Source organism: Amblyomma maculatum, chromosome 10 (assembly GCF_055883805.1).
Source record: "Amblyomma maculatum isolate TAMU_Amacu chromosome 10, ASM5588380v1, whole genome shotgun sequence".
Taxonomy (NCBI): Eukaryota; Metazoa; Arthropoda; class Arachnida; order Ixodida; family Ixodidae; genus Amblyomma; species Amblyomma maculatum.
Genome location: NC_139353.1, coordinates 62187721 through 62259809, shown reverse-complemented (window position 1 = coordinate 62259809; position 72089 = coordinate 62187721). Strand labels below are relative to the sequence as shown.

At 43.2% G+C, this 72089-nt stretch overlaps 1 long non-coding RNA gene and 1 pseudogene across 1 annotated transcript; one reads left to right on the top strand and one right to left on the bottom strand.

The window, feature by feature from the left end:
• Window positions 1–12243: 12243 nt before the first annotated feature.
• On the top strand, window positions 12244–25089 carry LOC146176660 (uncharacterized). The gene is made up of 3 exons (XR_014701543.1): window positions 12244–12327; window positions 19387–19558; window positions 24822–25089. It is a non-coding gene; the product is annotated as an uncharacterized LOC146176660 (long non-coding RNA).
• Window positions 25090–61497: 36408 nt separating this feature from the next.
• LOC146176659 (uncharacterized) lies at window positions 61498–65450 on the bottom strand (annotated as a pseudogene).
• Window positions 65451–72089: the final 6639 nt, after the last annotated feature.

Here is a 72089-nt window from a genome sequence, read left to right as displayed (position 1 = left end):
CATTGTTACTTGTGAGTCATGTTTGCTGAACTGTGTATTAGAGGAAGAAGCAATCATAATTGCATATCTTGGTTCCATAGCCTGAAGGAACAAGAAAATTTGTGTTGAAGCATGGTTGCCAATGATGTGGGCAGGCTTCTTTTAAGATGTGGAGTCGCAGTTGCTGTTTCTTGTGCACAATTGTGTTTACGTATCTGTCATATCTATCAGTGGTGCAGTTCTGAAGTGGACGGGTTTGGAGATTATGATTGGAGCTATGCAGTTGATGAGTTGGCGATTTCACCTGTAAAGTGAATATTTCAAATATCCTTATGATCTTATGCGATGTTACTGCACTTTATCTCTTCCAGTTGGATAGATTAGAAGGCACGCATTTCCACAGGATTTCTAACTTTTTACTAAGCTACACTGTCAGCTGATTTTTTTTGTCATGTAAGCGTCTTGTCTATTGTCAGGCTGATGAGATAAGCTTTGAATTGGGTGATACATTATTTCAAGGCCCATCTGTCGAGATCTCTATAAGCCTTACCCCACATATTAACAAATGTAGGGAGAATGAGAGACTCAGTATGAGATGCAAGCAAAGGGAACCAACGTCCATGATGCCAAGGAAAGTAGGATGCTTTTTTGGTGTTGACAAAAGTGAAATAACATAATCGCCACTAAAAGTGATTATCAAATTGAAGAAAACATGCAGCTGGTGGGATCTGAAACCACAACCTTTGAATTTCGCTTCTTTTTCTCATCTGACGAATCCTTATATGCCAACAGCTACTGAGTATCCTTTTTCTTGGGTATTTATTTTGTGTGTAACCCATCCTTCGGAGAGTTTGTCTGTGCTGCACTCATCCATGGCACACAATGTGGAACGTCCTATGTTACCGTGAGTAATAAAGTCGGAGCTGTGTGGAAATTCTCTTAATCTACCTTTGACATCACTTTTACCAATTTCAAGGCCCTCATTTGGATAATTTACTAACAAATGTAGGGAATATGAGGGGCTCGTAATGAAATACGTACAAAGGGAGCCAGCGGCCTCGGATGTCAAACAAAGTATCATTGTGGTTTTTTTTTTTTTTTTTTCTATTTGTGTGTGTGTGTGTTTATGAATGTGACTATGTGATTATGCAAATAACAAATTAAACAGTACAAAACACTTGCTGCTGGTAGCAGACCTGGATTCCATAAATTTCACTGTTTCACCAGATCCGACCGCTTGCACTGTTGCCATTTTCATAAGAAAGATTCCCAGCTAGTTGCGTATGATTATCTGATTATCTGATCGTGCAACGGCAAAGTATTCAAATTTTTTTCCACTGCCATCATGTTTCCAGTGGCCGCAGGCTTTCTTTCCTGAGAATGGCTTGCAGAAATTGGTTATTACACCTTATCATTTTGTGGCCAAAATCTCATTAGCCACAGTATGGTCCTTGATCAGACTGTTCTTGTGCCTCTGAAATCAGGTATTCTTCAAATTGCTTCATTCTGGAATTTCAATAGCTATGGTCGCTTCACAGGCACATAGAGCATAATTAATACTAGATGCCAAAACATGGCGACATCTTTGCTCGTTCTTTTTTCCACACTGCCAAGACAAACCGGGGGAAGACGACCAACTTTTCCAGTTGCAATTTGCAACATTGATTGGTGGCTACTGCTTATGTCCTCCCCACTTCCTGGGTGAGCTTTGCCGCATGTGTCAGAGCGCTCTAGCTCAGAGATGATCAGCGCAGTGATTATGAGTGCGATGAAGATGCCTCTGTGCTGACGCGAGAAATTTGCATGCTTTTTTTAATGGCAGGTCTGAATATGAACCCTTTCTAGGATTTGAGTAATAATAAAGTGTCACTGCTCTCACTATGTGGCAGTACTGTCAGGTCTGAGTGTTGCTTCTTTTTTTACTGTTATTAGCATAAGTTTTCTTTCTGGCACAGAGCGTTTTGCGATGGTCGCAGAAGCATGTGTACTCGAGTGGTATTGCCCTAACCTAGATAAATTGAAGTGTATCTGATATACCGAATTTTTTGTTGAAAGCTTCTAAATATGGTGGGTGCTTTTAATGCACCGAGAAATGAGCCATAACTTTAATGCTGAATGTGATCAATTCACATTATTTCGGCATTCAAGGGAGCAGCAAAAATGTCTGAACTAACCGATTTCTCAAATTTTGCTTCATTTGCGCACGTACTAAGGAAGGCCCCTCTTTAAAAACGGCCTCCTCACATTTCAAAGATGTTTCACAGCACACTCCTCATCGTCAAATATTACGGTGAAGCGTACAGTGCAGGAAAACTATTGAAAATTCAAAGATTTTTGGTGTATTCGGTAATTTTTAAATACAAAATGTATAACAAACATTTGCTTTGAATATTCCTCAAATCCTAGTATTGTCTTAAGAAAAACATTTGCAATGCAAAAAAGGCCCATTTCAAGCAATTACAAGTAATTGCGTTTGTATATATGCTTCTGCAGTCATACGGGTTGTCCGATTTGATTCCCAGTATACACCGTTTGACTAGGCTGTTAAGGAAGGAAGTCATCAACACTTTCCTGTGCTACGAGAGCAGGCCAGCTCCCCAATATGGCAGCACCCTTCACCCTTTTCTAAAATCGTGTTTAGGCTCCTGAGCAAGCATTGGAGTTACCCTTGGTTACGTATTTTGCTTACTAATATGTTTTTTTTTGTTTTGTTTTTCTTTTTTGCAGGTTCATCACTACTCACGTTTTTCTTTTAAAGCGGCATTGCTGCTCACCTTCCCTCATAGCTGAAGGGCAGCTGGTTGAAGAGTTTCTCCGCATCACCTGTTATGCCCATGGCATATTCACTTACTTTGTCAACATTTGCCCTCCCTTTATTCCTTTGCAGTTTACAATAATTGTCGCCAGTCTCTTGAGCATATCTATATCTTGCATTCTTCTGTGTAACTTTTCCAGCTGTATATAGTTCTCTGCCATTTTATACTGCCATTCCTTGGTCGTTCTGCCCCAGTTTTTGTGGCTGGTACCTCAGTACTTTGCCACTAAAGTGGTTGGAAGGGTTGTAATGGGTAAGGTAGGATGCTTGAGTGTTCTGTGTTGCAGTGATGTCTGTCTTGCCTGTGCCTACAACTGATGTTACTTGGCACTGTTCGTGCAGTTGTCACTAATATATCATTTCTTTTCTTAACAACTGCTGTATTGCATTATAAGATTTAGTGATCAGTTGGCTGTGTAGTGCAGTCGTCCACACACATCTCAAATGCAGCATAGTGTGGGCTTGAAGATCACTACATTGATAGCTCTACTAACTAAATCAAGCTTGTTGCATTGAATTTCTCTCTCTATATGTATAGCGGTACCAAGTGCTGTTGTTATTTAATGGTGCTAACAGAATTCTCACAGACAGTACATCTGCTGGTGTGCTTTGAAATCGTGGCTTTTTTTATCCTTATCTGCCCATGCTTGGTGTATTTTACGATTACACACATGCAGTAATTAAGGAGTTACATGCAAGGTATATATAACTTGAGATCAGCATGCACAGCATCTGTAGCTCAGTAGATTTCGTTTTCATTCTTCTGACACCCTTCCTTCTTGGCGTGCATGTGCACATTATTTGTTATGCTGTGTGTTTTAGGTATGCTTACCTTTGTTGAAGTGTTAAAGCCAAAGTAAATTAGTAATTTTGTCGTGAGCAATGTTGCTCTGCTTTTTTTAACATTGCAGCTGGTGTTGAGTGAAACTGTATTTACATATCCCGTCTTGAATATCCTGAAATTGTCAGTCAGATGTCTTTGTAGAACGTAGATTAGTTCCTGGACTGCCATGGGGCCTTTTGACCTCTAAAAGTAATGCTCACTGATATGCTTCGTGGGTATTATACTTCTACGAGTAGAAGGTGCTAAAGACCTTGTGTAGTTCATGGTGATTGCTATTTTTTTAAACTGCATTGAGGTTTGTAGCGTTTCTTAATACCTGTTCTTTTGCAACTATCGTGCATTTGAAACATGTTAACAATAAGTCGGATCATCTTTTACCTCAAGGCCCATGTCTCGAATTTTGTTTTTCTGAGTTCTTCACCATATGTGCCAATAACATAGGAAATTACCCTTGGAAAATCCTTATCATTCATTAGTCCTTCTGTGAGGTGGGTCAGCTGTAATTATGTGCTATTCATAATTTTATGCTTTTATCGCGCAGGCGCAGTGACAAATGACAGCCAAAGCAGCTCGCTTCAAGAGAAACCATCAGGAGGAAAAGGGCGGTTCTTGTGCCCTGAGTGTGAGTATGCCACAGACATCCTCACAAACATCAAGCGCCACCAGGCGACACACTCTGGAGAGCTCCCCTTTCGGTGCAGCCAGTGCATCAAGGCTTTTGTAACGAAAGTTCAGCTAGAACGTCACCTTCGCACTCACACAGGCGAGAGGCCATACCAGTGCCCCCATTGCAGCAAGAGGTTTTCTACCGCGGGTTACTTGTCTGTGCACATTCGCTACCACACTGGTGAGAAGCCCCACAACTGCAACCTTTGTCCAATGGCTTTTGTGACCAGTTGGGAGTTGAAAAATCATGTACGAAGCCACAAGAAGGAGAAACCGTTTGCATGTCATTTTTGCTCTGTGACATTTGCATACAGAAAAAGCCTGAATTACCATGAAAAGAAGAATCACCTGAACTAACGAACTTTCCTATGAAGTCGCGACAGTTTTGGTAGCATATTGGCAAGTGTGCAGGTTGCTGGACAATTTTGGAGCAATGTGAGATGTCCCCTATCAGCCAAAGAGACTTCTTTTAACCTGTGTTCATATCTTGTGCATTTTAACTAATATTTTATTATCACTAACTTCCTCTAACTGCTTTCTGTCTGTCCATTGATGTGAAAATCAGTATATAGTATTCAAAGCTTATGATGGTTACACATGTCATAGCAGACATCAACTTTGTGAACTGTACAATAGCTTTTTAAACAAGACCCTATTTATACTGACATGAAAGGTTGGCTAAGTTGGTATTCATCGTTAAAGAAAAGTATTTATCATGCTGATGACAAAAAGGAAGAAGGAAAGAACACAGTGAATGTAGATTAGTTTTTATTATTGTTCTTTTCTAGTTAAAGCTTTTTAAGGATGGGGGTGGTCATATCAGCTTAGGTCTCTTTAAGAATGTCCCCGTAAGTTTCTGCTATGCATCACTTCTTCAGTAAGTCTTTGCAAGCGACCACCACAAAGATTATGTTGAATCTTGTCTTTGGTTTGCAGTTTCCAGGCACATAATCTTGTTCCATGCCCCTTTATACCTGTTCACTTTATTTGCAGCAACAGAGGGCACTCTATAAATCGAGAGATGCCCTCCTGTGCATCTTGGGCAGGGCAGCTTGTCGGCTACATCAAAATCGGGCAACCATTTTACACTGTATTTTACCTGGTTTAGCTGCAGTTTTTTGTTCAGTTTTGTTCCTTTCAATAGTTCTTGGAAGTTACTTTAAAAAGGACCGTGTTTTTGTACCATATGCACGTGTCTCATTTGTAGAAAATATGCGAGATGTCTTTCTGCATTGATGTTAAGAGCATTAGTTCTCTGCTCAAGAACAGTGGTGCAGATGAAGTATATTGACCACAAATGTGCGTGCTTTTATGCCATGGTTTTACATTATTCACAAATTGTTTTTGCTGTACTGTCTTAGCCATTTTTTTTTTTTTTTTCTGAAGTGCAAGCAGTGGTTATGACATCTGCATGTTGAATCTCGGAAGTTAATCCTTACAAAAAAAGGCTTGCTGTTCCTCAGTTGCCATCAGTATGTGCTTTTTCGTATTACAGTGAGTGATGTGAATTTACAGCTTTTTTTTTCTGTTTGTGTTGGTGGTCTCCAAATTAGTGTTGCCTATTTCCATCTAGTTGATATGATGCAGTATGTTTAATTCTTGAGAATTGTGATGCATGTCTTACCTTGTCCGGCTGACCTTTTAGCCGTAGAAAAGTATGTGCTTCATTGTTTTTGTATTCCCCTGGGATCAGTTTCATTCTTTTCGTAAAGGGAGCTATGTAAAGCTATTGAAATGCCACTAATGTATAAATATTCAATAAATGTGGCTGGTCTCATTTTACATCATTGTCGTCTAGGGTCCTTTCTCTGCCATTTCAACTGACATGAAATGCTCAGTGGCATTGAATTTGTATATTTATCACTAAAATTATTGCGAGTGAATTTTCCTAAGTAAAAATTTATATTTTCTGTTTTTAATCATGGCCACATTTGTTTGTTTGTGGCTGTATTATTCAGCACATGGTTATTGGTTAGTGAATTTGTTCTGCAGAGAGAGGTGTTTGAGGTATGAGAGGCGTACAGCGTACTCTGGGAGTATATTGGGTGTATTCAAGGATTGTAATGTGTACTTCCTTATTGTAGAATTCACATCCTTGTGTAAATCATGAGGTTGGCAAGCTTTTATCTAGTATTTATGCTGTCAATACATGTTCCTAATTGATCTTGTTTAGAAATAACCGGCTTCATGTACCGGCTGCCACGAGAAGCACCCGCATGGTGGCCACCGTAAAAGCAGAGTAAGGCCACTGGGCATTTTTTGCATCTGTGTAATTTTTTTTTAAATATGGGACGCTTGCACCTCTGTCCTGATGGGTGACCGTCTAGCGGTGCCAGAGCTTTTTGTTTGATGTCGTAGGTGTGCTGACATGCTTCGGGTGAGTTTATGGATTTGCTCAGAATGGTTGACAGGGCGACTAGACATTGAGGACCAAGAGCATGTTCACTTCCAAACACTGTCGCTCTGCACATCTAAGTTTATCTATCCCTATGCAGGAGCACAGTGATGCTATTTCAAACATGGCATCGGCAGCAGCTCGTGAAAGCAACCTCAGTAATTATTTTTGAGTGACTCCTGAAATTTCCAGATCTGCATTCTAATTCGATCCTCAAGAAGGATCTCTTTATGTCAGTGCTGAGACATCTTGCGTCCATAAAGGCATTAACTGTGACTCTATGTGTTGAGTATACCTTTGCCCTTTCGATCAGCTCTGCTGCTGCTCATTGCATAGCTACTGCTCAATTCATCCTGTTCCTCACTTCCTTAGCCATTCCTCGTAGAGGGGATGGAGGTGGCAGTGGAGGCAAGAGAGAGTGGCCTGTTGGCAGAGGATTTCGATGCTGTCCGGGGGAAAGAATTCCAACATTGTTTCAGAGCACACATTCTTGGATTGAGCTATGTCACCGTCAGTGTAACTGTTGGGCAGCTATAGGCCCAGTGGTTCATCTAGAAACGGTATTGAAAGCACGTCAGCAGTTCTTGAAAGTCCTTCCGGGATACGAGTTGTCACTGCAGTAATTGTGGATGCTGCAATTAACCATGTGACACTTCCAGTCGATTACATGTTGATCATGTGAAGCTGCACATGTAAATGAAGAGAAGGCAGACTGCGTGTAGGTTTAGTCTTTTTTGGTTTGTGCAGGAATAATATGTTTCTTTATAAAAGTTTTTTCTACTGCAGTTTGAGCTTCTTCTGAAATTTTATTCTGACTTAGGGATGTATACATATAACCAGAAATAGGCCACTGTAAGCTTTACTTCAGCACCGCCATAAATTGCTACGGGCGAGGAAGAAGTGAGTAGTGGTGCAAGCAAGAGTGGTCGCACTAGGCCTGCCGCGATTCATTAAACTCTCACGGTCATCATTCATCATCACTCTGTTCTCTGTGTTCATCTGCTTGCCGCCCCGTAACATTAGTTGAGGAGCAAAAACGGGAAAGCCTATCATATACTCCACTGTAGCCATAGAAAAAAGTCTAGCTCTTCCCCACGCTGACACAGCTAGACAACTCCCAATGGCTTTATTAACCACTGGCGGTTTGTGTCAAAGAAACACTTTTGTTCATAATACAGTGTGCATTGAAAAACGTTTTGCTTCTTGTCCTTTAACTGATTACATGATGGAACTGAAAGAATTTACATTTAAAATAAAGGTTTGAAATGAGCTCAGTCCTACTTCACACTTTTTGATTCAGTCTTCACTGGTGGCAGCATGCTAGCATTGACTAGTGCATCTGTTGACTAAACTATCAGTGCACTGCAGTTGATGATTTAATTTATTCTAGGAAGTAGCTAGAAGTTCAATGGCACAAAGTCGGTGCTGCAAGGTGCATGAGGCAAACCAGTGACTTTTGATGTACAGACGTAAGCAAGTCTGTCTGGAGTGCTCGTACACCGACCTGTCGCACAAAGAAAGTGAAATTTTTGAGCAGGGGCCCGATTGTAGGAACAATGATGGTGCTATAATGAAGGTGCGTAGGCATATTAGTTGCAATGACGACTGCACTTTACCACCAATATAGCAGCCCAGAAAAAATTTCACTTCGTTTGCTCCGCAGCACACCTCTCCAGCATTGTAAACGTGTGCTGACGACTGCACTAGCAGTGAACGTGTGCTGCTATTGCTAGGGGGAAAGACTATACAACTAAGGCACAGCAAAGCCAAATAGTATAGTGATTGTGAACAACCCCTGCCAGTATTCTAGTTCATCGGGACAGTTTGTCCATGTGGTAACAGTAGCAACTCGTGCAGCTCCCTTATGGCTGCATGGGCAGCAAGTATGCCGCAAAAGAATATGCTATCAAGGTTAAAACATGCCAATGTTAGTAACTTTCTTGCTTCGTGCACATTGGCTACAAATGAATTACCTCTCCTCTATTCCTCTATGTGAAACAGTCATTGACTTTGTTTTATGCATTTTGCCTCGCTTAACTGATCAGTATTAGACATATACCTTCACCAGACATTGCACTTTGGGCTGGTGGTGGAGATAAACGCATTAATATATTGTAGCAATAAATTATCAATCTTTTACCACTTGCTTTGTTTGAAAAAAAAAAAAAAGAAAAAACTTGCATATTGAAGTTGAACCCCAAAGAGCAGCAAAGCTTTGTTTAGTGACCAAACTAACGAAAAAAAACTTGTGAATGCTGCCAGAGGCAGCAGATGGCGACTACAATCTCCACCTGGGCATGACGCAAACAGAATTGTTTTGAAAAGTGCCACATGGCTGTCATTTAACGAAAAAGTAGCATACCAAAACAATGTTTCATACTGTATTAATCTTAGAACAGCTGCAAAAGCTAAAAGCCGCAGGTCACTTCCTTTGATGGTAGTGTGGGCGATCTCCAAACTTTGGAATTGCTTTCCAAGATCAAATAAAAAAGGGCGTGCATGTCACTCATGAAAGCGAACGAGTAAAGAACTTTGTGCTTTGCACATAACCAAACGTCAATCACAGCTGCTTCATTAGAGTTCCAACAACAGAACTCACTTCAAAGTTTGCAGAAGCCGCACATAAACTTCCTACTTTCTAGTACTGTAGAACAGAACACGTCGTCCTGAAAGCAGCCAACTGCTCTTAGTCTCCGCACTTTTGCAAAATGCACAAATCATTTTCACTGTATGCACAGCGGAAAGGGTCTGCACACAGTTGAGGAGCTCAGAAAAGTAATGCATTAGCTTTTGGATTTGAAGCACAGCTGCAGACGGTTCGCATTTTTTTTTTTTTTTTTAGGTGCAGGTCTTTTCTTTACCGGACGGCTTAAGTAATACAGTCGTACCTAAGACGGGATCTTGCCGAATTACAAGGCTTGCATTCCCTCATAGACGGGAATAAATCGCATTTCGAAGCCGATTTACATGTAAGCGCGCGGTATGTAACAAATCTGCATGTGAGCAACGTACGAAGGGCTTCGTGGCGCGGCCATGCACCAGCCATTGAATCAATGCTTAAATCGCATTTAGTTCATCCGGGGCAATACAAGACGACTAGCCTTATGCGGTCTTTGGAGAAGACTCGCGGCACAAGACCACGCACACACATCCACGCAACAATGCGTATCTCACGCTGCCTTGGACCTATAGGCACTCAACAACACAGGCGCCAAGGAAGCGCTACCTTCGCTGATGCACGTACATTCTTTAACAGGAGCGCTGCACCCTTCAGGTGGGCTTTAGTTTCTTTAGAAGAACGCCTCTGTAAAAAATTGCCAAGTCGAAAGCTCGATCGTTATTCCATTTTGCCGGTTATAACAGCTGGATCATGCTCAAAGAAGGCGGGCTTCTTTCCAGTGCCGAGTCATATGGCACCCTCAATGATTTTACGCAAGCTGCCACGCACAATTAACAGCATCTCTTTTGGCATTAGCAAGTGGTGGTCAAAAAATGGCAACCAGGCTATGCGATGTGTGAGTCGATCTTGTATGTGCACTGTTGACGCATGATAACTGAGGTTAGCTTGTGCATTAAGCAAATAAGCACTATATTCCTACGTGATTGTGAGCGATACGTGCAGAAAACGTAGTCACGTTGGAATGACGGCTGTAGTCATGGGAAATACAACGTGTTGCAAGGGGTTGAATAGCTTAGGGATTTCATTATATAGCCCTGATGTGGTGAACAGATTGCAGATGCATACTATAGTTGAGGGCGAATGAAAGTTAAGTATCCGAGCTCGCCAGTAGAAATGGGTGCGCCATGTAGATTTCGCTTTAGATAGCCGAGATAATAAAGATGCTTCGGCAGTTATATTTTCAATATGCGCCGCCCATGAAAAGTTTGCGGTAAGATGAACGCTGAGATATTTATAGGAAGATGAGCGAGTTAGTGGAATCCTGTGGAGTAAATAATCGTAGGTTGAATTTGAAAGCTTCCAGCTGACTGTGTCACGTAACTGCGAATCGTCTGGTGACGTCATATGACCGGATATGACGTCTTACGACGGCAGTTCCGGTTATTATACATGGCTGTATGAGACGTCACGATGATGTCATACCCGGCCATGACATCATAGCCAGTCATCTCTGATTATCATCCCTATTATGAACTATATCATTATCGATCGTTATCTACCACTATCTAGCGGTGCTGGTCTCCATGGCAACAGCGTTGGCATGACGCTCTTGACAAGTAGGATGTTTCTCACGTGCCCGGCGTGGCTTTCTGGACTGACACCTATAGTTGGACCGAAGGCCATGAGTATGAGGCATTATAAGCCTTTAGCCTTAAATGTAAACGCGTACGGCGGGAACGGTTCATAAAGGGAGTATGAAGTAAAGGAACATTATATGAAAAATAAAGAGAGCCGATGGAGTCAACTTCAAACATAGAACAACGCGGAATTTTAATGCGCTCGTTCGTGGAATAAACAAGCATGAATTTCTTACATATATGCTCACTGATGGCGATCGCATGTTCAAAGAGGCGAGTGCATCCTTATTTTGCTTTGAATACAATAGCAAAAACAAAACGCTCGAAGGTTGAAATGCGACGCAGCTCTCGCAGGAACATTTTCCATCTTCTCCGAGGAGTTTCCACAGCTCCTCCACCAATTCTGTACATGAAGTAAATAAAAAAAAAAAAAGGTATAATTTGGGCAGTTTTGGTGCAGCTACTGACACTGTAGTAACCGAAATGTTTCCTGCAAATTAGTATAACCATATGGTCAAGCAATTGGCCTACCAAGCCGGGGGAAATACCAGCAGGGAATTAACGGTGGGATATATATTGCACAGTTCAATATTGATGCTGGTTTGGACAGCGGCAGTAGGACGGATATACTGGCCCACTTGATCACATAAAAGAAAAACAATTGCATCAGAAGAACTACAAAAATTATTCTTCCTATAGTTAGCGATTTTTTTTTTAATTGCTCCTTAAAGTGTTTCCAGTGCATGTATGTAATGCTGTGTTGCCGGTTAATGGACATTGTACTAGAAGCAGCAGAATACCGAAGAAGTTTACCTTTATGACTAATATCATTTCTGCTCAGTTGCTACGGTATATTTATCAGCGCTCTGCCCAACTTCGTGCCCTATGGCGGGCAGGAAGTTGAGAGCGTGGTTCGGTATTGATCTTGGGAAAGCCTTCTGTTTCGGTATCGGGGAGGCTCCAGAGAGGATGCCATGAGCGCAGGCCCAATCAGAATATTGCATAGGAGCTGCTTTGTGTCACAACAGGAGACATTCTCCCACCATTAAGGTGCGTCAGGTCACAGTCAGACTTAATGCAGCAGCGCGCGTGCCTCTAGACCGACCGTAGTCAGGTGAAGCAGACGACGCAGCTTCAGCGCGCTAGCAGACGACGTTGCAAACCACGCCGTGTTCGCCCTCAACACGTTTCCGCGCAAGTTTTACCTGGCAGTCGTTAGTCGGCGCCAGCGGCAGTGTACATCAGAGGAGTTTTAGGTGTATCCTTACATCGTACACTACAGAAATACCTGCTCAGTTGTTAATTTGGGCGCGTTTGATTTTTCATCAAGCTCTGACGGGAGAGGCGCACAGCTCTGTTGCTTTTACTCACGTAGGTCGTGCTTTTACTTTAGCTTAACATTCAGCCTCTTCAGCTCCAGCCAGCCAATGCAGCACCAGCGCAGTAGGCATCGACAAAGGCGACAATCTTGATTGATTTGAGTACAGCAATTCATAGTTTGTGTATTAGATCTCGTCAATTCAAGCATGGGCATGGGTAAACATCAACATGAGTACACGGGCACGGTTATGCACGGTTCAAGCAGCAACCTTAGCCAGGATAGCAACGTCGGGAAGTGCTCGTTTTTTGCACTGACTGAGTCAGTCATGCGCACGTGGACTGCTGTGGACGGCTCGGCACCTGTCATTTTGACGCGACACAAGGAGCGTCCCCTTTAATTATTGTTGTGCACTCGTCAGGACAGCGCCGAGGGCTCTAAAAACGGTCAGCTGTAAAAGAGGTTATCTTTGTCGTGGTGTTTACAAAATGAGTAGCCATTCGAATTCAAGTCCCGATGCACGCATAAGTGAACGGATCGTTTTGAACAGTTGCAAGATAGGCGCTTTATTGAGAAGTCAGACTTTTTCGTGTACCGGCTTTGTCGTGTCCGTGCACGAAAGCGCACGAACATTGTGTCGCGAATGAAGTGACAACAGCGGAGGGAGCTGTGCTGACATAATCGCTCGCAACAGCACGTGTCATCTGCTCGCGCCTAGCTGATTGCAGGATTGATTTGATTTGAACTTCCTATATTAAATAGGAATGCTCATGGCCATGGATGGGGGTAAAGGGGAGTAGACAGAATCTTCATTGTTTGCACAGGTCGTCACTCAAATCACATTGCACAGGCCACTAAGGGAGTCATACTTGCAAATATTATTTATGTGTTAGCGTCACTTCATAAAATTGAAGGCAATACCATCAGCTCATCAAATTCATATTCGTATTATTTGGGGACACATTATAGGTACCAGTTCGCATTTCCTTTTTGCTGTCTGATGGCTCGAGCCACCGGACTTTGTTGGGGGGCAGTCATCATTGTTTCAAAATGTTTACTTCCTAGTCAACCGCCTGCACCTGCTCAGATATATCCTTAACTTATATGCTAGTGCCAAAATGCTGATGTATCGGTATGGCGCTCGATTGTCTCAAGGACTGATCGCCGTCAATGCGTCTCGCTCCGTTCGGACGCTGCTAAGAAAGAGGCAAGATAAAGGACGGCGGTGATGGTTCATTGCACCCTGATCATGAACTAGCGGTTTGCATAACATAATGCATGCATTTTTACCACTGATGTTCCTTTTGGTTCATATTTCCACTGTTGATAGTTTGAGTGAAATTCAGCGATAGGAAATCTTTCTATAGTTAGGGGGCAGAGTAAAACAAAAATTCCATTCTTGTCCAATTTCCTTTTTATTTCTTCAATTTCCAGGCTCTTGAAAGGAAGAATGGTGATAAAGAGCGATTTTGAGACCCAGTTACGGGAATTTTAGACTACAGCATTTAAAACACATTTGGTTTTTTCTTTGGACTTTTTCCACTGGGATTCCTGCTGGTGCCTGGTTAAAAGCTGAGGTCATTGCCAGGGTTTATTACTTGCAACATTTGGTGGTACGCGTCCTCGAAATCTTATCATTTTTCTCCTGGGCACCGACACTGCGGCGCCACCACACAGTGAAGCCTGAAACCCTTTCTTTCTACCTCACAAGTTTGCCAATCTGCCATTCAGGGGAACAACATGCACTGTGGGTGCATGTAAAGGGCACAAAGGTTATTGTGAAGAGCTAGCGCCACACGCAGTCTGCAACTCTGAGTACGAGGGAGAAGCGAGGAAGAAGACGATGGAAGTATGGGGTGCGTGCAGGAGAGAACTGAGTGACATGCAAGCGAGAGAAGAGTGGAGCAACATTGCTGTAGGACGGGTGGCCACGGAGCTGCAGCTGATCGCGTCCCGCCTGACCTACCCGGGTGACCAGACCTGGAAGTGGCCAATTCCTGTTGGGCTCCTTGACTGGAGCACACAGCCAGAACGTACGTTGGGCATCGTGCTGGGTGCGCTGGATAGACGCACCTCGAAATATGGCTTTTCTTCCACTTGATGGGAATCCGAGACCTCTCGCCTCAGGAGCCTTTCCCGCTGCCTAGCTGCCTGCTGGCCTGACGCGAGCGCCTGTGGACACCTGGTGTTCCTTGCACTCTGAACCCACTCGACCGGAAGCATCCACATCGACTTCACTTTGCTACGGCCCGATGACTGTTACTAGTTTGTGTTCATCTTCATCTTGTTTGAAGATGGTTATTTCTTGTTATTTGTCTAGTCTAATGTTTCTGTATAAAAAGATAGGTACCTAGTTTGACCGGTCTGGTCATGTTTTTGCTTGACCCCTCCGAATCAGCCCTTCTATTGGTGGGTTTTAAAGAACTCCCTGGTAGTTAAATTACCCAGAGCTGCCTCTAATATGGCTCATTGCTATAAACATCTCGTATTGTTTTGTTTCCACAGGTATTATAGCTTTTGTCGTGCAGAGGTGGAAAAAATGTCGCAGAAGATAACGGCATTCCTGCAGCATATATGCAACTGCATTAGTTTTATAGATTATGCTGCATGATTATGTTATCTCCTATTTAAAGATATAAGGGAGACATTAATGCTCGTTTCTGAAATAATTTATTCCACACTGGCAATTTTCTTCTGGGTTACCTTTACCGCATGTGATAGCCAGTACCTTCTGAAATTTTTTTCAGGTGAAAGTTTCAGGGTCAGTTGATCACCATAGTTTTGCGGTTGTAGAAGTGGACATATCGTGCCACCTCCCGAAAGCACGCATGTCATTTTTCAAAATGGAAGGCTTCACACAGTCGATGTCGATGCTGTCAGGCTTGATATGTTTGCCGTTGATGTTAGCACCTACGGACAAATCTTTTTTTTTATGTAGATTTACAGTGGTGTTTTGTTAAAATTCCTATTGAAAACATGGCTTTAAATAACCACCCTCCCATAGGCTGGCTATAGCTTGGAAATCATTATCTGTAAAATTAGTGTTAATATGTAAATTGAAATCCATAAATATTCCTGGGGATAGGAGCAGGCTGTGTCAGTCTCCACAATGGACACTTCTTCGGTTGTTGCTTTGTTTAGGGGCACTAGCACTACTCTTCTTTTGGAATTGCCGAGCTTTAGAAATGGGATACCTTATCCCTGAGAGAGATAAGGTAAATGTGAGGCAACAGTGCATATGCAAGGAATGCTGGGCTGAAATGGTAAGGGGTGCAGCTTTCATTCTGGGCATGTGCACTGGCCCCCTCCATAGTGATAGGGTCATACTATTCTAAATCCCGCTGTTTTACTAAGAGCCTGCCACTCATTGCACAGCATGTGCAAGGCCTTCTGTAGAACAGAAGCGAGTTCAGAGGACTTCATCACAATGCCCTAAACTATGGGGCACGCTTCTTTGGGTTATTGTGTTTTTCTTCGGAACGTTTGGTACATCTTTACTGGCACAAAAAAATTCTTGGATCAGTCTGTGTCCATACTACGCTTCTTGCATAAGCTCTTCTAATGCGCGCACACATTCCTGTGTTTAACGAGATAGGATTTCACGCTTGTTGATGTGCACATTGTACACTAGTTCTGGGTGATGGTCTGTATTCAAGCTTGTCCGTAATCCGTAAGTTAGTAAGAACCACCCATGATGTCAAAGGCCTGTTCTGTACGTGCAACCACCCATTGCAAGCGCTACATACACGGCTGCTCAGGTGCAGTAGGGGTTACTCGGATGACCTTGCTAGTTTAGTGCTACCATTGTTAGTCTGAGGCAGCAGCAATGACATGCTCGCCAGACTGAAGGGAGTATTAGCTGGTTTGTATAGAAATCCATGAGCAGTGGAGAAACCTTTGGTTCCCATGTATCTCTAGACTTGAAAATTACTACAGTAAAATATGCTTTTTTTAATGGAATACAGCTTAACTTTCTTCTAAAGATTTATTTTTGCCATGACTAAGTTTTCGTCTTTAAAAGATTTCAACTAGAGCATTATTTGAAGCACTAGTTCAGTGCATGCTGCCATAGGCAGACATAACTGACATATATTTAGTTGTGGCAGCTGCCTAGAAGAAAGTGAACTATTTTGCGTACATAGCTAGTTCCACCATTGATCATGCAAAAGCAGCAGAGCATTGCTTGTTTTCCAATTGCTACTGTCAGTGTTGACTGTTGATTGCCAGCGAGAGCACCCTGTTTTCATTTGCTGCATTCATTGTCCGTGGTTATCGAGCCAATTTTTTTTTTTTTGATGCAACTTGCTAATGCTAAAGGAGGGGCTGTCAGAAGCAGGTGTGAAATTATTCAGGGTACCTCAGTGTATAAAAGAAGGCACTGGGAGAGGAGACCGCTAATCCTAAGCATCATCCAGTTTGAGCACCGGCAAAAACGGGGAACGAGCTTTAACCTTGGCTTTTTACAAAAACCATTCTTATCAAGAAATAGGGCTTAGCTCAAGGATACAGTGCTCCTATTAAAGAATTCAGCTGCCTCAACTTAGAAAAGAAGCAATCCATGTGGCTTGCAAGTGTGCAAGATATATGTGCAGAACGCAGAGGGCTTATAACCCATTCTGCCATTTTGTACACAATTCTGTACACGGCCATCTAGCAGCTGCTTCTCGAAATGTGTGGGTGCTAGCCAGCAGTGATTTAATTGCTTTGGGCACATTCAGCATTCTGTGCTTTGGAAAAAAATCTTTTTTTATGCCAACTAACGAAGGCAACAAAAGAAATATCCCACAAAGAAATATGGCAGACACTTTATCGCCACCTTTAAAGGCAGGCTGTGGGGCTTTGTCTACCTCTTCACGTCATTCTGAAGTTTTCACGGTGCATTCTTCAGCAGTTTACTGGGAATTTTCTGGTGTGATAGACAGTCCATGATGTGCTGGTGTTTGTACATTTTTGGGCAGCAAATGCGACGAAAGGTCATGCAATGGCTCGAAAAATCCCTAGGCATTTTGCTGGTTACGATTCCAACTGTGCCTTTTTTTTTACTATAATTATTCTGCAGCTTGCTATCTTGATAGATGGTCCCACGCTCATAGTAGAAATTTCTTGTTTCACAGCTGAGTTGTCTTTGATCCTAGCTTAGTGTATCAGCCAGCACAGATGCAATGAATATAATCCCTAAGTGAGAGCATCCACGCTGTGAATTAAGTCTCTTTCAAGAGATAAGCTTTGAGTTCATTAAAAAGCATTCCTCTCAACTTAAGGAAAAAGCTTACTTTTGTGCATGGTGCTCTCTTGCCAGCCTCTTTTATGATGCACATTTATCTATTATAATTCTGTGTTATTCATGCCTCAATAAGTGCTGTTCTTCCAGATTATTCATGGCATTCTAACTATGACTTCGAATGTTTGTTACTTGCCGCTGCATACTATGCCACCGAAGGGGGCACATATGCTATGACAGAAAAGGCTACTATTTCAGAGAAGTGACTGATTCTTTTTGGGTACCAGATTGTGGAACACAGTATTTGGATAATCCTTATTCATGAATGGTTTGATGACTCAGTGTCCCAGTATTACTGCCGTGCTTTTCTCATGCCTGTGTGATTCTTGCATGGTGGGCTTCCAGCAGCATCTGTGCTGCCATTAACAGATGGAACTCAAGGTAGCACTTGGTTTTAAATGCATTAAAAAGCACTCTGCTTCTGAAAGGTGACTTCAGGGCGTATTTCGCATCCAAGTCGCGGGAAATGACTGGTAAATCAGTATTTTTGTGCATTTAATATAGTACTAGAAAAAGGCCCTGTTCTGTGTGTCCTCACAGCCCACTTATATTCAGTGCAGCTTGTCTTACCAACTGGCTCATGTTTGTTACTTGTGAGTCTCCTTTACTAGACTACGTTTTGCACAAAGTACCTCTCAAGAGTTGCTTCCTGGTTCAGTAATTTAAAGGGAAAAAAAATCAAAAAAAAAAAAAAGACATAGGTGTTATTCCCAACAACGTGGTTAGACATTTTTAAAACGAGTCGCAATTACTACTCGTTGGGCACACTTGTGCACATATCTGTGATATCTATCAATATTGAAATTGTGAAATGATTGGCTTTGGAGATTATGGTTTTAAAAAGCTTGTACTTTCATGTGTAAAGTGATTCTTTCAGATATCCTCATGGTTGTTTTACTTTTATGAAATATTAATGCACTTCATTTTTTGTCGACTAAACAGATTGAAGGGCACATAGTGCCACAAGATTTAAGTTAAAATGTCAGCTTTCTTTTTGTCATGTAAACTTCTTGTCCTCTCATGTGTGATCGTTGTTCAGACTCTGTCTTTGTGCCTCTGAAATCGTTATCGTAAACGCATTTCACTTTGAGATGCACCATTCTATACATAATTTTTGAGCCATCATTTTACTGTGCTCTGTGCTTTTTAAAGCCAATGAATGCAGGGATGCCTAGAGTATGAATAATGTGAGAAACGCTAGGAGCTTCCATTGTACAATACTTCCTTAGAATGCGAAACTGGTATTTGCAACTTGACATATTTATTGACAGTGGGAACCATAAAACATTCGGAAATTGCTTAATTTTCTGAGTTGGAGGTATTTCTCAATAACAGGCTGTTGTGATAACCCTCTTGTTTTTCTTCTCCAGTGCCTTTGCTGTGGTCTGGTGTCATGCTTATGTTTCCATCCTGTGATCAATTTTGTGCTCGTGCGGTAGTTCGGGATTGAAGCTACAAGGAGCTGGGCCTTCCGTATGCTGCCCGAGGCTTCGAGGAAGAGACTCAATGCCCAACTATATTTGTTTATTTCTGGAAAAAGACTGCTGCAAACAACTGTACAATATTGTGGGTGCGTAGCCCATTTGGAGAGTGAGAGAGAAATACATTAACAAAAAAAGTATAAAACACATAGGCACGGCTCCTTCCAAAGGTCTGACATAGTCACCGAACTGTCACAGTAACGCCGACACAGGCACACAGCAGTTCGCAGGAAACACAGTGGTCCCGCCGAAAGCTTCAAAAGGGCCGCAGAGAACACGCAGCCCTCCAGGCGGTCATCTCTGCTCGGCCATCAGAAACATAATTCTTTGTGCTCCCTCTTTTTCTCCAGCGCAACACGGATCCTCAGCGTCTTGTCTGCACGGTCCCTCCCGCCCCTTGTGGCCGCTCCGACCGCCTTATTGACAGCCAAGGGAGTCATCCCGGTCACAACACCAACAACAAAATACCTCTCTTCAATGACAAACACAGTTGACCTATAGAAAAGTAGTCGGTCATTGCACGTAAGTGTTCCAGGTTGTGTGCCCAGCCATCTGTGAGTTCTTTTTAAAAATTCGTGGTCTATTGTGCTACTATCATGAACATGATTGGAAGTTGTGCAGCGATAGACATTCTTCCTTATACTAACATATAAGCAATATATTTTACAAAGTGTTTTGCGAAATGCCACAAGAGAGGCCATTGTGCCAGGATCGAAAAATCATTCAGCGTGCACTGATGACTCAAGAAAGGAGGGCACTTATCCTAAGCATGACCTAACTGTTATCATTGGCAAAATGGGATAATGAGCTTGAGCTCTGGCTTTTAACACCAATGTTCTCGAAAAATAGGCCTTCCTTCAAAAGTGTAGGGCTTCTGTGTAATAATTCAGCTGCCTCAGCTAAAAAAATGCAATCTGGTTCGTGTATGTACCGTATAAAGGAGTTGCAACTGTCTAAGATGTGCGTGTGGAATGCAGAGAGCTATTAGTAACCCTTTCTGTCATTGTGTGCAAAATCCACTGCAGTGCGCTCTCGCAGATGCTTCTTGATGTTTGTGGCTGTAGCTGGCAGTGATTTATTTGTTTTTGCAAAGATTCAGCACATTCTTCGAATTTAGAAAAGCTTGCTCTTTTACTCCCATCTAGAAAATACAGCAAAGGATATTTCACAAAACTTTTGGCAGCCACTCAAGCTCCACTTCTAAAAGCAAACCTTGAGGATTTTCCAACCTTTTCTGATTTTACTTAAATTTTCACTATGCATTCTCCACAATTTTCTGGAATTTGTGCCTAATGCATGTGAAAAAATGTGTGTAGTAGAGAAATTTTTCTAGAGGTGATTGTAATTTTGTTCAGGTTTTCGTTTTCGATGCAGCCCAAGTGCCCCGTGTGCCATTCAATGGATTCCTGACTACCAAGTCATTGTGACTTGCCTGCTCGCCTCACTGCCATGCACCCTGCTCATGAGTATTTGCATGCGTCTAAGATACACTAGCGAGGTTGGTCTGCTTGAGGATAAAACCCTGTTCTGTGTCTCCTCACATCCACAGAGTCTTTTCAACTGGCTTCCATTGTTACTTGTGAGTCATGTTTGCTGAACTGTGTATTAGAGGAAGAAGCAATCATAATTGCATATCTTGGTTCCATAGTCTGAAGGAACAAGAAAATTTGTGTTGAAGCATGGTTGCCAATGATGTGGGCAGGCTTCTTTTAAGATGTGGAGTCGCAGTTGCTGTTTCTTGTGCACAATTGTGTTTACGTATTTGTCATATCTATCAGTGGTGCAGTTCTGGAGTGGATGGGTTTGGAGATTATGATTGGAGCTATGCAGTTGATGAGTTGGTGATTTCACCTGTAAAGTGAATATTTCAAATATCCTTATGATCTTATGCGATGTTATTGCACTTTATCTCTTCCAGTTGGATAGATTAGAAGGCACGCATTTCCACAGGATTTCTAACCTTTTGCTAAGCTACACTGTCAGCTGATTTTTTTTGTCATGTAAGCTTCTTCTTAGTTGCCATGTTGATGAGCAATGAATATAAGCTTTGAATTGGGTGATACTTTATTTCAAGGCTCATCTGTCGAGATCTCTGTAAGCCTCACCCTACATATTAACAAATGTAGGGAGAATGAGGGACTCAGTATGAGATGCAAGCAAATGGAACCAACAGCCATGATACCAAGGAAAGTAGGATGCTTTTTTGGTGTTTACAAAAGTGAAAAAACATAATTGTGGCTAAAAGTGACTAGCAAATTGAAGAAAACATGCAGCTGGTGGGATCTGAACTCACAACCTTTGAATTTTGCTTCTTTTTCTCATCTGATGAATCCTTATATGCCAACAGCTACTGAGTATCCTTTTTCTTGGGTATTTATTTTGTGTGTAACCCATCCTTCGGAGAGTTTGTCTGTGCCGCACTCATCCATGGCACACAATGTGGAACGTCCTATGTTACCATGAGTAATAAAGTGGGAGCTGTGTGGAAATTCTCTTAATCTACCTTTGACATCACTTTTACCAATTTCAAGGCCCTCATTTGGATAATTTACTAACAAATGTAAGGAATTTGAGGGGCTCGTAATGAAATACGTACAAAGGGAGCCAGCGGCCTCGGATGTCAAACAAAGTATCATTGTGGTTTTTTTTTTTTTCTATTTGTGTATGTGTGTTTATGAATGTGACTATGTGATTATGCAAATAACAAATTAAACAGTACAAAACACTTGCTGCTGGTAGCAGACCTGGATTCCATAAATTTCACTGTTTCACCAGATCCGACCGCTTGCACTGTTGCCATTTTCATAAGAAAGATTCCCAGCTACTGATTATCTAATCCTGCAACGGCCAAGTATTCTCAGTTTTTTTCCACTGCCATCATGTTTCCAGTGGCCGCAGGCTTTCTTTCCTGAGAATGGCTTGCAGAAATTGGTTATTACACCTTATCATTTTGTGGCCAAAATCTCATTAGCCACAGTATGGTCCTTGATCAGACTGTTCTTGTGCCTCTGAAATCAGGCATTCTTCATAATTGCTTCATTCATGAATTTCAATAGCTATGGTCGCTTCACAGGCACATAGAGCATAATTAATACTAGATGCCAAAACATGGCGACATCTTTGCTCGTTCTTTTTTCCACACTGCCAAGACAAACCGGGGGAAGACGACCAACTTTTCCAGTTGCAATTTGCAACATTGATTGGTGGCTACTGCTTATGTCCTCCCCACTTCCTGGGTGAGCTTTGCCGCATGTGTCAGAGCGCTCTAGCCCAGAGATGATTAGCGCAGTGATTATGAGTACGATGAAGATGCCTCTGTGCTGACGCGAGAAATTTGCATGCTTTTTTTAATGGCAGGTCTGAATATGAAGCCTTTCTAGGATTTGAGTAATAATAAAGTGTCACTGCTCTCACTATGTGGCAGTACTTTCAGGTCTGAGTGTTGCTTCTTTTTTTACTGTTATTAGCATAAGTTTTCTTTCTGGCACAGAGCGTTTTGCCATGGTCGCGGAAGCATGTGTACTCAAGTGCTATTGCCCTAACCTAGATAAATTGAAGTGTATCTGATATACCGAATTTTTTGTTGAAAGCTTCTAAATATGGTGGGTGCTTTTAATGCACCGAGAAATGAGCCATAACTTTAATGCTGAATGTGATCAATTCTCATTATTTCGGCATTCAAGGGAGCAGCAAAAATGTCTGAACTAACCGATTTCTCGAATTTTGCTTCATTTGCGCGCATACTAAGGAAGGCCCCTCTTTAAAAACGGCCTCCTCACATTTCAAAGATGTTTCACAGCACACTCCTCATGGTCAGATATTACGGTGAAGCGTACAGCGCAGGAAAACTATTGTGAATTCAAAAATTTTTGGTGTATTCGGTAATTTTTAAATACAAAATGTATAACAAACATTTGTTTTGAATATTCCTCAAATCCTAATATTGTCTTAAGAAAAACATTTGCAATGCAAAAAAGGCCCATTTCAAGCAATTACAAGTAATTGCATTTGTATATATGCTTCTGCAGTCATACGGGTTGTCCAGTTTGATTCCCAGTATACACCGTTTTACAACTCTTGGAGAAACTAGTTTGACTAGGTTGTTAAGGAAGGAAGTCATCAACACTTTCCTGTGCTACGAGAGCAGCCCAGCTCCCCAATATGGCAGCACCCTTCACCTTTTTCTAAAATCGTGTTTAGGCTCCTGAGCAAGCATTGGAGTTACCCTTGGTTACGTATCTTACTTACTAATATGTTTTTTTTTTCTTTTTTACAGGTTCATCACTACTCACGTTTTTCTTTTAAAGAGGCATTGCTGCTCACCTTCCCTCATAGCTGAAGGGCAGCTGGTTGAAGAGTTTCTCCGCATCACCTGTTATGCCCATGGCATATTCACTTACTTTGTCAACATTTGCCCTCCCTTTATTCCTTTGCACTTTACAATAACTGTCGCCAGTCTCTTGAGCATATCTATATCTTGCATTCTTCTATGTAACTTTTCCAGCTGTATATAGTTCTCTGCCATTTTATACTGCCATTCCTTGGTCGTTCTGCCCCAGTTTTTGTGGCTGGTACCTCAGTACTTTGCCACTAAAGTGGTTGGAAGGGTTGTAATGGGTAAGGTAGGATGCTTGAGTGTTCTGTGTTGCAGTGATGTCTGTCTTGCCTGTGCCTACAACTGATGTTACTTGGCACTGTTCGTGCAGTTGTCACTAATATATCATTTCTTTTCTTAACAACTGCTGTATTGCATTATAAGATTTAGTGATCAGTTGGCTGTGTAGTGCAGTCGTCCACACACATCTCAAATGCAGCATAGTGTGGGCTTGAAGATCACTACATTGATAGCTCTACTAACTAAATCAAGCTTGTTGCAACGAATTTTCCTCTCTATATATATAGCAGTACCTAGTGCTGTTGTTATGTAATGGTGCTAACACAATTCTTGCAGACAGTACATCTGCTGCGGTGCTTTAAAATCTGTGTTTTTTTCCTTATTCTGGGCAATTCTCAGTTCATTAGGTGTCTGCCCATGGTTGGTGTGTTTTACGATTACACACATACAGAAATTAAGGACTTAAATGCAAGGTACATATAACATAAGATCAGCATGCACTCTTAACAGCATTTGTAGCTCAATAGAGTTTTTCCTTTCATTCTTCTCATGCCCTTCCTTCTTGGTGTACATGTGCACATTATTTGTTATGCTGTGTTTTTTAGGTATGCTTACCTTAGCTAAAGAGCTAAAGCCAAAGTAAATTTAGTAGTTTTGTTGTGAGCTATGGTTGCTGTGCTTTTTTTTAACATTGCAGCTGGTGTTGAGTGAAACTGCATTTACATATCCCGTCTTGCTATGCTGGGATTGTCCGTCAGCTGTCTTTGTAGATTCTAGATTGGTTCCTGGACTGCCATAGGGCCCTTTCACTTCTATATGTAATGTTCACTGATATCCATTATGGGTATTATACTTCTACGAGTTGAATGTGCTAAAGACCTTGTGTACTTCACGGTGAGTGCTATTTTTTTAAACGGCATTGAGGTTTGCAGCGTTTCTTAATACCTGTTCTTTTGCAGCTATCGTGCATTTCAAATATGTTAACAATAAGTCTGATCATCTTTTAACTCAAGGCCCATGTCTCGAATTTTGTTTTTCTTAGTTCTTCACCACATGTGCTAATAAGATAAGGAATTACCCTTGGAAAATCCTTATCATTCATTAGTCCTTCTGTAAGGTGGGCCAGCTGTAATTGTGTGCTAGTCATAATTTTATGCTTTTATCGTGCAGGCGCAGTGACAAATGACAGCCAGAGCAGCTCATTTCAAGAAAAACCATCAGGAAGGAAAGGACAGTTCTTGTGCCCTGATTGTGAGTATGCCACTGACGTCCGCACAAACTTCAAGCGCCACCAGGCGACACACTCTGGAGAGCGCCCCTTTCAGTGCAGCCAGTGCATCAAGGCTTTTGTAACGAAAGATCACCTAGAACGTCACCTTCGCACTCACACAGGCGAGAGGCCATACCATTGCCCCCATTGCAGCAAGAGGTTTGCCACAGCAGGTAACATGGCTGTGCACATTCGCTTCCACACTGGTGAGAAGCCCCACAAATGCAGCCTTTGTCCAATGGCTTTTGTGACCAGTTCGGAGTTGAAAAATCATGTACGAAGCCACAAGAAGGAGAAACCGTTTGCATGTCATTTTTGCTCTGTGACATTTGCATACAGAAAAAGCCTGAATTACCATGAAAAGAAAAATCACCTGAACTAACGAACTTTCCTATGAAGTCGCGACAGTTTTGGTAGCATTTTGGCAAGTGTGCAGGTTGCTGGACAATTTTGGAGCAATGTGAGATGTACCCTATCAGCCAAAGAGACTTCTTTTAACCTGTGTTATTTTCTTGTGCATTTTAACTAATGGTTTATTATCACTAATTTCCTCCTAACTACTTTCTGTTTGTCTATTGATGTGAAAATCAGTATAGTATTCAAAGCTTATGATGGGTACATATATCTTAGCAGACATCAACTTTGTGAACTGTACAATAGCTTTTTAAATCGAAGTGTGTAACCTTGACGCCCTAATTATACTGACATTAAAGGTTATTCATCGTTAAAGAAAAGTATTTATCATGCTGATGAAAAAAGGAAGAAAAAAAGAACACAGTGAATGTAGATTAGTTTTTATTCTTGTTTTTTTCTAGTTTGAGCTTTTTAAGGATGGTGGTCATATCAGCTTAGGTCTCATTGAGAATCTCCCCCTGAGTTTCTGCTATTCATCACTTCTTCAGTAAGTCTTTTCAAGCGACCACCAGAAAGCTTATGTTGAATCTTGTCTTTGGTTTGCAGTTCCCAGGCACATAATCTTGTTCCATGCCCCTTTATACCTGTTCACTTTAATTGCAGCAACAGAGGGCACTCTATAAATTGAAAGATGCCCTCCTGTGCATCTTGGGCAGGGCAGCTTGTCAGCTACATCAAAATCGGGCAGCCATTTTACACCGTATTTTACCTGGTTTAGCTGCAGTTTTTTGCTCAGTTTTGTTCCTTTCAATAGTTCCTGGAAGTTACTTTAAAAAGGACCGTGTTTTTGTACCTTATGCACGTGTCTCATTTGTAGAAAATATGCGAGATGTCTTTCCGCATTGATGTTAAGAGCATTAGTTCTCTGCTCAAGAACAGTGGTGCAGATGAAGTATATTGACAACAAATGTGCGTGCTTTTATGCCATGGTTTTACATTATTAACAAATTGTTTTTGCTCTACTGTCTTAGCCATTTTTTTTTTTTTCTGATGTGCAAGCAGTGGTTAGGACATCTGCATTTTGAATCTCGGAAGTTAATCCTTACAAAAAAAGGCTTGCTGTTCCTCAGTTGCCATCAGTAGGAACCTTTTTTGTATGACTGTGAGTGATGTGAATTTGCAGTTTTCTTTTCGGTTTGTGTTGGTTGTCTCCAAATTGGTGTTGCCTATTTACATCTAGTTGATATGATGCAATATTTTTAATTTTTGAGAATTGTGATGCATATCTTACCTTGTCCGGCTCTCCTTTTAGCCGTACAAAAGTATGTGCTTCATTGTTTTTATATTTTCCTGTGTTCTGTTTCATCTTGTTTGTAAAGGGAGCTATGTAAAACTCTTTAAATGCCACTAATGTTCAAATATTCAATAAATGTGGCTGGCCTCTTTTCACATCATTGTCTTTTAGAGTCCTTTCTCTGCTATTTCAACTGACACGAAATGCTGAGTGGCATTGAATTTGTGTATTTGTCACTAAAAATATTGCGAGTGAAATTTCCTAAGTGAAAATTTATATTTTCTGTTTTAAATCATGGCCACTTTTGTTGGTTTGTGGCTGTATTATTCAGCACATGGTTTTTGGGTAGTGAATTTATTGTGCAGAGAGAGATGTTTGAGGTATGAGAGGCGTACTCTGGGAGTATATTGGGTGTATTCAAGGATTGTAATGTGTGCTTCCTTATTGTAGACTTCACATCCTTGTGTAAATGTTGAGGTTGGCAAGCTTTTATCTAGTATTTGTGCTGTCAATACATGTTCCTGATTGATCTTGTTTAGAATTAACCGGCTTCATTTACCTGCTGCCACGAGAAGCACTCGCATGGTGGCCACCGTCAAAGCAGGGTAAGGCCACTGGGCATTTTTTGCATCTGTGTAATTTTTTTTAAAATATGGGACGCTTGCACCTCTGTCCCGATGGGTGACCGTCTAGCGGTGCCGGAGCTTTTTGTTTAATGTCGTAGGTGTGCTGACATGCTTTGGGTGAGTTTATGGATTTGCTCAGAATTGTTGACAGGGCGACTGGAAATTGAGGACCAAGAGCATGTTCACGTCCAAACACTGTCGCTCTGCACATCTAAGTTTATCTATCCCTATGCAGGAGCACAGTAATGCCATTTCGCACCTGGCATCGGCAGCAGCTCGTGAAAGCAAACCCGGCAATTATTTTTGAGTGCCTCCTGAAATTTTCAGATCTGCATTCTAATGCGATCCTCTAGAAGGATCTCTTTATGTCAGTGCTCAGACATCTTGTGTCCATAAAGGCATTAACCGTGAGTGAATGTGTTGAGTATACCTGTGCCCTTTCGATCAGCTCCACTGCTGCTCTTTGCATAGCTACTGCTCAATTCATCCTGTTCCTCTCCTCCTTTGCCATTCCTCGTAGAGGGGATGGAGGTGGCAGGGGAGGCAAGAGAGAGTGGCCTGTTGGCAGAGTATTTCGATGCTGTCCAGAAAAAAGAATTCCAGCATTGTTTCAGAGTACGCATTCTTGGATTGACTGAGCTGAGCAACAGTCAGTGTAACTGTTGCTCAGCTATAGGCCAGGCCCACTTCACCATCTATGGGTGGCATTGAATGTAAGCTAGCAGTTCTTGAAAGTTCGTCTGGAATATGAGTTGTCACTGCAGTAATTGTGGATGCTGCAATTAACCACGTGACACTTCCAGTCGATTACATGTTGATCATGTGACACTGCTCATGTAAATGAAGAGAAGGCAGACTACGTGTAGGTTTAGTCTTTTTTTGGTTTGTGCAGGACTAATATATTACTTTGTAAAAGTTTTTTTTCTACTGCAGTTTGAGCTTCTTGTGAAATATCATTCTGGCTTAGGGATGTATACATATAACTAGAAATAGTCCGCGGTGGGCTGTACTTCAGCACCGCCATAAATTGTTGTGGGCGAGGAAGAAGTGAGCAGTGGTGCAAGCAGGAGTGGTCTCACTAGGCCTGCCGCGATTTATTAAACTCTCACGGTCACCAGTCATCTCTCTGTTCTCTGTGTTCATCTGCTTGTCGTCCCGTAACATTAGCTGAGGAAGAAAAACGGGAAAGCCTATCATATTCTCCACTGTAGCCATAGAAAAAAGTCTTTCTCTTCGGCACGATGACACAGATAGACAGCTCCCAATGGCTTTATTAACCACTGGCCGTTTGTGTCGAAAGAAACACCTTTGTTCATAATACAGTGTGCATTGAAAAACGTTTTGCTTCTTGTTTTGTAACTCATTACATGAAGGAACTGAAAGAATTTACATTTAAAATAAAGGTTAGAAATGAGCTCAGTCCTACTTCACACTTTTTGATTCAGTCTTCACTTGTGGCAGCACGCTAGCTTTGACTGGTGCATCTGTTGTCTAAACTATCAGTGCACTGCAGTTGATTTAATTTTTTCTAGGAAGCAGCTAGAAGTTCAATGGCACAAAGTCAGTTCTGCAGGGTGCATGAGGCAAACCAGTGACTTTTGATGTACAGACGTAAGCAAGTCTGTCTGGAGTGCTCGAACACCGACCTGTCGCACAAATAAAGTGAAATTTTTGAGCAGGGGCCCGATTGTAGGAACAATGATGGCGCTATAATGAAGGTGCGTAGGCATATTAGTTGCAATGACGACTGCACTTTACCACCAATATAGCAGCCCAGAAAAAATTTCACTTCGTTTGCTCCGCAGCACACCTCTCCAGCATTGTAGACGTGTTCCGACGACAGAACTAGCAGTGAAAGTGTGCTGCTATTGCTAGGGGGAAGGACTATACAACTAAGGCACAGCAGAAGCCAAATAGTATAGTGATTGTGGGCAACCCCTGCCAGTATTCTAGTTCATTGGGACAGTTTGTCCATGTGGTAACTGTAGCAGCTAGTGCAGCTCCCTTATGGCTGCATGGGCAGCAAGTATATGCCGCAAGGGAATATGCTATCAAGGTTAAAACATGCCAATGTTAGTAACTTTTTTGCTTCGTGCACATTGGCTACAAATGAACTACTCCTCTATATGAAACAGTCATTGACTTTGTTTCATGCATTTTGCCTCGCTTAACTGATCAGTATTAGACATATATCTTCACCAGACATTTCACTTTGGGCTGGTGGTGGAGATAAATGCATTAATATATTGTAGCAATAAATTGTCAGACATTTACCTCTTTGAAAAAAAAACAAAACAAACTTGCTTTTAGAAGTTTTTTTTTTTGCTTTTTTTTTTTTCAAAGAGCAGCAAAACTGTTTAAGTGACCAAACTAACGAAACAAAACTCGTGAGTGCTGTCAGAGGCAGTAGATGGCGACTACAATCTCCACCTGGGCATGACGCAAACAGGATTGTTTTGAAAAGTGCCACATGGTTGTCATTTATCGAAAACGTAGCATACCAAAACAATGTTTCATACTGTATTAGTCTTAGAACAACTGCAAGAGTTGGTAGAAGCCACAGGTGACTTCCTGATGGTAGTGCGGGCGATCTCCAAACTTTTTGCTTTCCAATGTCAAATAAACAAGGGTGTGCATGTCACTCATGAAAGCGGACGATTAACGAACTATGTGCTCGGCACATAGCCAAATGTCAATCACGGCTGCTTCATTAGAGTTCCAACAACAGAACTCACTTGAAAGCTTGCAGAAGCTGCACATTACTTTCCCTCTTTCTAGTACAGTAGAACAAAACACGTCATCCTGAAAGCAGCCAAGTGCTTTTAATCTCCGCACTTTCATTTCATTGTCGCCTTGTAAAATGCACAAATCATTCTCACTGCATGCACAGCGGAACATGTCTGTGTGCAGCAGAGGCACTCAGAAAAGTGATGCATTAGCTTTTGGGCATGAAGCATAGCTGCGGATGGTTTGCTTTTTTTTTAAATGCAGGTCTTCGCCGGACGGCTTAATACAGTCGTGCCTTATGGGAATCTTCCCGAAATACAAGGCTTGCGTTCCCTCATAGATGGCAATAGATCACATTTAGGAGCCGAGAGAGGTATGTAACAAACCTGCATCTGAGCCACATACCCAAACGGCCATAGACGTCCCACGAACGTCCGGCCGACGGACTATCATTCGTGGATCCGGATAGTGTCCCACGCACAGCCATAGGCGGCCATTCGGATGTTTCGCAGAACTTGCTTGCAGGGTCGGCTATTGGTGTAAGAACTTGCCAATAACATTCGTGTAAAGCTCAGCTAGCATGTGCCACGGAAGTTTCAGTCACATAATAGTGCTCAATGCCTTTGTCGTGAGAGTAAAGCAGGCCACAGAATATGCAACAGGTGCAAGTTTCTTGTTGTCTGCTTTACCACTACAAATCACTGAACAGCAGTGTACAATTAAAATTTCCATCCAAGAGGCACACATGCTAGCTGAGCTTTACACAAATGCACCATTTCTGAAAACATGCGAAGTGCATAAGCATCCCAGCATGTGAGGTAGTAAAAACAGCATTTTGTTTTTTTTAGGCTTTATTGCAAGAACTGCGTGCATAAATAGACGGAATGGCATGGTAAAATGCAGGCGAACTGAAGTATTAAGAATCTACTCGAATAATTTTTTAAATTATTCTTGGCTGTGACAGCTCTTCCCTTAGGAAGGTGGAGGTGGAAAAGGTATTTGTTGAAACCTAATATTTGGGAATTAGCGAGGAGATGATAGAGTCCTCAGTGGGCGGCCTCCGCAGGCCGGGATTCCAGGAGCCGCTGCTATCCTGCGCATTCGCTTGATCAGCTGTTGCTGGTCTTGCAAGGCCTAAGCTGGGAAGAGCAGGTTGGGTTCCCCCTGCCATAGAAGGGAAAATGAAAATCAAGTTATCTGTGCTGAACTTTGATTACACATCTCCAAGGCAACTGCCAGTTTCCCTGAATTGCTTTTTCCAGATGGCACTGTATGCATGCATCTCCATTCAGAACGGTCACATACTAAATAGAAAGGTTATATAACTGCAGCAAGATTCACGCAGAATACCAAAAGATACAAACTAGTTTGACCAGAACCTGGCATTCAGTATTTTAATGTTTTTATGTCGTCTTGTTGAACATGCCACTCTGACCAAACATAGCATGCTATAAATGCTGCTATGCGCCCTCAGGAATGCCCAAGACATGGAGTGCACATGCAGAGGAACTAAGCATAAAGGATGCTGTATATTAACATAAAGCACAGCCAGAGCACTTCAGTACTACATAGGTACGCATTGGTGGCAGAAACCTGCATTTTGAGTGGTGTAACAGGCAAATTTTTAAAGTCATTGTTCCCGCTCTGAAAAGAGGTGATCAATAACATCATTTAAAATTGTTACCTTTTTATTCTGTAAACTGCACAACGTTTCGCTGGTTTCCATGTACCCTTCCCGAAGACACTCTCTGGGCGTGTCAGGGGTATATTGACATCAACATTTAGGCTAGAAGCATCTAGAAAGCGTCTCCTTAGACCAGCTACCAGAAAGCTACCTCAACTACATGCTTTTTGTGATATCAAGCCGCAGTTAGCATTAAAGATATCACACAGTTTTGTGGAAGATTTGGGAGCCCTTTGTTGCTTTCTTGCAGGATTGGACAAAAGAGCTCGCCATCTTCAGAAAGGCATGTTATATAGAAATGAAAATAGTGAATTTACTGCATCTGGCCACACAACTTTCACTCTGAGAGGAAAATAAACTGAAAGCTTTATACAGGAATGTACATATTTACAACAGGTGAAACGACGAGCATGATCTATGCCGAAGAGGCAAAGGATCAAAATCTAGCTCAGAATGAGTTCTCCAGGCCGCGGGGCCCAGTTTCATTAACTTCGGGACTCGGCCCACATTTCTCATCCCCCAGTAACAACGAAATCAGACATGACTGGCTTACAAACATTTTGGCATGTCTTTCCATTTCCATAAGGTTCCTCACCCTCTCCCTGGAACAAACGATTCAAAAGGGACAACAAATTCGTTTCACAACAAACGGAATTTAGAGAATGGACCTCGAAATGATTGGCTCACTAGGTCACATGCCATGCCCCATGCCTTCACAGTGTTATACAAACTCACTCTCCCCTAGGAAAGAAAGGAAGAAAAATTAGAACACATCAAAACGGAGTCCCACGTGCGTAACCATTGCCCAAAGCTTGCACTCTTGGCAGGTCACTGTTACACACTTGCCCTGCTTTAACGCTGCCATCTTCCACCATTGTTGGCATCCATAGTTGGAATCGTCACCGAGAACCACTCAGTGCGCCTGCGCCGAATAATTGTAGCTTTTATCGGCTCCCCGTCAAGGAAGAGGGCCTTACACTCCTCAGCCTGCCCGTGTTTGTTCTTTGAACAATATGCCAAAAGTGGCGCTCGTTTCAAAGCTGCGCTGCCTCCGGGCGATGTGTCTAGTCAGTGTACTAAGGGGTTATCGGTGTATGTTGTTTGTAAAGCTCCTTAAATAAAAATGAGCCCCTTGCATGACACAGCAACGAGAACAAACTGCCTGTCCCCACATCCTCGAGTGCGACCGCAAAGTCCTCGGAAGAAGGGACTGCTTTCCCCCTCTGCCTACGTTTCCGTTAAGCTGGACCCTGCTGTAGCTGCCTCTCTGTGCGCGTCTCCTCGACTCCTGCCCGAGGGCAAGTGGGAGACGGCCGCAGCTGGGCATTGAACAAGTGGCCCATAAAGAGTAGACTGTCCTAATGGTCTCTAGCATACCCACCGATCCCTTACAAAAATCCCTAAAAAAATGAAAGCAACACATCAGATAATGCTACAATGTTTTTAAGTGGAAAGTCTACAACTCCAAGCTATATAAATATGTGTACAGCCTCGTCCATTTCTAGCTGCAACACGCTCACTGCTTTCAAAGCGTCATTGCTTCCGGCTCGGCCAAGCAATAAAGCTAAGTGGCAGGTCATGTGAGGGAGCATATATGTCTGGCTCCCTGTGTTCTTGCATCGATTTGCATCAATAGTATATGTTTGCGTCGGACGCAATGTTGTTTTCAAAGCAGTGACAGTGTTATAGCTAGAAGTGAATGACCCTGTACATCTCTGCACATGAACTAGACAGAAATAATGCAGAGTAAACTAATAATTCGGTGTCTGGCAACACTATTAAAAGGAGCTAAAGGCTACGGGCGGCTACGATTATTAGTACCATTTTGCTTTTAAACTACAATACCAAACGTGTTGCAAGCTTAAAATCAAAGATTCATACCTGTCCCACCCACAGCAATGGAACACATGTCTGACTCGTCTGCAGAGAAAGAGCAAGCCAGACTATTACAGACGCACACTTGGTTGTCTGGGATTTCTCAGAGTGAAGAATCTGACTTGTCAGTACCATGTATATGAATAAAGATCCTATGACAGTAAATGCATCTGATTTTCTGGAGTGGCTTTTCATTGCTGGCCCATATGAGGTGAGCTACATTTTATACAACTTGGCCTAGATTTGTTCTATGAATAACAGAGCTATAGCAAGTACACAGTCGTACACTCTTTAGCTGAACATGCGAGTGCGTGGCATGCACTTTTCGAGATGCCACTGCGTCCATTGCATCCACACACCATAGCGAAGAGGCAGACAGCGTGAAGTAGCAGCCTCTAGTCCCTCCACCGTGGACCCCTTCTGTTTGTCAGGGCAGGCCCCCTCAGGGTCAGCTAGTGCGTAACCTCCTGTATTTGTATCTGATGGAAATGTTTTCCACCACCACCCACAATACGCAGCTGCGCATCATAGCAGATGTGAAGCAACAGCTCCTGGTCATTCTACACATAAGCCACTTTGCCTTGATGCATGCCTGCGCACCATAGTAAAGAGGCAGACCACATGAAGCAGCAGCTCGTGGTACCTTTACACATGAGCCATTGTACTTCGATGTGCGGGTGCGCACCATCCAATTATACAGACTATGTCACACAGCAGCTCCTGGTCCCTCTATGCATAAGCCACTTTGCCTCAATAAGCACCTGCGTACTTAAGCGAAGAGGCAGAGGTGAAGCTGCAGCTCCTGGGCCCTCCATGCACAAGCCACTTGGCATCAATGCATGGCTGTGCACCGTAGTAAAGAGGCAAAGGACGTCAAGCAGCAGCTCCTGGTCCCTCTACACATCAGCCATTTTGCCTCGATGCGCATCTGCACACCATAACAAATAGCCAGATGTGACACAGAAGCTCCTGGTTTCTTCACACATAAACCACTTTGCCTCAATGCGCGTCTGCACACTTGAGCAAAGAGGCAGACGACGTGAAGCTGAAGCTGCTAGTCCCTCTATGCACAAGCCACTGAGCTTTCATGCATGCTGTGACGGATGCAATGCCATTTTGCAAACTGCATGCCGCACATTCCCATTGAAGCTAAGAGTGGACGACCATTTAAACTTAAAATACTAGCTATTTACTTCAATGGACAATTACAAAAAGTAACATGGTGGACAATGTAAAAAGAATTTGCTGTATAAAGGTTGTTTAAACCAGTTCTACATCCCACATGTAAACAAGCTAGAAACATTACTGTCCATGGGAAGTCCTATGTGTTTAAAAACATCACGCTCAAACAACTTCAACACTGACAATCATGATTCAATATCAATAATATAGACAATGATACAATACTCACTCTTAGCCATACCAAAGAAATGAGAATGCAAAGGAATGTTTCTGTTTTTTCCCCACAGATGACAGTTTATCCATGCTCAAAGTGCTGCTTCATGTTGGCCTACCAAATATCGGCTACAGCAAATGACATCTGAAACAATTTAATGAAGCCACATGCTAGTCTTCAATGAGAAAAGCATTGCCATACAGAAGCAGAACACAAATACTTTTACAACACACTAAAAGCACCCTGCGGTGCTGTTTTTTAGGATGACTAGGTACAGGTTTTTGCTGTAGCCCACATCATGTGCCCAGCGGCTATCAGAAACCTTGCATGTGAGCATGCCATAGATTCAATTTATGGCTATCACTGTATTAACAAGCATGGGTTTAAAGCTACTTCAATATGATAATCTAAGAGCATGATAAGAGCTTTCAGTGCGAGACATAAGCTCAGTATAATGCCCTATCTCGCTGTCAATAATGCAGTGAAGTTCTGAGGAGCCTTGTGTGGCAATAACAATTTTGCTTTCATTTTGCTCAACTTGGGGTGTTCTTTTTTTTTTTTTATATGTTTTAGAGTCAGCTTGCATGACCTCCCAGTATGCCTGTTTTGTATAAAAGAAGGCGTTGCAGTCACCAGAGCTCACAGCTCAACTGTTTCACGGCGGCGGTATGTCAAATTCATGCCAGAACAGCGCAGAACAACGGGTAAAAAAAAATGACGTGCTGACGTTTTTTTTTTTTGTCTCTTATCTTCTTCTTGTCCGGTTGTTCTGCGCTGTTCGGTCACATATGCATAATCAACATGCCCAAGGTGCTGTCCTGGTTTGTCAAAGCTGAAGGAGAGTACTAAACCTTTAGTTATTTTTAGTAGCTATAGACTGCGCAGTGCACACAGCCATTCCTTCTATAAACTGTAGTTGCCTTTGCTCAAGTATAGTGAGAGAAAGATCAGCGGCTGCCCATTAAAAAAAAATAAAAAATAAAAAAAAATAAACCCTCGCGACATTTCCACAAGTGTAGGCATGTCGCACGATAGGCTCGAGCTGCAGAAGGTTTCTCGTATGGCTTTTAACAACTCGGCACATTGCGCGTCGTTAACAAATTAACTCCTTTAAAGCTCGGGCAAGCACTTCATCAGATACAGAGAAGTTGCGCGGTTTACTGGCGCAGCATCCAGCAATGCTGAGAAGAATGGCCTTCAGACATGAGGCTGCACTATAGTTAGTCGGCGCGGAGCCATCTGGTCAGTCTCGTCTAAAATACTCAACCGTTCAGCTGCTGTGCAGAGCTGTTTACCCTAAAGCGCAGCACCACTAAAGAAACAAAAGTTTGGTGAAATACTTACTTTGGAATCAGCGGGTGAACAAAGTGTGCTAGCCGCACCAAGCCACAGCAAGAACAATGCTAGCAGTGCATAACAGCCGTAGGTATTTGTAACTGCGCAGAAAATTAAAACGTGAAGCCATCTTTCATGACAAAACTATGGTCCCTGGAAAAACTTACTAGTCTTCTGTCTCCGCGCTCCTCCCTATGGAGTGGGGTGCCCACTCTCGTAATGCATAAAAAAGAGGACAAGACGAAAACCAAAGAGCTAGTGGGATGGGGAGGATGGGGAAGACGGCCATAGAGAAACGTCAGGAAGCCTCCAGGGAACACAGATATTCTAAGCGTAAGGGAGAACGAGAAGCAGTCGTTGAGAGAAAATGGGATAAATACATAAAATGTAGAAGGGAGGCATCCTATTTAATGAAAAAAATTAAAAGACAGAGGTCCCAGTGGCTCTCAGAAGTAAACAAAAAGGATAAAAATGCAGCTAAGAAGTTCAGGAAACATCTGAATTCCCTTAGCAATAAGACTAGCCTAGAGCAGAGGTCTATTGTTACAGATCAAGGTATCCGGGAAGAAGGGAAAAAGGCAATAGAACATATATGACTAATGATGTCAGAAAAGTTTAAAGAACAAAGAAATGTCGTAGGTGCCTTAATAGAGGAGGATAGACCGGTTAGTGCAGTTGTTTCAATGGGACAATGAGAGTGGGAAAGCGGCCAAAGTCTAAGGAAACGTTAAGAGAGATGGCGAGCAAAATGTTAATGGATGGCAAAGTTCCTGATGAATGGAGACTAAGTAGGATGAGCATGATATATAAGGGAAAGGGGGACAAAGCTGACATAAGCAACTACCGTCCCATAACAGTAGCATCAGTGGTCTACAGGGTGGTGATGCAGATTATGAAGGACAGACTGCAGGCATGGGTATACAGAGCCAGGGGGTGCTGGGAGAGCTGCAGAATGGTTTCTGGAAACAAAACAAAGGGTGGTGGTGGTGAAAACCTTTAATAAAAATATAGAGTTACATAAGGGTTGCTCTGGGGTCAAGCTTAGTGCCCTTCCCCTCACAAACACTAGGTAGAGTCCCTATAGTACGGGACCACAGTGGCTTCCGCTGCCGCCGTTTCTCGTTTGACCAAGGCCTTTTGGGAAAGGAGGTTAGAGGACAATCTGTTCTCATTGACACAGTGTATTGAGGTAGCGGAAAAGGAACACAGACCCATATACGGCTAGCTTTTCTGCATATCAAAGGAGCATATGACAGTGTACTTCAAGAAGACTTATGGAGAATTCTGGGTGTGTTAGGTGTGGAAAGTGGAGTAGCCAATCTTTTAACAGATATTTATAAGGATAACCAGGTGCTAATAAAACGGGAAAAAAAGGTGTCGAAGCCTGTAGAGGTAAAGCGGGGGCTTAGACAAGGATGTTTCCTGTCACCTTTGTTGTTCATGCTGTATACCTGCAAGGATTAGAGGCTAAACTAGAGGGGAGTGGACTCGGCTTCAACCTTTCCTTAGTCAAGCAAGGAGATAAACAGTCATTGGACTAATGTATGCAGATGATATAGTACTGGTGGCTGACAACAGTGTAGATTTACAGGAGTTGATGAATATCTGCAGTACAGAGGGAGATAAGTTAGGTCTGCAGTTTAGCAAGAAAAAATCGGCAGTCATGATTTTTAATGATAATGAGGCCAGCGAACATAGGACACAGGAGAACATGCTAGAAGTATTGGGTAATTACAAGTATCTTGGGGTGTGGATAAATAATGGAGCTGAATATCTAACGGAGCATGAAAAATATTTGGCAGCTAAGGAAAGCAGAAACGCAGCAATCATGAAAAAACAGGACACTGGAATTACAATAGGTATGAAGTGGTGCGAGGCATTTGGCAAGGGGTGATGGTTCTTAGTCTAACTTTTGCCAATGCAGTCCTGTGTATGAGATCAGAGGTCCGAGCACGGTTGGAAACTAAGCAGCGCGGGGTGGGTAGGCTTGCTTTGGGAGCTCATGGGAATACGCCAAACCAGGGTGTGCAGGGTGACCTGGGATGGTCTTCTTTTGAGAGCGGGGAAGGTGGCAGTAAGATAGCGTTTGAGCAATGATTGAGAAAAATGGAAGAAAAGTGGTGGGCTAGGAAAGTCTTCAGCTACTCCTACATGAGGAATGTTGACCCAAGATGGAGAAGGCGGACAAGAAAATTGGCAAGCAAATATTTGAACAGCAGTAGGGGGACCAGCCAGGAATTATCAATTATTAAGAAAAAGGTTAAAGAAACAGAGAGAGGTCTGTAGAAATTTAACAGGGATGGAGACCAAATCAGCATTGGAAATGTACAGAACTTTCAAGCAGGAAATAGCCAAAACGATAATTCTAGGGGCAACTCATTGTTGTTCGAGGCTAGGACAGGAGTCAAGCACCAATAAAAGATAGACACGTGGTGCAGGGTGTGTGCGGAGGATGAGGAAATGGCTGAACACTTAATATTTTCCTGTAAAGGGCTCCGTCCTATAGTTTATAGTTCAAGGCAATGGGGCAGATTTAGCCAAAGCATTGTGGTTTAGGATAATGGAGAAAAAATAGACTTTAAAAGGGTAGAAATAACCAAACGAAGGTTAGCTGATTCGTGGCTGAAAGGAAGGCAAGAATAGGTCCACACTATATATTACTATTCACGGCTAGGCGGCTTGTGACAGAAGCAGTATAATTAAAGCTGACAAAGTTTATTTACTTTATCCTTCTGAATAATATCGTTTCTGCTCCATTTCCTGCCCGAATATGTTGGAGGGCAATTCTATTAAATGATGCGTGGTTCTATATTTCACCGTAGGGTGTCTCCAGACAGGATGCCATGAGCGCAGGCCCAATCAGGATATTGCACTGAAGCACTGAAGCTGTCGATGGAATGACACTTTTTGTTTTGTTTTTCAGGGGAACATTCAAATAACATTGCAGTTGAAAATTCCTCCAAATTTTTCTTCAATTGCTAATTTTCTCAACTTCATATTTTTGCCAACATGACTAACCTTACAGAACTCTTCATTAACTCCTTGCGTCATAATTTTAATAAGCGTTATACTGCCAAATTCAGGAAGAATTTAACTGTGCAGTTATGCTATTTTTATGTTGCTAGGTGCATATCAAATTTTGGATGCGGTAATGTCAGCCAATTATATTTTAAAATTATGGGGCATTGGCATAATTGGATATTTTTATATGATAATGCACTTCACCGACAACATTGTTGTGAGGAAGATTGGTAGTGGCACGAGAGGAGCCCTCGCGCTAGGCCAGTCATTAATCATCGTTCATCCTGTCTGCATTTCCCTGACTATTCCCGGTTGCTAGACACCCTGTTACATCCATCTCTCATCAGCGTAATCATAGACAAGAAGCTTACATGACAAAAAAGTGACATTATGGTTTAGTAAAAGATTAGAAAACCCGTGGAAACCATTGAGAGAGTTGCCTCGTCATTGCTCTGCCCAGGAAATACAGTGGAAGCATGCCTTGTTGGCACCGTTTGAAGGGCACACGGTGAGCGAGACAAACTCACTGAGTACTTGGGCAGAAAATCAACCCCTTGCTTAGAGTTTGAGCGAGGGTGCTTTTGAAGAAGGAAGGAAATCGTGTTCACAAAACTTGTTCTTCTTGCTAAGAATTAATGTAATAGGCATACCAACACAAGTTAAAGTCCAGAAAAAAATTTCAGCACTGCCTGATTCATGATCCAGGAGTGCATGCAAGGGCCTCAAGCCACCATCAACGCATAGCTTGTTTTTGCACATATACTTAGAATGATAAATCTATATATGTGGTGTGCAGTACATGTTATCAAAATTTCTCATCTTAAACACGAGAACTCAACATTTTGAGATCTGAAATAAACTCATCATCCTGAAGTTATTGCTTCTTGCAATGCCACTACATTTGAAATTAAAGGTCGGGCCGGGCCCCGAGTCTACAGCATAGGACCTGGACTGTGCCTGGGCCCAGAATTTCGGTCTGTGCAGAACTCTATCATAAATCACCGAAGTCTGCAAGCTTGTGTTGTCCCAAAGTGCGAGTAGCTATTTGTTCAGCCATCTTTGGCCGCCCGTGATAACTTGGTGTCAGTAGAGGTTCTTATTAAAGCAAAAGCCTTTAACCCTTTCACTGTCACGAACGTACCAGTACGCTTTCACACTTCCCCTCCTCAGTGTCACCGACGTACCGGTACATTCTCTGTCCTGCGTTCAAAAATTCGCGCCTGTGTGCGAAGCTGACACGCTTGGACTGGCTACGCCATCTGTAAAATCTTTCGACAAGTTCGTATTTTTGTCCCGCGCCCACCTCTGCCACCTTCTTTGCTGGGGGGCGCAGTCGCTCCGCATGCGCTACTTTCTCGCGCTAAGCAGTCATGTGGTGCGCGCGAGCGATTACGAGTTCAAGGGTTGCTCAGCCATCTGCCGCAGGTTTGCAGGTTTTTATTTTTATTCTGTTGGCGTGTCTGCTATGATGCATCAAGTTGAGGATCGCGCGCCGTTGCCTCCTGACGCATGATGCGACCACTGCTTTTGCTCTCTCTCGATGCGCCCTTGCTTCCAGCTAGCACCGGCTAGCAGCAGCAAAGGAGGTTGTTTCAGCCTTTTTTTATCTTCCTCTGTCATCTTGATTTCACAATGTGCCATTTCTCTCTGTTGTGCAGGCCATCGAAAGTGCATCCTCCGTGCGTGCGGTTACTTTCGGATGGCTGACCGCGTGCGCGGAACCTTCTACTATGGACTGGAGCGATGCTCTTTGATTATGAATACGAGCCGAGCTCGGATTCGGACTCTCAAAAAGTATCGAGCAATGTTTTTTTTCCTTATACTATCCTCATTTATAGTCAGGCCGATGATGATAATGACGTTAACAACACCTGCTGAACACTGAAATGTGCATATTTCGTTGACTATGTATGTTATTTGTATAGTAATCATAATAAAAAATAAATCGCCGTGCCCGTTCCCTGAAACCAAGCCGACACTGGGGGTGCAGCACGCAACAGCGAAAGGGTTAAGCGCTCATACTCGCGGTGACCGTCTGTCCATTACATCCAATGGATGGAAGAAGTGAAAGAAAGAGAAGAAGAAGAAGTCCTGGAGAGCGGTAGCTGGCAGCTGGTGCTAAATGGACATAGGGCTTCCTGACATTACATTTGGCAGGAGCTGCCAACTCGGGTCTCCCTTTTCATATGGGAGAGTGATATCACAATCAGCCTGTCAAAAACCTTGCATTCTTGTTATCCGTAGCTTATCCGTGGTCTATCCGTAGGCCACACAGGCACATTTATATGGCTCAGTTACTCGAGCAGCATTTTGCATGGATTTGATTTGGTCTCCAGCACAAAGCTCCATCAATGTCTCACATGCATTGCAGAGCTTGGCAACTGGCCTTCCCTAACTGTTAATTTTGTCTGATGACACCTTTGTACTGCTTCATCTTCTCAATAAAATTCTTTATTACCGCAACATATGATACCTGGCACTCAAAGCAGGTATCTGGTACACCAAGCCTTGGGCCTTCAAAACAATGGTCTTTCGGGCAAGGCAGGAGGCATGTGCTGGTAGTAGTCGGCTAGTGCACTGCTCGCTGCCTTTCCTTCCCAAGAATATGTGCGCCAAGGCTTTGCTGAGGGCCATGTAGTCTCAGCTAACAGACTTGCACTACTTTTCAAAATGCTTTACTCTATACCACAGCCAGTTTTCGTGCAAAGCCTGTACAAGTGACAGCTGACCTCCGCTCTCCACAACAGAAGTGCTGCATAGTTTGTAGGCGCATCCGGTACGGATACAAATGGTGAAAACCCCGATAGTGACTAGAGTGAAAACCACGTGCCATGATCACTTTTAAAATGCTGCGATCAGCATGCAGTGCAACCAAGGAGCTGCATTGACAGCTTCCCCGATCCTTGGAATGTCATCATGCGACGTCTTGGCCAATTGCAGGTGGTAGCGTGACATGTGGTGAACCCTGTGGAATGGGCTGCAAATTTCTGCTAAAGCAATGCTATTTTTGCTTTTTTTATACCTAACTTCAACCTGAAGTTCGAGTTTGCAGCATGAAAAACTGTAGACTGTTGCTGAAAGCCCAATTTTTGTAAAAAGTGCTGCAGTGCCCCTTTAAAAGAAAAACCAAATGAAGCTCACTAGGTTATAAGAACTGCTTTGCATGAAACTGATGGTTTATAAACATGATCATTAAGGAGCATGTGTTAATAGCACAAGTGGATAGGATAGTTTGTCAACCTTGTGATTTATCAGAAGGATGCAAATTCCACTACAAAAAGGATATCCAGCGTCCTTTATTACACACAAAATACTTCCACAGAACACGTAGGATATTTGAAACACCTCTACCTGTAGGAAAAACTGGCAGCCCAATGGCCATGTGCACAGTAATCAGCTACCAACCAAAAAAGTGGCCATGAGTGAAAACTGAGTGTAGAGGATTTCACTTAAAAATTGACAACACTGTCTTGGTACAGATCTACAAATTTGATACCATACAGCATCTTGCTTCAGTTGGAATGGCAGGGAAAGGACTGCTTACAGACAATAATGTGAAAATATGTGAACGAGATTTTTGTCCTCTAAAATGTTTTAAATAGCTTTCTTAGCAAAAGCAATGAAAAGAAGCACAAGGCAATACAAAAAAAAAAAAAAAAAAAAGAACCTTGCTCTTTTGTATAGCTAAATGTCAAGCAGGTCAGATAAGTGGGAACTGTCTACATAAGAAAAACATTGCATTTGCATTGTACTGCCTAAATATCAAAAGAATTGCATGATATCAGCTAGACAGGAATAAAACAAATCCCATTAGCACTGTACCAGCGCAAACAGATAAAGGAAAACTAAAACTTCACAGCATCGAGAAAGAGTGTTGGGAGCTAAGGAAAAAAATTTACTAATGCCTTTTAGTAAAAAAAAAAAAGCAAGCCCTTTTTGTAAGAACTCACTTTTGAAAAATTCGTAATGTGGATATCATAAGCACTTGTTGCACTTCAGACAAAAGGCCTAAGAAAATTTGTTAAAAATCAAAACATAACATTAGCAAGAACTTACGTTTGTTGATAATGTACTTTATACTAGTGTTCACAACCTGAAAACTAATGGTGCTAAAAGTTTCTTTTCAAATGAGACATGAGCGTAACATATTAGAACATGTTTTTCAAGAAACTTTCATGATTTATTACAAGAAACAAGCCTCTGAACTAAAATTACACCTAAACTGGAAACCATACAATGTGAAATGGCTGCCTAATTCTCATGTAGCTGTCGCCAAGACGTCCAGGAAGGTAGCCTTCCATTTATAAAGTGCCCCTAGTCGCTTTGAATGAAGCGGACAGGTCTAACAGGCTATGAGACTAGTTGCGGCACCAGCATATTATTCTGCCTGGTAATTGAAAACCAACAGTGTTTAGCACAAGCTATATTGTGGATACTTTCTTTTTGAAGAAAAGTATGGCAGAAGATGGAGAGATTCTCACCGAAACCTCAGCTGATATGAAACCAGCATGTCCAAAAGCAAGTGAACTTATCCACATCATTAAAAGCTTAAACAAGAGAATAACAAGAAAGTCATGAGTTACTGTGTTGCCTTTATCGTCTGTTGTCATCAGCATAATGAATACCCCTCTTTAAAGATGAACAAAAACTTACCTAGCTTATTATGCGAGTACAATTAAGGACTTGCCAAGGTTATGCTTTTTGATTTTCAAAAGGCTGTTACCAAGTTCACAAAACTGATGTATGCTGTTACATGTGCCAGTGCCACAGCCCTTGAATACTATACTGTCATTTTGATATAATAGACAAATAAAGAGCAGCTAGTGGTGATAGTTAAAGTGCACAAAATACCAACATGGGGTTCCTCTACCTTTGGCAGATTAGGGACAAGTCACATCTCCAAATCTGTCGGCAACTCTCACACTCAACAAAAAGCTGCTATGACATGCCAAGGCTTCATGGTAGTGACCTAAGGTGAACATTCTGTTCATGAGACTTTAGGCTATATTTGCGTGCAAATGCCACAGAGCAAAAGCGACAAGTAAATGGTTTCTCTTGGGTGTGGCATCGTACATGCTTATTCAAGTCTGGACGGGTCACAAAGGCCATGGGACAAAGGTTGCACTTGTAGCGCCTCTCACCAGCATGGAAGCGAAGGTGCACTACTAAGTGAGCCTTTTGAATAAACTTTTTGTCACACTGTGTGCACTCGTAGGGTCTCTCGCCTGTGTGGATACGAATGTGTGTTACTAAACAGCGCCTTGAATTAAACTTCTTGCTGCAATGTGGGCACTGGTACGGTCTCTCGCCTGTGTGGATGTGAAAGTGACGGATCAGGCTGTCCTTCCTTGGGAAGCCCTGACCGCACTGGCTACACCGGAAGGAGTGCTTTCCAGAGTGTGTCAGCTGGTGGTGCTTGAAGTTGGCATGGTTGTCTGTGGCATACCCACACCCACAGCAAAAGAACTGCCCTTTTCCTCCTGGTGGTTTCCCTTGAGAAAGTGAGCTGCCCTGGCTCGAAGAACCTACACAACAGGACAAAGCATGCGTTAACAAAACTATCACATAATTTAGCGCTCGCCCACCTCAAAGGAAGAGTTAATGAATGGTAAGGATATTCTTAAAAACATTTATGTTATGTTAATAGCATGCAAGGTGTAAAATGTAGAAAAAAAATTTGAGACTTGAGTCTTGAGGTAACAGACGATCAGATTCAATGCCAGCCAGCATGCCTTCAAAAGTATGAGTAATCAGAGATATAGTAACAGAAAAAAGTTAACATTGCGGCTCAGTAAAAGACCAGATATTGAGAAACACTACATAACCTCAATGCATAACGCATGAACAGTAAATTACACTGTCTTTACTATCTCCATTTCATAAAAGCACGAAATCCATGGATATCAGTCAGCATTACTTATACAGATAAAATGCCTCCATGGCAGTAATACGAACCAGTCTACATCCTAAAAAGACATCTGACAGCTACAGCTTGGTCAAAGTGGATATGTAAATACAGCTGCACTCAATTAAGACCATCTGCAACTTAAAAACATAGAAACTTCCTTCACAAGATGCCATTACTAAATTCACTTTCAGTCCTTGGAACTTCAACCAAGGCAAGCATGCCTAAAAAGCACACATAACCAAAATAACGTGCAGAGGTACAGTGTAGTCCATTGTTAAAGGGAACACCCCGCTGCATGGCCACAGCGCTCCGCAAGGCACCACCTTCAATAACCGATGAGAATTGAAAACAACAGGCATATGCGTAGGGCGCGTGAATGCTCGGGTCAGCCATGCGTTGTCTGCTACGACACTCTCTCAGTGCTTGGCTTGTGGAGGTGGAATCTAGGATGTGAATACTGAACTAAAATGATAAACTGCATTCTACCTACTGATATGAAGACAGGTGTTTTTCAAGACATGTTTCTTTCATTATCTACACTTCCAATGCATTTTTGCACATTACAAAGGTGATAAAGGAGACATCTGCTTACCGTCACTTTCTGCACCTAGCGAGACTGTAGCGCAAAGCAGACAGGACACACGAGAAGAACGAACAACACGAGCGCTACAGTCTCGCAATGTTCACGCACCAACAAGCCCAAAAAGCCACCCTTTTGAACTATATTTCTGCACCTGTCATTCTCTTGGTGACTGTGAGAATGATTAACCATTTTGACTATGATAAAATATGACCAGCCATCACTATGACTATCCATGAACGTCTAGCCATTGTCATTGGTAGCTATATTATGGCGTCATATATTTATAGTCACGGTTAGTCATAGCATGGTGTCATAATAATGGTGAGTTATGTTTTATCATAGTTAGATAGTCATAGTCTATGACCATTACTGGACCAACTATGAATATTAGTCATGGTTACTTGGACTATAACAAGCCACGACTATGACTATCAGTTTGACTGACTATGACAAACCATTTTACGACTAACCATGGTTGCGACCAGTTATGATGATGCAATGGCTGACTCATGATGACTAAAAATGTCTATGATTATGCATGACTGACTAACCATAAATTTAACTGCCATTGTCTATGACCATAGTTAGACATTGTCATGAATAGTCATATAGATGGTTGGTCGAAATTATGTCTAGTCATAGTTATAATTCATTGCAGTTGTAATCAGTCATACTAACGGTTAGTCATAGTCATGGCATATTCATATTTGGCAAATGTCACGGTGTCATAAGTATTTTATATAGTCATGGTCAGTCAGAATCATATCTATAGACATGTTTAGTCACAGTCACTTATAATCATATTCTTTACAAGTCATATTTATGGTTAGTCATAGCCATTCATCTCTTTATGACATAGGAAACGTGCACATCTCTTTAAGAGATAGGAAACATGCAGAGTGGGTCAGAAAAATAACTCAAGTTACTGATATCCTAGTAGAAATCAAGAAATAGGCATGGGGAGGATATGTAGTGTGAAGAGAGATAACCAATGGTCACTTAGGGGAACAAACTGGATTCCACAGGAAGGAAAGCATATCAGGGGACTGTAGGAAGTTAGGTGGGTGGATGAGGTTAAGAAGTTCACAGGGGTGAAGTGTATGTATGCAGCTAGCACAGGACCGAGTTAATTGAAGGAATATGGGAGAGACATTTGCTGCAGAGGGTATAGTCAGGCTGATGATGACGGTGATAGTCATTCATAATCATAGTAATGGCTATTCATTGCCATAGTCCGTCATACTCATAGTCAAAGATTAGGGTAGTGATTGACAGTCACACTGCAGCAACAGGAGAATGTCAGCTGCAGAAAGTGGACGAGAAGTAGATGTCCCCATCACCTCTGTAATGTGAAAAAATTGCATCAGAAGAATAGATAATGAAAGAAACACATTTCTTAAAAACCAGACTTTCAAATTTGAGCAAGTAGACTGCAGTTAATAATTTTAGTTCAGTTTTCGAATTTTATGTATTCCACCTCCACGTGCCTGGACAGCGTCGTAGCAGACGATGCAAGGCTGACTCCACCTTTCGCATTTATTGTGGATGCGCGTGCAGTGCTCGGGCAATACAGCATGGCGTTCCCTCTAACAGGGAACCATACTGTATACCTAGAAAGGAGTGAGAAAAATGAGAAAGAGAACTCCATTTCTCAAAGTTAGATGCCATTATTAGTGGATGCTGATCCCATGTTCAATCAAAAAAACCTGAATTTGTGCAATTGCAAAATCCATCAAGCATGAGCAGACACATCATGAACTGACAACTACTCAGAATAAGGAAGACACAGATTTCAAAACAGGCCCAAGAAATACTGTCCTGGAACAAGATTTGTTTTTTGACACCATCAAATTACAAAGCTTGGTATCACTATAAATATAAGACAAATTGGTTGCAAACTCGGTTGAGCTAATTAGAAATGCTATCAATGTAGTACCTTTCAGGTCTAATATATGATCTACAAGGCCATTTATAGGACTTTCTGCACTCAAGATGTGCGTGGATGACTGCATTAAACAAGTGATCAATATATATTTTACTGCGCTACGACAGTTAAGAAAACAAATATATAAATAAGTCACAACTGCACAAACACTGACCGGTTAAATTAGTTGTGAGCATAAGAGAGACAGACATATTATATACAAACTGCATGACAAAAAGCTAAGCACCCTGCAGGTGTAACTATCCTTAGTGCTTTTTTAGGACACATGAAACATCCATGGGCTTCTGCATGAAAGCCTTCCTGATGGTAATTTTGAATGCCAAGCATACAATGATGCCCCTCTGAACAGCAGCTCACTTTTTGACAACTTCTCATCCAATCACTGCCATGAGCCCAATGTCTTTAAAACATCACTGATGATCTCAGAAGCAGGCCCTTAAAAGAATGAAATAGACACAGAAAGCACAGCCTTGGTATTGCAGAAAACAGGGCAACAGATTATTTGTTATTAAAATAAAGCTCAATGTTGTGCATTCCAAAATATATAGTGCCCAAATATACTCCATCATTTGAATGAACATGTCACTGTGCAGTTGTCCTTATAACACATCCAACCACCCTAGCGGCAATGTATTGAGGTAGTGGCCACAAAAACTGAGGCAGGATGTCCTTTAGAACGACCGAGTGAAACAACAGAAAAGTACAACTGGAAAGAATACATAGAAATATGCAAGATATATATATATATATATATATATATATATATATATATATAGTATGTGCAAACGCCTGTAAACACATTGTAAAAGATATATTATAAAATGCAAAGGAATACAAGCACAGCAATGATGGTACAGTGTGTGACAATGGGAGGTACAGTGTGGCACATGGGAGGTAATGCAGAGAAACTCAATTTTATCCACTTCAGCAGCAAGAGACGGTGGCAAGCAGTGCCTTAAAAGGAAAATGTAAGAAGCTGAAATAAAAAAGAGAAAACAAGTAATCATTACCCACACTGTTCATTTAATATTGCTGATACACTAATTTCACTTTATGCTTAATTTCACACACAAAAGAATAAGACACGAGACAACAAACAGGGCCTTATGCACGCCCCTACAAAATGCAAAAGCAAAAAATGAGAGTAACTCAAATGCTTGTTTAAGGCTTTCAGACTGGGCATTAACCTGGACATACAGATACTTGGCCTACTTGGCCTACTCCTGTGACTGCAGATGCGCACATAAAGCTGTAGTTATATGTAATCAGTTGAAAGGAGCCTCCTATGCATTGCAAATGTTTTTCCTTGTGACAATATACAAAATGCATACAAGACTCCAGTGAATAAATTTAGGTGGCTTCCCAATGGTGCACACCTCATAATGCCCATATTTATGTAGAGAAGCAAATGCCTATCTGACACTATGAGAAAGTACTTTCAAGGCAAGGTCATAGTGTTTCTTACATTATTCACACTCTAGGTATAATCGAACCCAGATGAAATCGCAGAATATCCCCCTGAAAACCTCACATAAAAGTATTAGGAAAGCTACATCGAACCCAATTTCACCGATCGTTCAATATATCGAACTCCGCACCACGCACTGGAAAGTGTACCTTCCCCAAAGATGATCGCATCACCCTTGGCCATTTGCCGTGTGACGTTTTCAATTGTTAATAAAAACAGCGCGAACAGGAAGACACAAGACAAGATAAAAGGAAGCTACAGGACAAACGCTGACTCATCTGCTAAACAAAAAGTCACTCAAAAAAGAAACCTCTTTCCTTGAAAGAGTAAGAGAAGTCCTGGTGACGCACTTGATGTCCCTTGAAATAAAATATGCTTCTATCAGTAAAAAGGCTTTCTTTTTAGTGACTTTTTGTTTAGCAGATGAACCCAGGGATGTTTCACACGAAAGCTTCGTTTTTGTTACATTTGTTTTTGTCCGGGCCTTGGATTAAAAAGGTTGAGGCTGAGTTGCGAGTCAGTGCTTCTCCTGTAGCTTCCTTTTATCTTGTCTTGTGTCTTCCTGTTCGCACTGTTTTAATTAACAATAGATGTTTACCAACTCACACAACAAAGTATCTTGGTAAGACGCTTTCAAGCCATGCATGGAAGGAATGAGAGGGAACAAGTTCGGCAACGGCTGGTCTAGAGTAGCGCTGCGTCCTTTCCCTAAAGGCGCGCATCTGCGGTGATCGTTTGCTGCATGCCAGCACGCGATGTTTGCGTTTGCAAGCCAAGTGCATGAAGGAACGAGAAGGAACTGGTTTGGCAACGGCCGGTACAGAAGAGCGGACACAGCCAATGCAGCCATGGTGATCGGGAGAGAGGAAAAACGCGATAGAGCGAAGCGCAAGGGTGTGCCCATTCTTCTGCTCAGCTTTCTCTCCCCTTCCTCTCTTTTTCCCGGTCTTCGTTCGCAGCAGCATGTGCCAAGCCATCTCAGCCCGTGGCAGACAGAACGTCGGAAGTTTTATCCAGCGTGTGTTGTGAACCCTATGCGCGCGGCGGCTGACATGCAACGCGCCTCGTGTCGTCGTGCTGAACGTGCGTAAGCTATAGTGGCTGCGAACGTTAAGGAGCGGCAGATGTTTTATAATTTTTTTTTTTTTTGCGAGAGTCGACCATCCTTGTCATGCTAAACAGGCGGCATAGCGTAAGGTACAGCGGCTGCAGATGTTAAGAAGCTACAATTTTTTTTTTTTTTTTTTTCTGCGAGTCATGCATTCTTGAATCAACGAAAGCATGTGGTCAGCTGCAATCATGACATAGCTTTTAGCATTGTTTGCTCCGAATGGCATTTGCGGTTATCACGCTTTCCAATGATTTTGTGGCAGTGGGCGGCGTAATATATCGAATCAGGTTTGTGTAATCAAGTCATCACGGGCACTCTGCCAAGTACGCTCTCCGCCACCGCAGGCGCTATCAAACGATAAACACATCGTGATGTTATTGCTACACAGCATCTTAGCGCGCTGCCAATAAATGAGCAGTGGATATGACGGCCGAAATGAAGGGATGCGCCACCACGCTTTTTGTTTTTAATTTATGGGGGCAAAAGTACAGGGTGGGTTCATTATTCGAGTGGGTTGATTACGTGACAAATACGATATATCATTTTTCACGATCATAAGCGGCGTCTCAAGCCGATTCCTGTATATCGAATTATCCATATATCAAATTATTTCACGATCCCCTTCGAGTTTGATATACCCGGGTTCGACTGTATACCCATATTTATTTACATCGAAGCACGAAGTTCAGATGCAAGGACTGAAAAATTATGTATAGACCAGCGCATTTATGTGTGAAATGAGTTTAGGATGATAGAGACCTGATCTCAGAGGCACAAAGGCGGAGTCTGATCAAGTAGTACACTCTGAATAATGAGACTTTGGCTGGCATAGGACAAGGTGAAAGGCAGATTTCTTCCAGGTTGGTTCGGTTTATGGGTTTAACGTCCCGAAGCGACTCAGGCTATGAGAGACGCATCTTCTCCAAGGCATTTCCTCGAGGCATTCAGAGTAAATAAAGCCTGCGCCTGCTGCAAACGTGATGGAACTGAAAGAGTGAAAATAGTTTGCAGTTACAGGATCGGATAATCACAAGCAATCGGCTAGGCATCGTTCCCATAAAAATGGCAACAGTGCAAGTGGTTGGAACCTATGAAACTGAAAATCGTAGGATCCATACCCGCTACCAGCAGCACGTGGTTTTTCTTCTACTGTCTGATCGGTTGTCTCCACAATCGTTATTATTAAGGTGGCAACCTTGCACGCCATATTTGAGGCCAAAAGTTGCCCGCAAATTGTGACCACGTGTAGTGGTTCGAGCCATGTAACCAAAACAGCCAAGATATTGATAGAAACGAGCCATAAAACTAAAGAGCGAACAAAAAATAGAAATAAGAAATTATTAAAAAGAAATAGAAGTAAATTATTTGAATAAAAATTAATGACAAAGACGTCGAAAAAGCCACAGAACGCAGAACGAGCGCATAATAGAGCTAGGCATGGGACTCAATGCTTTCGCATTTCTGCAGGTAGAGAAACTTAAGTACGTCCCACAATTTTTCAAAGTTATCAGCACAAAAGAAAATTACGAGATACTCTTAAGTTCAACCTTTAAGGGTATGACGCGATAGCGCAGGCTACCACCCCACATATCAAGCCTCGCTTTAACCAAGCCGTATGAGTGTGCCTGCGTGGCCTAGTAATGGGAGCGGAAGGGTCTTGGCAGGCTGTTTATGATATCCCCCTCCCATATTAAATGAGAAGCTAGAGTTGGCAGCTCCTGCCAAACGTAACATCAGACAACCCTATGTCCAGTCGGCGCACGGCCATGTCAGCTGCCCCATGCTCATGATTTTTTACTCACAACACCAATGCAGGCGGCCGACACAAGGTTTTGGGTGAACGAGGCCTTTAGTGCTATCCCGTTAAAAAAAAAAAATAACCATGAATTTGCTCGGTGTCAATGGCTGGTGGCTTTCTCTGTTCGTATCTCATAACAAGCCTCTCGTTTTGCCTGCATTTGTTAGCTACTTGGCCAAATGAGGGAACTGAATGTGGCAGCTTTGATATCACGGGGAGCTTAAGAGGATTCTCCAGGAGCTCCTATCCTTCTCTTAAATCACATTCTAAGTGATACTCGCGATAACATAGGACATTCCACAACAGCCACTATGGATGAGGGTGGCACTGGTGAACACTTTCAAGGATAAGTTACAAGCTAGTTACAACCTGTGAAAATAGAATACTGAAAAGTCATGGGCGTCGCTTAGTTGGTAAAGCACAGAAGGTGAAAAACAAAGGCCATTGGTATGGATCTCATCAGCTGCATACTGTTCTTTGTTTTTTTTTTGTAATCAATTACCTCCACTACTATGTTATTATACATTTAACAGCATCAAAAAAAAAAAAAAATGCTGGCTGTTCATTCCTTTCCCTTATATCTGACAATTAGCCCCACATTTTCCCTACATTTGTTAGTCAACATATGCAAGGTGAAATTCAAAGACATTTCAACAGATCAGTCTTAAAACAAAAGATTGCCCAATTCAAAGCTTACATCTGTCATTAGTATGACAACAGACAAGATGATTACATGACAGTAAAACAGCTGACATTGCAGTTTAGTAAAAGATTAGAAATCCAGTGGCACTGTGTGCCTTCCAATCCATCAATTCGAAAGATGAATTGCATTAAAGTCTCATAAAACCAAAAGGATATCCAAATCACTTTGCAAGCGAAAGCACAAACTGCAAAATTCCAGTTATAATCTCCAAAGCCATCCACCTTCTAACTGCAAAACGACAGGTATGACAGATATGTAAACACAATTGTGCCCAAGAAACAGTGACTGCAACTCCATAGTTTAAAAAAGTCTTAGCTTTTTCTTTATTCTATCTACATATCGCAATGGTAGACATTACAGTACAGGCGACAAGGCAAAAATAAAGGAACTTCGCTTGTCGCAATGCCTCAATACAAAAATTTTTTCTTCCTTCAAATTGTGGAGCCAGGACATGCAACTGTGATTGGCTCTTTCTTTAAAATGCAGTCTAGCAAACGAGACTCACAAGTAACAGTCTAAGCCAGCTGTTAAGACGTGGAAACTACACTGAATGTAAGTGTGCTGTGAGGACATAGACAGCAGAGCTTTTCTTCTCAAGCAGACCAATCATCCTAATGCTATGTAGAATGCGCAAGAATACCTATTTTGTGTTGCATGTCGCTAGTCACTTAGCCCGGTCTGAATGCGAAGTGCACTTCCTGAAGCCCCACCTGAGGACCAGTGCACCTTCCAAGATATTTAAAAAAAGATTGCTACCAAGAGTCAAATAGACATTCTTTGTTTCTTCTTCTGACTGAATGATGGCAAAGACCCAGATGTTGCAAAATGAAAAGCTTTGTACATCAGGACAGCATGCCTAGAATGAAGACAGACGACATTTTGAAGTATGAATTATATGGAGCTGCCAGAACTGGAGAACAAGAACCGTTAGACATTTGACAACAACTCTTCTTTATCACTCTGTTCATCAACGATTGGGCAGGCCCTTTCATGGGCAGAACCTCTCCTGATGCAATGATAGCCTGTAGCCGCACAGGTAAGTGGGCCCACCTTTCTCTGCCACTGAGTCCCACCTGACCGAATAAGGCAGAAGGCAAGAAAAGCATACAAAATTGCATGCAGACACTGGTATCACATAAAAAGATACAATACCAAGGTAAGAAACATAAAACCAAACTGCGCGTCCATACTGGCACACAAAACCTAGCAAAACACAGGCCAAGAAAAGCAAAACTAAATTCCGCACATGCACAGACTTTAAAGTCTGTGCATGTGAAAAGAGAGCAATGGTTAGCCTTGACCGCCTAGTAAAGAGCAGAGACATTAGTCTACCAACCAAGATCCGTATAACCCGTGCTATGGTCTTTCCAGTTGTGATGTATGGATGCGAGAGTTGGACTGTAAAAAAGGCTGACCGCCGAAGAATTGACGCGTTTGAATTGTGGTGCTGGCGAAGACTCTTAAGAGTTCCTTGGACTGCCAGAAGATCAAATCAGTCGATATTGTCGACCATAAACCCTGACTGCTCATTGGAGGGTCAAATTCTAAAGTTAAAGCTCAGCTACTTTGGTCATCTGATGAGAAGAGAGGAGTCGCTGGAGAAAGATTTGATGTTGGGAAAGGTTGAGGGTCGCCGGAGAAGGGGTAGGCAGCGAACGCGATGGTTAGATGGCATTCTCGAGGCATTGCAGATGAAGCTATGTGATGTTAAGAAGATAGTGAGAGACCGGAAAGCGTGGCGTGACATGGTCCATAGGGTCACGAAGAGTCGGACACGACTGAACGCCTGAACTGAACTGAACAGACTTTATGGGATCCAATAAAACATCAATCAAAAAGCACAAACAAACTCGCACATCACCATTTACCCTTTGCACCTCGTCACGGCATGGTCCAACCCAGGCCAAAGTACACGCAAAGAAACAAAATGGTCTTCTGGCCTCCATTTCCTGCGAACGGCATTGGCAGGCCAAACATCAATTGTGTATTAACGAGAGCGAAACAATATCCATGCCACCATTCATATCCTGTCAGCTCAGGCCAATAAGTGGCGAAGGCTTATATCTTCTCTGCTCAGCACATTACTCATAGGACGACACCGATGCAATCGCAAGCAAAAAAAAAAAGACGAAAAGGAGTGGCGACCTGGAGAACGTGTTTACACTGAGAAAATGTGGTCTGTGCTTTTGGCCTCGTTTTCACGGCCTCAAAGTGTTTTCCATGCAATATCTCCATAGAATTAGCCCCTTCGATCGTCAAGTTATGTATGTTTTCAGAGGGGGCGGGAGGAGTGTGTATGTGCGTGTGTGTGTGTGGGGGGGTTAAAATGCAGATATGAGATTGCTCCTGCGCTGTCTGTGTATGCATTTTTGAACAGGATATATTTCTCAGACTGTCTACGACCTGCCCCTTGGCAAGGGCTCTCAACAATGTGACCGCGACGACACATGGCTCTCAGGTCAACGAGAACACGCACATATCTTGCCTGCTATGTGATGCCCTCAAGCTCAATGACTCTACAATTTCCAACCCCAAGAGAATATTTGGGCCACTGGCCACGATTATCCAAGAGCAAAACAAAAGAAGGCACTGAGCACGTGCAAAGACAAAAACTAAATTGTGTACACGCACAGACCTCGCACAATCCTACAAAACACAACTAATGAAAAGCACCACCGAACTCCCACATAAGCATCACCTCATGGCGATACAGGCCAAGGCCATGTAAACAAGAAAAAATAGAATTGTCCTCTGACAGCCGTTCTCCGCGAATGGCATTGGCTAGGCAAACCTCAAATTCATTAATGAGAGCAAAAAAAAACCTTCGTGCTGCCACTTAGACCCTTTCAGTTCACAGCAATAAGTGGCAAAGGTTTACATTTTCTCTGCTCAGCGCATTGTTTATCAGACGACATCAACAGAACCGTAACAAAAAAAAAAAAAGAGAGAGAGATGAGAAGGAGCAGTTGCCCGGAAAACGTGGTGTTTACACTAACAATACACAGTCTGTGTTTTTGGCTTCACTCATGCAACCACCAAGTGCCGTTTCTCATGTAATCTCTCCATAAAATTTGCCCCCTCGACCAGCAAGTATTGCGCGGTTTGTGCAAGCGCGGCAGGGGGAGAGAGGGGGGAAGGCGTGAAAGCACAGGTACAGGATTTGTTCTCGTACTATCTCTGTTTATCCCAAGAGCATGCACTTTCCCTTAGAATATATTGTCTGGATTGTCTATGCACAACCCCTGGGCACACAATCTCAACAACGCGATCGTGATGACCCATGACGGGCTGACAGCAGCACGCACAGTATTTCGCCTGCTATGTAATGCTCTCGACTTCAGTGACTCTACAAGTTGCATTCCTTAATAACAGCCCACATGCTGTTTGGAAGCCTGCCCGCAAAAGAAACGCGCAACAAAAACATTCTTAAAGAACAGCCAAAAGCACTGTCTTAATAATGGGCACTCGGCCACTAGGTCCTGTATAAATAAAATTTAGCCAAATGATCTGTGTTCCACAATCCAGAGCCCAAAATGAACTAGCCATTTCTTTGAACTCTAAATTACAAGTTTGTTCTGTTTTAGCCCATACGGCCACCTTTGTGACAATGTATGAAGCTGACTAAGGGAGGGGTAACACAGAAATATATAAGACACATGTACACAAAAAGGTTGTACACTAAACTTTTTACAATAAAGGAAAGCTTGTTTTTCAATGTCAAGGGCCAAGGGGCAGGGGCTCACTATCAACCTGAGTAAATGTAATAGAGCTCCTTGGTGATGTGTTCAGTAGTAAAGGAATTTCTCCTAGTCCATCACTGGTAGAGAGCATTTACGACTTTCCCCTACTGACTACTAAGACTGATGTGCAGAGGAGATGAGGTTTTCAACTATTTTGAAAAATATCTGCCCAACCTGTCTGCTGCTACTACCCTGATGTGCACTGTAAAAAGGGATAATGGAATCTTCGAGTGGACTAATGCACGTCAGGCTGAGTGGGAGATGCTAAAAGCTTGCTTGTGCTCAAGCCCTGTGCTTGCACTCTCAGTACAGGATAGGAGCAGCACATTTTAAAAAGCATCGTGAAGGGTGGCGGTGGGTTCCTTCCTGAGCTGAAACGTGATATAAATTGAAAAAGAGGCTTTGGCGGTTACATATAAATTTGAAAAATTTCCCTTTCTTTGTTTATGGTCGGCATGTTCAAGAAGGAACTGATCACAAGCCTCTCATTGAATTTGAGTAGAAAAGTGTGCGAGATATACCACCCTGTTTGCAGCATTTTTCTTTTCTTTTTTTTTTAAGGCAGATGAGATAAGACTTTCATCTACAGTATGCTGTTGGAAAGCACTTGGTAGTGCCACACTTACATTCTAGAGCCCAATACAGGGGCAAGGCCGGAAGCATCGAGCTGGTCGACGTCGAGGCGCATGCGGCAGAGATGCGGCTCTCCCTTGTCAGCGATTCCATCAGATCAACTGCTTCATAAAACTGATGAAGACCTTAAAGTGGCAGAAGAGAAATGTTGCCTCCAAGAAGGCCTCCCACTGCCTGCGCCTTACAAGCCATTTGCTGGTGAGCTGAAGGAGGTTGCCAGTGTACTATTTAAAGGAACGTAAGTTGTCATTCCCCGTACCATGCGAAAAAGAATGCTAGAAAGAATCCATGAAGGCCACTTTGCCATTAACAAACGCAAGGCCAGGGCTAGAAGACTGGTCTTCTTGCCAGGCCTTTTAGAGACATTGCAATATTGATTCAGTGTGGTCATGTTTGCCAACAATTTGCCTACCAGCAGCTAAAGAAATCACTGCTCATGAAATTCCACGTCTGCCCTGGGCAATGGTATGAGTTGATCTGTTTGGGTATTATTGCAATTCATATATGTAATAGCCTACGATGCATTCTCTAATTTTTCTGAAGTGTGACTTTGAGATACCACAGCACTGTCACAGCAGCCTTGGGTAGCATGTTTTCTAGGCACGGCATACCCCTGGAAGCCAGCAGACAGCAGCCAGAAGCCAGCAGACAGAAGCCAGCAGCTTCTCGGCAAATTAAAGTATGATTTCCGATATGTAACCTCCAGACTCCGCTTTCTTTGCTCTAATGGCCTAGCAGAGAAAGCGGTGCAAATTGTAAAACACATTCTCAAGAAAATATCAGTTTCTAAGAAAGATTTCTGGATTGACTTGCAGAGTTACAGGTCTGCACCCTTGGAAGACGGCCGGAAGACTGAAGAGCTGCTCGTGGGACAGTGCCCGAGGTCCAGACTTCGCACTGCATATCCCTGCCTAACCGGTCAAGCACAAGCAGGACTGCTGCAGGGGAAAGCATCTTCGGCCACTGCAAGCTGGTGACATGGTATAGCTGAGGTACAAGGACAATGGGACAGGAAGACGATCTTGCTGGTGACAACCGAACATGAGCATGAGTTACAATGCAACAGGGTGCACCTCCTCCCTATGGGAGGTACCTTTGTGGAGAGAGGAGACTCAGAGGAGGCTGACCTGGGCACATCCGAAGCAGAACATGTGGTGGAGGCCAAAGTGCCTGATCATGTTAGCATCAGTCCACCCCGCCTGGTATGCAATCTTGTCCGGCAACAACATAAGGGAGACAGCCAAGTATTAGCGACTGTGTACCTATGTGGTCAACAAGAACTGTTCAACCTTGGAGGTGCCTGAATTATGACTACTGCTTTTCGATATGACCCAATGTTAGAAACAGCTGTGCACTCGGCATGCACTCTAGGTGCTTGCTTGTCTGAATATCAGATTTTTGAAGTAAAATGAAAGGACTCCTAGGCTTCACTGATAAGTTAGCTGCAGGTATTAAACCCTGGTAATGGGCTCAGTTTATTTATCTAGGCACTTATGTAGGCCCCAGTCAAATGCAACAATGAAATGCCTAAGCAGAAACCAAAAATATTTTATGTTGTAATCTAAGATTTCTATAACTGAATCTCAAAATCGCTCTTTTTCGCCCTTCTTCCTTTCAACCACTTGGAGATTTAAAAAAAAAAAGAAAGAAAAAGATGACCTTTTTTTTTTTCATTATTCCCTAATCATTCGCTAAATTTCGCACCTCAAACTATCAAAAAGGCAATATGAACTAAAAAAGTACATCAGTGACAAAAGCTCATGTTATGCGCATGCTAAGGGTGCAATGCACCGTGGTCCCTTCATGAATTTGCCTTCACCCTTGAGACATCCGCTTGTCTGGCTCCTTTGTGTCCCTTCGCAAACAAAATTTTTCCGCACCCATGCACAAGTAACAGCTTGATTTTATCTGGCTAAAGCGCCTGCGTTTAAACTGCTCAAAATTCAGGAATAATCCTTTTAATAGAACTCGAGCATGTACTCGTTTCATAAACAGTGTTAACTGCGATAAAGATAACCCTTTTTTACAGCCTTCGGTGTGGTCCTCGGCATGGGTGCTTGAAACGACGAGTGAACTACCAACGTTACGGTACATAACAGAGGGGCGCTCCTTTTGTCGCTTCAACATGACAGGCAGGCCAAGGGCAGGCGCTCCGTAGTCTGCTGCAGTCCACGTGCGCTCACGACAGTCTTCTTTCTCTGTCAGTTCACTAAACTTTGCCGTAAACACGCAAGGACAAAAAACAAGCCCTTTCTGATGTCTCTGCTTTAAAATACAAAGTTAACTTTTCTAGGATCACGCACGAAGGACGCAAGCTGTAACATGCATGGGGGAAGGCACCCCGCCATTGTCGATGCCTACTGCGCTGAAGCTGCTGAACGAACTAAAGAGCTACACACTGCTTCCCTTTAAGGTGCTGTGGCGAAAATAAATCTATATAAAAAAATTAACGTGCCCAAATAGCAGGCATTTTTCGTATTCGACGCATGAACGCATGCAACGCGGAACCTGTTGAACGCAAAGGGAGTGGTTTGCAAAGAGTCGTCTGCTAGCGCGCTCGTACCGCGTCGTCTGCGCAACCTGCCGCGCGGAGATTACAGCTGGTGTAGGTTAAACAAATGGCCCTAATGTCTGATTTCGTGACACAAAGCAGCTTCCGTCCAATATTCTGATTGGGCTTGCGCTCATTGCATCCTGTCTGAAGCCACCCCTACGATCAAATACCGAACCGCGCGTTATTTAATAGAGCTGCCCTCCAATATATATTCGGACAGGAAGTGGAGCAGCGCAATAGAGCAGAAACGATATTATTCAGAACAAACTGGGTAAGCTTTGTCGGTTTTAATTGTGATGCTTCTGTGACAAAGTTCATGAGGCAGCAACTTCCAGTAGCTTCAATGAGCATAATTTGCAAAAAAAAAAAAAAAAAAAAAAATGGCAGCTTAGGTGTCCACCCTAAAACAGAACCAATAATTTTAAGAGTTCCTGTAACACTTTTTTTTTTTTTTTAGGCTAGAAAGTGGGCCAGCAACTGTCAAACTGCTGCTCTTCTCTCCAGCATCCATACTGAATTGTGCCGTCACTGAATTGCGAATTATCGTCATGACTGTTCTCTGCTGGATTTCACAGCTGGCTAACTGGTTTGCTTGACCAATGGTCATGCTAATCAGCAGAAATGCATTTCTGTTATTAAAGCGTCAGCAAATTGCACCAAATTCATATGTCCTACACATGCTTAGTGCGTATACTTTATGAACGCAAGGTGGAGGACCTGTGAATGGTTAGTGGAAGGTCCGCGGAGAAGCTGGAATTGTTCCCACGAAAGATGGGTAGCAATATGCAATGCTCGAGCGTTGGTACTTTTTGCAGCTGTATGTAAGCAAAGGATGCGCATATCTCTTTGAACATATGCAATCAGCCATCAATGAGTATTTGGAAGAGGTTTGTGCTATTCCACGAATGAGAGTATTATATTTCCATGCTCTCATATGGCACGCTGGTACATCCTACTAATTTGTTCGCAGGTGGACTTTAATTTTTTCAGGGCTGTGGCATTGTTACCTCGGTTATCAATTTGTAATCCCAATACCTGAAGTGTGTTCGCCTCTGGTATCGGAATGCTGTTTACGTAAATGTGTATGTATTGTTCTGGGTCTTTATGCTTTGCAATGTGCAAAAGTTCTGATTTATTTGGAGCACACTCTAGACCACATCCCCGAGCGTAGTTTTCTATTACCGAGCCAGCCTCTTGGAGGGCCTCCTCCATATATGCCCTAGGTTGCCCCGGGACGACCAGATGGTAATGTCGTCTGCATAGATGGCGTGGCATATGCCATCCACAGCGCGTTGACCATCTCTGGGAGGCCTATGAGGGCAACGTTAAAGAGCAGCGAAGAGAAAACAGCTCCTTGAGGCGTTCCTCGGGTTCCCAATATATTGATTGCCCAATCTGATACAAGATTTCCGACTTTCTAAGAAGTTTTTTATGTAGCTAAATGTTTCTCGCAGCAATTGGTGGCGTTTAAATTTTTCAGAATTCTACTGTGTTTAACGTTGTCAAAAGCCCTCTTCAGATCCAGGGCCAAAGTAGCCCTGTCTCCTGAACTCTCGAAAGGGGGATGGAGCAGTACAGTGGCGAGCAGCCTTGTCTACAGCGCGCCGACGGTGTTCGGATCATAGAGTTAATAGTCTTTGTATTAACTCTATGGTTCGGATGGATGGATGGATGGATGGATGGATGGATGGATGGATGTTGTGGCCTTCCCCTTTGTAACGGGTGGATATTACATTATAACAATATCCTGGCCTGGATCACTTTCACCTATTGCACACTAACACTTACAGGTACATAGTTATAGATTAACATTTTCATCTACTATTTTGGTCGCACTATCTTCCACCACTCTCTCAAGCGGCACTTGGTCTTGGCCACCTCTTTGAATTGTCTTGCGCAATCAGAAGCGTCGCGTATACTGAAGCCAAGCGCCTGTGGGAGTGTAGTGCCCTCTGTCGGCGCTGGTGTGAGGCCCGCACAGTCGAGCACGGCCGGTCTCAACTGCCCTGCTGACTCCGTTGACCTGCAGCACTTCGTCTGGACCTGTCCTGGCACGGCTGGCCTCCGCGCACGCTACACATCTGCCCACCACATTCAGAGCTACGAAGACTGGACAGCCCCCAATACCAACGCCAAGCGCAAGCTTAGTGCCCTGCTAGACTTCATGTCGGAGTCTGGCGCCCTCAACCTCACCTAACCCACCCCCTTCCCCTCTAGGCCTCAGGTCATCCTCATGAATAAAGGTTTATGAATGAATGAATGAATGAATGGCCGGTCTCGAGGGGGAGAGCGAGAGAAACGCACTCTCCCTCGAGACCGGCCGTGAGTCGAGAACCAAGTGGTCGATAGTCTCCTCCACGACCTACTGTCTCCTCACTCACTGCGCACACTCTGCACACCGTACTTCGCACACCAGCATCGTAGCGCTGGCGATAGATCTGAGTTCTGAGGGCTCCGGCTCGTGCCTCGAAGAGGAGGCGAGGAGGCTGCTAGAGATGTCGTTGTCATAGAGGGGTTCCGCACAAATCTCTTGTTTGTGTTCTCTGTAGAGCTTAAGTGTGAACTTTCCCTCCATGGCCTTCCTCCAGCGCTCAGTTTCCACCTTTCGCACCTGAGTCTCAACAGCTCTCGCCCACTTTCGCTCCGTCTCCTCTTGTACGGGCTGAGAATAGAAACCGTACTTCCTGTGGAGTTGCTGCAGTCGCTTCGTCCATCTGGTGCGGATCCCATTACGGTGGACGTAATCGAACACTTGTCGCGCTAATCGGTGTGGATGCATGAGTCTCAGCCGTACGCCTTGCTTCGCGCTTCTCGCGCCTCAAAACTAGACCAACCAAGGTCGCCTTGAATTGCCTCATTTGCAACGTTCCCATGGCAGCCCGGAGCCAGCCTTCCAACAGTGCGTTGACTGCGTTCCAGCCATTCGCGGGTAGGTGCTGTAGAGCATACCACCGCATTGGCAAAGGTCAGGGCAGGGACGTGAACCGCCTTCCACAGATCCCGCACAATAAGAAAACGGTTAAAGCCCCACAAGCATCTCCTGCGAAGGATGTTGCCAGCCCGCTGGGATGATCTTCTTAAATGTAACTCATGCCCAGCAGTATAGTCAGATTCAATCCCGAATGTCACTCCGAGGTAGCGGTACTCTGTAGCTTGAGGAAGCGGCACACCTTTTGGCAACATCAGGGGACAGGAGGGCTCCGGCCCAGAAAAGGCAAGTACGGCCGATTTTTTGGCATTGAACTGCAACCCAAGAGGTGCCAGTGCTTCAGCACAATAGGTGATGAGGGCTTGCAGGTCTTCCGCGTCCCCTGCCAGCAGCACAATGTCGTCAGCAAACACCAACGCTGGCAACACTTGTCGTTCCCTGATGTCGTTCATCCGTTCCACTATGAAGCCAACACCCGACGCCAGTAGCCGCCGCTCAACACTCGCCGTATATAGCATATATAACAAGGGTGACAGTGGGCAGCCCTGTTTCAGACCCCTACCCACTACCACCTCGCCCGACCAGATATGCCATTGAGGGTGGCTTTCACCGTGTTGTTGGCATAGAGACGTCGGAGCATCTCTGTCCAGGGTTTGGGCATTCCAATTGTATCCAGATGTTGCAGCAGTTGTTCCTGGGGGACGCTGTCATAAGCCTTCGCTACGTCCAGGAAACAGCTCACCAGCCCTCTTGCCTCTTTACGCGCGATCTCTACGCATTGGCTTAAGACATACAGATTGTCTTCTAGGCGGCGGCCACGTCGGAACCCATTCTGCAACTCGGTTAAGTGGTTGCCCTCTTCCGCCCACCCGGTCATCCAAGCCTTCAGGACTTGTGCGAAGACCCTGTACAGCACGCTGGTGATAGTGAGAGGCCGATAGTCGCGCAAGAGACCGGCATCACCGCCCTTTTTTGGCAGCAGGATCACTCTGCCACGGCGCCAGTCTTCTGGAATAGGGCTGCCTGCCAGTATATCTGTGAAGATACCGGCAAGCTGTGCCCGCGCCTCATTGCCCAGGCTTTTCACGAGCCCAGCAGGGATGCCATCTAGCCCTTGAGCTGTGCGCGCGCTAATCCGGGTGATTGCTCTATCGATGGCTCCCAACGACACTGACCAGGTTTCTTCTTCCCTATTAGCCCTCCCTGGCTGCTCACAAGTTGGGGAACTCATGCAAGGCTCCTCAAGTGCTGGTGGTGCCGAGTATAACTTGCGTATATGCTCGGTCAATGCATGATGAAGATCAGCCGTCTTTGCCCCACTTGACTCGTCTCTGATTTCTGCCTGTGCCGGCCTGCTATCCTGTGGTGCCACATACATCCAGAATTTGGACGCTGCTCCCTTCCCAGCGCTCTTGATGTCCTGGAGCGTCTTATGGTTGGCTTCGGCTATTTTCCGCAGCGTAATGGCCTGCATTTCCCGCTTTCGAAGCAAATATTCTTGCCAACTTCCCTGAACATCTTTGCTGTCAGGATCCCTAACCGCCCGACGGTGTTGTCGGTTGGCAAGACGACGGGCACACAGCGCTGCTCTAACCTCCCCATCACACCAGTTTTTTCTACAGACCCCTCGACGCGCATTTGTTATCTTCACATGCTTCTGCATAGTGCGGCGAAGTTGACTGACGTACTCTTCATACGAGGCTGCCTCTTCTCGGTGGGGGCTAAGCTCAAATTCGTGGGCCACTTGTTCATAGGTTGTAGCAGGGAGAAACTGTTTTGGGCCTTCACGTCGTTTAGGTTGTCGGTGCCATGGGGACGCTTTGAACCGCAGCATGAGACGATTGTGATCACTCCCCAAGCTGTGTTGGCCTTCTTCGTCGATGTGAATGCTCTGGAGTGCACCGCAGAGTTTCCGCGACACGAGCCCATAGTCAATGGATGAACTCTGGCCTCGGGCACACCACGTAACTGTTCCCTCACATCGGCTCGCAGGTTTACTATTTCGAGCGATAACTCCAGGGCCAGTTCAAGCAGGAGAGTTCCGTTATGGTCGGAGTATACCATCGAGTTCTTCAATGTGGCCATTAAAGTCACCCAATATCAGAACTTCCCGATTTGTACCCCAGCGTTCGATGTCATGCCTTATGCAGCGCAGGATGTTGGAGTTTTCATCACGTTGATTAGGGGAGACGCCTAGGTACGTCACGCGTGCCATTACTGGCACTGCATGGATATAGCCTGACACCCAAGCGTGTTCCTCGCAGTCATCCGATAACGGTGTCCAGGAGCCTCCCTCCCGCCACAAAAACCCAACACCTCCTCCTTTTCGGGCCGAGCTTTCTCTGTTGCAGCCCGTCCAGTTCCAAAGTGAGTTGACCGGGGGTCTCTCCATGTCCCTTAGGTGTGTTTCAGCCACTCCAAACAGTGTTATCTCTTCCTGCTCCATTTCCTGGTATAATTCCTCCCACTTCGCTAAGCGCCTGCCACCGTGTAGATTAAGGAATGCAACGTTCACCGCGTTCGGTTTCTGGCGCCGCCGGACTCTAATATTCCTGCCAGGTTTCTGCCGTCCTGTCATTTGACCTTCTTTGGCCTCTTCTGGCTTCAGTGGCTGCATCTCCCGACCATTCTGGCTGACCGTCCCCGTTGAGCAGGCCGTCTCGTCTGGGTGCAGCCTGTACCTGGGAGGTTCTACGGCGACATTCTCATTCGCTCCATTAGTTTCGCCAGATTCTGAAACGTGTTGCACGGAGCGATCTGACCTCTGTCTCTGTGGGCCATTGGACTTCTGGTGGCTTGAATGTTGGGGAGTTGCACCACTGGCTGTCTCCTCAGTCAGCGCCATCTAACGTTAAGCTCTGGGTTTGAGTTATTCGTCCCGGGTGCATGCGCGGCCAAAATAAAGCAGTGCCTGCTCGTGGGTTCTCGGCCTCATTTCCATTCAGCGAGTGCGCGCTTCATGCCGCCAGGTACGTGCTTAATGATATGTAACAGCGGCCTGAAAACCAATGCGTTTCGTGCAAACCATGAATCGGCTAATGCGACATCGGGTGATATGCGGATGATTGCGCGTTTCAAACAAACACCATAAGAAAGAGTGCGAGAATTGAGCCTAGTTGGCTGTTTGGTGTCTATTTTCGTCCTGTTTGTATAATGTTACAACCATGCACCATGCATTGCAAGTGTCTCGTTTGATGGCGTATTTTTGGGCCGGGTTGTAAGCTATAAGGAACACAGCATTTGGCATCCCTACAGATATAGGAACTTGAATTCCTCCATGATAAAGTACAGGGGTGGTTAGTGGTGCGTATGCAGGAACGCACATTATTTCGCTATCAGTCGTGCTTGCTTGCCTCGCTGTCTCGTTACACTCGAGAAACACGACATCACTGCGACGCTTTGGCGACTGTCACAACCTCCTAAATTAGGGTAGCTCGATGCGGAGAGCGGGCGCACATCGAGGCACCCTATCACAAATGCAGGCAATGAGACCCTAGCGGCAAGAAAGGTACTCGTAAGGCGGGGGCTGGATGAGGAAGTGATGAGCAGGCATCCTTCTGATTTGCCACACATGCGCACGGGATGCATGGCTCAAACCCGGAGCCTAACGTTAGATGTCGCTGACTTGCTCCGCAGAGCGCTGTCGGCGCGCTCTAGACAAGGCTGCTCACAACTGTACATTCTGCGCTGATAAATGTGGTAGGAAGCTGAACATAGAGGGCGGCAGCAGCTCGTGCTGTTCCAAATAATCGGACAGCCTTTGCCTCACTACAGTCTCCATGAGCTTACCGGCGCAGGATGTGAGAGAGATTGGTCTTAAATTGTCCGTGTTTATCTTTTTGCCGGGTTTAGGGATGAACGTCACTATATGGTTGTTTTCCAGTCATCCGGTAGCATTCCCGAGTCCCAGTAATCATTAAAGTAGGTCGTAAAATCTTGTAGAGTTTGATCATTGAGGTCGGCCTGAAGGCCGAGCTAAGGAAAGCGTCTGGAAAGCGTGTAGAGGCAGTCATGCGGAAATCCTTTAAAGTAACATTGATCATGCTAGCGGTCCGCATAGTGGCCAATGTTCTAAATTCATCTTTGTCTACAGTCGTACATAAGTATCTCTCATTTAGTTTGTCGGCGAGCTGCTCGTCCGTGCCTTTGAAGTCATTAAGTGCCCTTTTCAAGTTCCTGCTCTGTTCGCCTTTTGATTTATTAGGTGCAATAAGGTACCTGAAAAGCCTCCATGTACTTTTCGTGCTGAGGGTGCCTCAGAGGGAATCGCATCTGGATATCCAGTTGGTTTTTGCTAGAGACCACGCGCATGTTTCCGCTTCCTTGGTTATCTGGGCAATTCTAATTTTAAGCTTACGGTTGTGCATCTGTTTTTTCCATCTCTTAGTAAGAGATCTCCTGGCTTCCCATAAGTGTAGGAGGTGGTTGTCTACTGCCGGGATGTCTTCAGTGGTCTGGAATTTGCGCGTGAAACAGTTCTTGGTTTGAATTAGCGATTTGGTCCAATCCTCATATTTTGATGCGTTGGCACCGAGCGATCATTTCTTCTATCAACCACCTGCAAACCATGGCAGGTGGCATTGCATTCTGCTAATACCTGTCGCAGTTGGAAGGTAGTGTGCTACACCGAAAAGTTGCGCCTAGCAATTTTTACGACGTTGAGGTAAATGTCTACATCCTAAATGTGTTCTTGTTACCCAAATAATATAGCATACCTTTGTAAGCGCTCCATTAAACAAAAACGTTGCTTCTTATCCAGCCCTATCTGATGTTGACCAACTTCTAGGGAAATCACGCTGTCCACACCATGAAATTTTTCATAAAAGGAGAACCGAATGAAGCCAAGGTTACACAAACTGCTTTTTATGAAGCCGGAGAGAACATGTGTTGACAGCACAAACAGATATTTGTAAACATCGTGATTCACTCAAGAATGCCAATTCTACTACAAGGAGGTACCGTGACAATCTTTTAATACACCCAATATATTCTTTAAGGACATCTCTAATATGTGAAGCATCTCTACCTGCAGTATAAACTGACAGCATAATGGCCATGAGCCCAGCAATCCAGCCACCAGCCAACAGAAGTGGCTATGACTAAAAACAGAGAATATAAATTTTCACTTGAAAAATTTCGCTCCTAATCATTTTGCAATAAATATAGAAATTCAATGCCAATGAGCATCTCGTATCAGTTGAAATGCCAGTGAAAGGACTTTAGGAGACAGTGATGTGAAAAGATGCCAGCCGCATTTGTTGAATATTTACACATTAGTGTCCTTTAAAGAGTTTTACATAGCTCCATTGCTCCAAAATTGTCCAGCAACCGGCACACTTGCCAAAATGCTACCAAAACTGTCGCAACTTAACAGGACAGTTGGTTAGTTCAGGTGATTTTTCTTTTCATGGTAATTCAGGCTTTGTCTGCGTGAAAATGTCATAGAGCAAAAATGACATGCAAATGGTTTCTCCTGCTTGTGGCTTCGTACATGAATTTTCAACTGCGAACTGGTCACAAAAGCCATTGGACAAAGGTTGCATTTGTGGGGCTTCTCACCAGTGTGGTGGCGAATGTGCACAGTCAAGTTACCCGTTGTAGTAAATGTCTTGGTGCAATGGGGGCACTAGTATGGCCTCTCGCCTGTGTGAGTGCGAAGGTGACGTTCTAGGTGAGCTTTCGTTACAAAGGTCTTGATGCACTGGCTGCACCGAAAGAGGCGCTCTCCGGAGTGTATTATCGCCAGGTGGTACTTGAAGTTGCTGTGGATGTCTGTGGCATACCCACAGTGAAGGCACAAGAACCGCCCTTTTCCTCCAGATGGATTCTTTTGAAATGAGCTGCTCCAGCTGTCATTTGTCACTGCACCTGCACGATAAAAGCATAAAATGATGGCTATCACATAATTTGCAGCTGGCCCACCTTACAGGAAGGGCTAATGAATGATAAGGATATTCCAAGGGCAATTCCTTGTGTTATTGGCACATGCAGTGTAAAATCACAAAAACGAAATCTGAGACTTGGGCCTTAGGGTACAAAATGTTCTGACTGATTGCTCTACTGCATTGGGGTTTGTAGCATTTCCTAATACCTAGTCTTTTGCAACCATCATGCATTTGAGATGTTTGTTAGAAATAAGCTTAGTTATTTACTTAAATTAAATAATTAAACGTAATGCTAGCAGACATGTCTCAAATGCACAGTAGCTGTAAAAGGCTAGGTATTAAGAAATTCTACGAACCCCAATGCAGTTAAGCCCCACCTTTGTGGTACGGTGGTTAGGGCGCTCAAATGGCGTATCCAAGGATGCGGGATAGAATCTTAAACGCACCAGCCACTTTTTGATGGAGGTAAAAAGCAAGGCACCTGTACACTGTGCATTGTCAGTGCACGTTAAAAAATTCCAGGTTCTTCAAAATTGCCAATGCCCTCAACCACGGCATCTTTCATAGCCAAAGTCTCTTTGGGACGTTAAAACCCATAAAAAAGCAATGTAGTTATAAAAAAAATGCACTAAGAGTAAATTACACTGTTTTTAGCACCTTCAACTCATGAAAGTATAATATCTGTGAAGCATATTAGTGAGCATTGCTTTTACAAATCTGGTTTATGAGGTTTAATGTTCCGAAGTGACTCAAGGCTAATATATGCTAGATGCCGCTGTGGAGGACTTCAGGAATTTTTACCACCTGCATTCTATAGACACTCGATTGACAATTTCAGCATAGCAAGATGCGATATGTAAATGCAGTTCACTCAATTAACACCAGCTGCAACGTTTAAAGAAGCACAGCAACATCGCTCACAACAAGATGCCATTACTAAATTCACTGTGCCTTTGGCGCTTCAACCAAGGTAAGCATGCCTCAAAAACACAGCATAAAAAATGTGCACAGGTACAACAAGAAGGAAGAGAGTGAGAAGAATGAGAAAGAAAACACCATTACTCAGAGCTACAGATGCTGTTAAGAGTGCATGCTGATCTCATGTTATATATACCTTGCTTGAAACTCCTTAATTTCTGCATGTGTGCAATTGTAAAATACACCAAGCATGGCCAGACACCATAATGAACTGCGAACTACTCCGAATAAGTAAAAGACACAGTTTAAATACAGGCCCGTAGAAGTAACGTCTTGAAGTGAGAATTGTGTTAACACCATTAAATAACAACATTTGACACCACTGTATATAAACATACATATAAAAATAGATCCGCTGCAACTAGCTTCACCTAGTTAAAAGTGCTATCAAAGCAGTGCTTTTCAAGTCCACAATATACTGCTAAAGGTCATTAATATTCCATACGCTGCACATGGGATGTGCGTGGCTGATTGCACTACACAGTCAGCTGACCAATAAGTCTTATAATGCAATAGAGCAGTTAAGAATATAAAAAGATATTTAGTCACAACTGCACAAACAGTGACCATTTAAATTAGTTGTGGGCACAGGGGAGACAAATATTTCACACATAACTCTCATCACAAAATAGTCAAGCATCCTGCATTTCCCCTTATAGCACATCCAAGGCAACATGTTGATATACCGGCCACAAAAAAAAAAAAGAGACAGAATGTCCAAAGAATGGCAAAATGAAATGGCAAAGAACTATTTGCAGCTGGAAAAGTTATGTAGAAGTATGGAAGATATAGATATGTGCAAAAGACTGTTGACACATATTGTAAACCACAAAGGAATAAAGGGAGAGCAAATGTTGACACAGTGTGTGAATATGCAATGGGCACAACAGGTGATGAGGAGAAACTCTTCAGCCAGCTGCCCTTCAGTTGTGAGGGAAGGTGAGCAACAATGCCTCTTAAAAAGGAATATATGAGTGGTGGCAAACCAGCAAAACAAACAAGGGAAAAGAAGTCATAAATCAAACAAGAGAAAAGAAGTAATAACTAAAACGAGTAAATAAGTAACTAAGGATAACTACAATGTTTGCTCAAGAGTCTGTACTGGTAATCAAGCTCAACTCCTACGACTGTGGAAGCTATAAACAGACGTAATTACCCATAATTACTTGAAATGAGCATTGTTTACATTGTAAATGTTTTCCTTGTGACAATATTAAGGTTCTGGGAATACTCAAAACGAACAAGTTTGCTTTACAGTTTGTATTTGAAAAAACTGATATTTGAAAATTAGCGAATGCACCAAAAATGTTCGAATTCACAGTAGTTTCCCTGCACTGCACGGTTCATCTCAATGCTTGAGCATGAACTGTGCAGCAAAACATCCTTGAAATGTGACGAGGCCATTTTTAAAGAGGGGCCTTCCTTAGCATATGCGTAAGCTAAGCATTTGACGAAACTGGAAAAAAACATTTTCACTTTGCTTTCATCCCAAATGCAGACCCCCTTCGTGCAGGTGTTCATCACACAAAATTACGATGCAACTGGTTTCTTGACACTGTTTTCAGCCCCATTTCAAAATTCGAGAAATCTGTTAGTTCAGACATCTTTGCTGGTCCCTTGAATGCCGAATTTATGAGAACTTGTCACATTCAGCATTGAATTTATGCCATATTTTCCGGTGTCTAACAAGCGCCCCTCATATTAAGAGGCTTTCAACAAAAAATTTGGTATATCATATAGACCTCAATTTATTCGGGTTAGGGCAATAGGACTTCACTATACATGCTTGCACAACCATCACAAAATGTTCTGTGCCAGAAAGGAAACTGATGTGCTAATGACAGGAAAAAAAAAAAAAGCAACAATTATTACTACTGAAATCCTTGAAAGGCTTCATCTTCAGATGCGCTATCGAAAAAAGCATGCCAATTTCTCGCGCCAGCACAGAGGCCTCTTCTTCACACTCATAATCACTGCGCTGATCATCACTGTGCTAGAGCCCTTTGACACATATGGCAGAGCTCACCCAGGAATTGAGGAACACATAAGCAGTAGCCACTAAAAGATGTTGCAAATTGCAACTGGAAAAGTCTCCGTCTTTCTCCGGCTTGTCTTGGCAGTGTGGATAGGACAAGGAGCGCGGACATCGCTATCTTTTGGCATTTCATGTGCATGTGCCATTTCATGTGCTTATGTGCCTGTGAGGAGACTGTAGCCACTGTTGTTCCAGAAGCTGCTACCACCACCATTTCATGACAAAGTTCACCTATGAACGTTGTGTATTACTAAAATTTTGTAAAAAAGAAGTCTTATATACCAGAAAATATGGTACTGCATTTTCCTGTAGGTTATACATTTTTGTGCAATTATAGTTTAATTTCATTTATGAGTACCGTGTGAATTCTGAAACAAATGAGTTGACCAGTGTTTTCTATTTTTCATTTTCCATTTTTTCTCCTCTGATCAGATATTCGATTTGATATTCGAAGGCATCCTTTCTGATATTCAAATTCGAAAATTTCAACATTTGGAGACCCCTACACAATATACAAAATGCACACAACAGACTAGAGCTAAAAAGAAAACAGAAGGTAATTAAGATTTTCACCTCATCCAAAAGC